The 71,070-nt window shown below is 50.0% G+C and overlaps 1 protein-coding gene across 1 annotated transcript; it reads left to right on the forward strand.

Moving 5' to 3' along the window:
- Positions 1-13,265: 13,265 nt before the first annotated feature.
- Positions 13,266-59,173, forward strand: TUNAR (TCL1 upstream neural differentiation-associated RNA). The gene is made up of 3 exons (XM_059183034.1): positions 13,266-14,036; positions 14,291-14,619; positions 56,734-59,173. The coding sequence occupies exons 2-3, from the start codon at positions 14,470-14,472 to the stop codon at positions 56,917-56,919; spliced, it is 336 nt and encodes a 111-aa protein (XP_059039017.1). The 5' UTR covers positions 13,266-14,036; positions 14,291-14,469; the 3' UTR covers positions 56,920-59,173.
- Positions 59,174-71,070: the final 11,897 nt, after the last annotated feature.

Raw genomic sequence — 71,070 nt, forward strand, 5'->3', positions numbered from 1 at the left:
GTTATCTCAGCTCCCTAACATACATAACCTTGTGTAAACTTCCCACTTCCCTTGAGTGTGGGCATGATCTGTGACTTGCTTCTAACCAGCAGAATATGGCAGAGTTAATTAGATGTCTCTTCTGTGGCTACGTTACATAAGACTGTAGCATCTTTCTCATTAGCGTATTTTCCCTTGCTGTATTGGATGACACCAATGGACATGATGGAGAGGCTTATGTGACAAAAAACTGAAGGCAACCTTAAGCCAGTAACCAGGTAGGAACTAAAGGTTCCCACAAACTAAGACCCTCAGTCCTACAGGCTACAAGATTCTGAGTTCTGCCAACAACCATGTAAATGTGGAAGGGGATCCTTCCCATTTGAACCTTGAGATGAGAGTGGAGCACCAGCTGACACCTCAGTTCTAACCTTCAGGTGAAATCCTGCTCAGATTCATGACCACAGGAACTGTGAGATAATAAATGTATGTTGTTTTAAGTCACTGGGTTAGAATTTTGTTGTGCAATAGACTAATACAAGAAGCATGGCCCTTAAAATCCCCACACCCACCTCCCAAACTGTGGAACCTGGGTGGATCTGAAGATCACATGTTCTCCTTTCATGTTAAAAAAAAATCCCAAGGAAGGGCTCTGATTGGCCCAGCTTGTGTGAAGCTTCCATCTTACTAATCACTGTGGCCAAGGAGGTAGGCATCAGCAAAAAGATAGTAGCTGCATTTTTACTAACTGATTTAAATAGATATATTCCTCAATAAGAGGAAGTGCAGTTATGCATAGGCAGAATGGTAGCTATCCATGGCAAAGGTGAACAGTGTAAATACATTCTTTGCCCATAATCTAGAGGCAGATGCAGATGAATTAATAGCCCATGACCTTGCAATAATTTGTGTGCTGCAGCATAGGAAGTACAGGTCAAAGAGGGACCTTTAACACAGACTTTGTGAGTCAGGAAAGAATTTCCAGGGAAAGTGATATCTACAAAAGAACCTAAAAACTGATTAGGGGTAATGCAAGTAATTAAAGGATAGGTAAGAATGTCTAAGGCACAAGGAATAGGATGTGGAAAAGCCCAGGAACTAGAGAAAGAATGAAATATTTGGTGAACTCCAAATATTTTTTAATGCAGTCACATCATAGCATAGAGGGTGTGAGAAAAATACCAAGAGAGAAGCTGAAGAAATTTGTCAGCATTGGGACATAATTACCTTGTATTGGTCAGAATTCTTATTGACAAATCATAGACTCCACTCCATTAGTTAAACCCACAGGGTTAAGACACCATGCTGTCAGCAACTATGCAGCCATGACTAATACTAAACATACCAGAGCACTTACCACTCGGCACCAATCATCCTGGGCAGGGTACTGCTCCAGATGCCCCCACGATTGCTCCTGACAAAAACCGTCTCCTGCGTTATGACTGGTCTTGCTGCCTCAAAGAACACTTCCATATCCAATTCTCCCAGGAGGGATCTCGTTGGAGGAACCCAAATCACATGCCTCATGGCAATGTGACTGTTAATGTTATTTTTCACTCAGCCGTGGGAATGCAGGCATCAAGTGTGGGAGCTATCGAAGAATAGTCAGATTTTTCAAAAGATATTAGATGTCCACGAATGGCAGCTATTCAGGAAAGGCCTCGTGAGCCAATTAAGGGATTTTGCGATTGTCTTGAAGGATGTTGTTGAAGAGGTTTCAGTAGGGGAATGGTATGGTTGTCATAGTTTAGAGGGTCACTTGGGCTGCAGGGTGGAGGATGGACTGGAGGCAGAGAGGTCAGGTAGAAGCCTGCTGCAGGCACCCAGGTGAGAAAGTCTGAATGTTTCAACTAAAGCTAGTGCAGTGGTAATGGAGAGAAGGACATCTTTAGGCAGGTCCTAGAAAGCACACAGAGAAGTGCTTTCTTTTATGTAGATAAAAATAATAAATTACTTTGCCTTTTCTGGGCTTCATCTTAGCAACTCTTGAGGCTCTTCCTATTTACATAGGGTCAAATTTGGATTTTTTTTTTTTTTTTGATAGAGAGAGAGAGTAGGGGGAACAGAGAGAGAGGGAGTGAGAATCCCAAGCAGACTCCCAATGAAGAGCCTGACATGAGGCTCAGTCTCATGATCTTGAGATCATGACCTGAGCTGAAATCAAGATTCAGTTGCTTAACCCCCTAAGCCACCCACCTGCCCCACAGATTTGGATTTTTAAATATATTTTCCCAAAGAAACAATACTACAAGGGGTTGGCTATCTGGGGAATTAAACTATCATTTGTAACACCACTCCAAATATCTATTCATCATGGAATCTTTCTTTCAATGAAATCTAATATAGATTAGAAGACAGTGGCTATTCAGCTATGTGGAAGGGGGCTTTGAGTGTAGAATTCTTCCCTCCATGTCTCCCCAAAACATTAGCCCCGAGGAATCTCTGCAGAACCCTGGATTGCGTGGTTCACATTTTAAGGCCACGTGCCCCTTGAAAGTGTGCCTTAAGGGTCCACCAAACAGCTAACACAGAAAAATGGTATGCACCAGAATACTATGTCTGCTGTTATCAATGCTAGAGGAATTCACGGGGGGGAGAAAGGAAAGGGAAGGGTGCAGCTCCCAGAGATGGTTTCTTGGAGGAAGGTGTGGCTGCAGCAGAACATCCAAGGCCAAGAAAGTTCTGGTGAGGAGAAGAAAGGGACATAAGAACAAACTTGGATATTGGGTACCATTTTAGTGGCAACTATAATTGGATGGTTGGCATGGTGGGCAAACTCAAAGATGCCCCTGGTAACCCAGCCCCCTGGTCTTCACACCCTAGAATAATTCCCTCTTCTTGAGTGAGTGTGGGCAGGACCTCTGACTTTCTTTTAACCAGCAGAATATAGCAAAGGTTATAGGGTATCACTTCTCTGCTTAGGTCACCTAACATTGTGGTTTCCATCTTTCTGGTCTTCTCTCTCTAATGCTTTCTTCACATGTACAAGTTGATGAACCAATGCTGGAGAGTTCCATGGGGCAAACTGATAGGCAGCTAGGAAGTGAGCTTCTCAGTCCATCTTCCCACAAGGAACTAAACTCTGCCAACAACAGTGGGCAGAAAAGCCTGGTGCAGATACTGTCTCCAACTGAGTCTTCAGATGAGCCCCTAGCCCTGGCTGATACATTGATTACAGCTTTGTGGAGCCCCTAGCCCTGGCTGATACATTGATTACAGCTTTGTGAGACACTATGAATCAGAGGGTCCAGCTAGACCATGCCCATTCTTCTGAGTCACACTAACTGTCAAATAATAAATGTGTTCTCTTTTTAGTCCTTGAGTGATATGGTAATTTGCTGTGAAGCAGTAGATAACTGGAGATTTGAGGTTTGCTCTTGACATCTCTGACCCTTGGCTTTCTTCTCTGTGAGAGTGGGTAATGCATGAACCACCTCTCACTCAGGCTTGGTAGAAGGACTGAATAAAATAAAATGTGGCGTGCCAGGATTCTACAAGGCTCATGGTAGGTGTTCAGTAACCATTACCTCTGGCAGCGCCATCAACCATGCATAAAAGGAGAAATAACCCCCAACAAACTTTTCCAAGCTGTGCATCTTTGTCACATGGCAGAAGAATTAATATGCATGTCTTTATGAGCTGCTCTCAGAAATTTATCTCCAGAATGAGGGCAAAGAAAATAAGTAAATAAAATAAAATAAAAAGACAAAAAAAAAAAAAGTCTCCAAATGCCTTAAGCCTCTTGGCTCCTTGGGTTGGCCTTGACTGTACATGTTTCTCAAAAACAATGCACCAGAGAAATCCCTGGTTCAGGACTATGGTTGGATTTACAATACTTATTAGTTTATCCTGTGTCGGGAGTGGTGGGGGAAGAAGGGCAACATGACACTAATTTTTCGAGGCAGCCTTTCCCAAGTTGCTGTAAAAAAACATAAGTTTGCATTTTCTTTATTACTCCTCCATCATACTTAACCCCCACTGCAGACTATAACCTTTGGCTATTAGTTACTCTCTAGTTGTAATACTTAAAATTAAGAGGGTAAACATATTCTGTACTGCTTTGCTGGGAAAGCTTGGCTGATCCAACAAATTTTTAACTCCGTAGGACAGATTTTGCTGTATTAGTGCTTTATCTTTCCTGTTGTGCTGCCTTCCCCAGGGAGGAATATTATCTCAAAGTCATCGCAAAAGACCCATCACCGCCTGCTGCTTTCTGCGTGACCACTTACATCTTTCTTCTCCTATAACTTCTCCACCCGTTCGAGTAAGCACACCCACACTCACACACGCAGAGGTTGTCACTCACTTCTAAGGTGGCAACAACGTGACTGGGGAATGGGGAACTCATAATCCTTTGCACTGACTACACTTCCACCTACCTTTTCTGTCCTACCCAAGCAAGCAGCAGGGTTGCTCTGATCACCTAAGAGCTGCTAGGAACCGCAGCTAGAGCGACCCTTGAGAGGACCTGAGAAGACGGGGAAGCTACCAGAGAGGTACCCCCTGCACTTGTATATTCCATGATCTCTTAAAAACCTAATGGGTTACAATGTTTTAACAAGGTTGTTGATACTTAGACCTTAATGGTTTAGAGAAAACAAACAGGAGGGGGGAAGAACTTTTCTTCCTTTGTTCCAAAGTATGGAGTGACTAAGTATGTGGAGTGGGTTGGTAGAAAATAACAGTAGTTTAAAATAACAGCTGTTTGGAAGGCAGCAAGCTAAGTCTCTCAGCCACTGAGCCTCTTGCTACTCTGAAAAGGGAGAAATTCGTTCTTGAAAGTTCTGCGTTTAGATCACTGATGGGGCAGAACGCATTGCATTTTCTTAGTTATAGCCTCTGCCTGGTCCGATAGAAATATATTTTATGGTTACTTTTAAGTTAATGACTTCTAACAGTTTGAAATATTCATCAGCCAAGTTTAGATTTTTGGAGATTAAAAAGAGCCTTGGGCTTTTGGGGGATGCCGCTTCTTCATCTGTAAAATGGGGATAATAATAGGGACTTGCAGTGTTTCTGTGAATTTTAGGTGGGCATAAAGCACGGGAAAGCATCTGGAGCAGAGCCAGGTCCAATCATGCTCCCAGAGATGACCATGACAAGGACTATAATGAAGGCATTACCTCAGAGACTTGTGTATCTAGAGATCCCTATTTAAAGTTTTCTCAACTCAGTGAAACATCTTTGGAAATTTTCCTGGATGGCTTATCAATAGAATCCTGCCCCCCAGCAATTCCACATCCATGGTACCTTTTCATAAGCAACCCAAAGCCCCTCCCTCTTTGTTCATTTATTCGTTTAGAGGAATCAGGGGCAAGGTAACCAGCTTCCTCAAACTGGGCTTGGTTCTCCGCAGAGCCTCGCAAGACACATCAGGCTCTGGCTGATTTGTTGGATCAAATGAGAGTCTTAACAAGGACCCTGATAGGAAAGACAAGGTGCGGAAGCTTTTGTCTTCTTTGCAGCCAAGAGCCTCATTCCTGACTCGCGACTGAGGTGACAGTGTGACGGTCTGTTTAGCCTTGGCAGATGACACAGTTAACTGACTGTGTGTGGTGGGGGGAAGGTTCTTCCGCACGGAATCTCTTAATTACCATGGCTTCGCTATCATTGGAGCATATCTGTCAAGTTTTTAGAGCAATTAACATTATGGATAGTTGAGACTAAGGGAGAATGATTGACTTCAAAAACCTTCGCATTTTTAGTAATTTCAGGGAAATGTCTGTTTTATGGGAAGTTCTCGGCAGAATTGAATTACTACATTAATATTAATCCTTGGAATAAGGTCATGTGTACTTGGATGTACACAGAGTGATTAATTTAATAATACTTGCCAAGTTTTACCTTGGGAGCCGAAACCAAGCATGCTGACACCAGGTAATTATCAATAAAATATCTAAGAATCATTCCATTTGTAATTAACTGGGGACCAGGTTAGTATTCCCTTGCCCCCTTGCATTGTAAGTTGTTACACACACACACACACACACACACACACACACACACACACAGCAATTAACTCTGATTTAAGAATTCAACACCATTCAAGCTATGGCTGAGAGAGATGGCAAAAATAAAGCTCAGAGAAGGCTTAGGTGCTCTGTGGTCTGGATGAGAGCCCGAGACCAGAGGTGTGAGCACAGACGTTAGAGGATCCATATGGCACACAGCAAATGGGACTGGAAAACCATGGAATAGTGGGCTTTGTGGATCCCCCTGAAGGCATGGAACATTTAGAGCATTTCGCAGGATGCTGCCTTGTTTACGTCCAGGTGGAAGTCCCTGGCATTCTGCGTGATCTTCTTACATGCTGCATAAACACAGAGTAACACTAAGATGCCCCCTAGCTGGAGAGCTAGCCTAACTTTGGTTGAAATAAGCGTTGAGCATGATTAAGTGGTTGAGGACGGATGCATCAGGGTCTGAATAACATTCGACTGCTTCTCAGGAGTAAAGCTCTCAGGGGTGTCTGTCAGCAGGGGCATCCTGCCAAGGGCAACCTGCAACCAAATACCTTGATTATCTGTCACTTGGAGACAAAAGCAGCAACAAGAAAAATAGGAAATGTAAAAATGTAAAATGGGCTTGTCACTGCTGTCATCACACTCTGATAGGGGAAAGGAAAAAAAGCTCCAAGCAATGATGGCTTCGGGGAGAGCAATACCTGGAATTCACGGTGGCGTGAGCTGGACCCGGCCACTTAGGATAGGGGACACAGTCCTCCACTCAGGCACTCAGAAGAGTATTGAATCAATGTGGCCTTGCTGGTGCTGTTCATTAGGGGATGCTCTCCTTTTTGGGGCTGGAAAATCTTTGCTTCTGCTCGCGGGCTGTAGATTACTGCATGGGAACATTACCCTGTGTTCCCATCGTGGTGTTTGTGAGACAGTCAAGGGTGGGGACACAGAACCTGTTTGCATCCAGTCTGCTGAGAAAAAAAAGATGGAGAAATGGCCACCAACTTTCATTTTTCTGGAAAGAGACCATTTTGCTTTTCTTTGCAACGCTGCTTGGAAAGAAAACACATTTCTGTTAATAGCGCTGAGCAGCAATGTTGTCCTGCTGGATAAATGCACCTGGCTGAGTTAAGTCTCTCGCTGCCTTTGGGATGTGACAGATTCTTCTCTCACTCTGGCCGAGCTAGCTGGGGCCTCAGCCACCAGCTCTTCAAGGTCTGGCGCTGAGTTTGCTGAATGACATCCCCAGAGACCCCGACAGAAGGCGAATGCAGCTAAGTTAGCTTATACCGCAGCTAACCCCTTCGTGTAACACGGTAATGTGTGAGCCTCGTGGCATGCTGGTGGCCCGGAAACGATCGTCGCAGTGATTCATCAATGAATTGGCACGTGAGTGCGTCTCTCCCAGCGGGAGAGGCTTGGGTGTAAAAAGGTTTTCTGCACACGTTCACCCTTGGGACTGCCTGAATTTGCACATCGTCTATCACGGATGAAACAGACTGAGGAAGCTATCACTCTCTTTGACAGGCTTCAGTCTGGTGATGGAGACCTTACCCCATGTGGCCCTACTGAGGCAGCTCAGAAGTGGGATGGCTTATCGATGGTTGTGACTTTTGGGATCAGCGGGCAACAAAGAAGTTTGAATGAGTAACTGAGTCATTTGAGTCATTAAGTGTCTCTTACTGTCTTACCATAACTGGACTCTTAGCCTTTCAAAGGGACTTTAAAGGTCATGTGGGCACTTTGCAACGTCACCGCTTAACAGGTCTCAGCTTTTGCTTGAAGACTGCAAGAGATGGGGAGCTCACCACCTAATGAGGCAGCCCCTGGGGGACTGGGGTTGCTCTAATTCAGGGGTTGGCAAACCGTTCTGCGCTACATCTGTTAGGCTTAGTAGGCCATTCGGTCTCTGCAGTAAATAGTCGACTCGGCTCTTCTGGCGTGAGAGCACTGTGGGCAAGACACGAAGGAACGGGCAGGCGACAGTCCAGCAGAACCTGGCTGACAGAAGTAATCGGCGGGCAGATTTCACGGATCATTGCTCTTCTAAGTGCCATGCTCCCTGGTGGTCTAGATCAACCTTGTCGGGCCACACCTAAGAGTGGACGAAACCAGGTCCGATAAGAAATCCCTTCAGCTTCCGGATGTGGGTGATACCCTCTTCACAAGTGATTTGTTTCCTTGTCTCCAGTTGTCTCGTCTGTCCTCAGGGGTCCTGAGCAAGTGTCTCCCCCCTTGTAAGTAGGGTGGCTTCAATGATCTCATTTTCATAACCACTCTAATATGGGTGTTACGAAGGAAGAGTCCAGACTCCAAAGCCTCCTATCTACAGGGAAATGATGCTAGAGACCTCTTGGTTTTATTTTACCTGTCCTTTGTGTTATCAGTGCCCCCCCCAACCCCAACACACACGCACAGGCCCTGTCTCTCCCCGCCACAGGCTGCCCTGTTCACAGAATGCAGATGATTCTGATCAGCCCCCTTGCTGACCAGGGGGCTGGCGTTTTCTTCCTTTGAGGCTGGAGACACTAACACAGTCAGGCAACGTGGACCGCGGGAGGCAGGCATGCTTGGTGAACCACAGGGAGTCAGGTAAACTTATTAGGGATTCTCAGGACCAGACCACCCAGGAGGAAGGCCCAGGTTCAAGTTATGGGGTCTGCCAGGTATCAGCATTGAAGCTGAGGGCCCATCTTGACCAAACTCCCTTGTATGTGACAAGGGCCATTGAAACGGGTTGTGGAAGGCTCTGGAAAACCACAGAGTGCTGTGAATAACTGGGAAGTCATTAACAAGCAGAGATACCCATTCTTTATTTTATTTTATTTCATTTTTAAAGACTTTATGTATTTACTTGAGAAAGAGAGAGAGAGAGAGAGAGAGCATGAGCGGGGGAGGGGCAGAGGCATGAGCAGAGGGGTTGAGTCCCGCGTCCCTGAGATCACGACCTGAAGTCAGACACCTAACTGACTGAGCCGCCCACCTGCCCCGGTACCCATTTTTAAAGAGGAGGTATGCTTCTGGCTTTTCCCGAACCATTTCGGAGGAGTTCCTTCCTCCCTCCCTCCCAGACTCCACTGCCCCCACCCCCACATCAAACGCTTACTGGGCTGGACTACACATGCTTGTTCCCCACGAGTTACAGCAAGGTTGGACTTTTCTCAGTGGGCCGTACGTTTCAGTATCTGGGACGCCCCGCAGCTCCCTGCGCGTGGAACATTCCCCTACCCATTGCCTTCCACTGGGCTAACTCCCACTCATCTTGGAAAATATCTACCAGGAAGTCCTCCCCAACCCCTGAAATCTGGGGAAGGGTCCCGCTTACCACCACGCAGCCCACAGGTGCCATAGCGCTGAGCCCAGGTCCTGCCACACACCCCGTTGACTGCTGTGTCTCCCCATGAGACTGTGAGTGACCTGAGGGCAGGCCGCGGCAAGTTCAGGGCTGAACGCCTGGAGGCAAGAGGCGGGTTGGGTAGTAAGTAAGTGCTCAGTACACATTTATCAGATGAATGAGTGCACAGAGGAATGAATGAGGTGGGGGGAAAAACTCGAGTGCAGGTAAACTAGTCAGGCCTCCCATGCGTACAATGTACCCAGTCCAGGTGACAAGTCCTGTCTCACACACGGTGAGCCTTGTGGTGGACTATGTCCCTCGCAATGGCCTTGCCAAGTGCTTAGGTTGGCAGGGATTATGACTCTCTTGTCCCTGAGACCGGAGATCAGGCACAGCTGGTCATCCAGCCGCCTGCAGGCTGGGCACTGTCCTCTAGCTCCTAGCTTGCTGTCTGTCCCGACTTGCCACCGAAGAGACCAGTAGATGGCCTTGCCTGCGCTTTCGGGGAGGGGACCAGCACTAACAGAGGCCGGTCCTGTCTTCTGCTTTCCTGTCTTGGGTCTCTCTCAGCTCCAGCCCAAGCAGGCTGCTGTTCGCAACTCTGTGCTTCTCCCATTTACATGCTGGATCAGCTCGTTCCTGCTCTCCACCACCTAACACTTACTCACATCTGGAGACCCCATTCAGATGCCCCCTCCTCTATGAGCCCACGAAGTCCCTGCAACAGATAGAGTGGCTTTGGTCTATGCCGCCCAAAGTATCACTTGGTGAAACTTATAAGATAGATCTTATCATCAATGAAACAAGATGGAATTGGGAGGGAGACAAACCATAAGTGACTCTTAATCTCACAAAACAAACTGAGGGTTGCTGGGGGGAGGGAGGTTGGGAGAAGGGGGTGGGATTATGGACATTGGGGAGGGTATGTGCTTTGGTGAGTGCTGTGAAGTGTGTAAACCTGGTGATTCACAGACCTGTACCCCTGGGGATAAAAATATATGTTTATAAAAAATAAAAAAATTAAAAAAAAAGATAGATCTTATCACTTCAAAAGAAAATCGAGGGCCTAATGACAATGACAGATATCCTCTGTTGAGAGCTTTCTCTGTTCCAGGAACTACTCTGGGGACTTCAGGCACACATCTCATTTGTTATCCTCAGTGTCAGGTAGGCACGTTCTATATTTTTGTTGTCCCATTTTCCTTTAGTCTGGCAGACAAAATAGGGTAATGGCTAGGAACGTGGGCCATGGGGTCAGGTAGACCAGGCTGCGACTCCCAAGTCCGTCCTTTGCCACCTGTGCAACTTTAGGAACCCTATGTAAGCTTTTAATGCTTCCCCTGTGGAAGGGAGAAGCTGCCCCACAGGCTTTGGTGAGGTTAAAATGGGCTCTTGTTGATAAAGCCCTTGGCACCTGGAGTGTCTGCACAGGTTTAAGCCTCCATAAGTGTCCCTAGGAGGCCCCGCGTGAAAGAGGGCTTATCTGATTCCTCTTTGCATCCCAAGCGCCTAGCGCTGTGCTGACTTTGGTGGGTGTTGGTTTCGAATTTGAGGTGTTCTTCCACTGGACTGCGGAAGGACATCTTGGAAAGATGCGGCCGTAGGGATTCGTGGGCCTCCTGGGTCTCAACCTGCTCACGCAGTCCTCCCCACGCAGCGTAGGGGAAGACTTTCCCGCGGCCTCCCGACCCCAGCCCACATGCAGACCCCTACAGGATGAGCACACTTGCTTCGCTTACCGCATAATCTAATGTTTTTCTAATCTCTGTGTGCTGTGAATGAGACGCTTCTGCCCTCAAGGCCCATTCCCCCCCTCCCCCAAGCTGCCTGCTGTCCTGGAATAGTGGGGCCCCTGGTACTGGTTGTGGGTAGATTACAAGGTCTGAGGTCTCATTTGTTAGGTCTCGGTTACACACGCACCTGGGTAAGTGTGTGCTGAGGAGGAGGGAGCTGGCTGCCACCGAGGCACCGTGGCACCCTTCTCCTAGAATCCCCATGGGCCTAGAATCCGCCCTGGCTGTCACCAACCATAAAAATGTGGTTGGGGTTTCAGAGGTGTTGCTTCCATTTCGCTGGAACACATCAGACTTCAACCACTGCACCTGGGCTCAGCTGCAAAGTGGTTTTCCTAGAAAAGTGCTGCCTTTGGCCTCAGTTTCTGAAGATCCAGGCTTCTGCTTGGATGGGATTGTAGGGTTTTCCCACATGAGTTGCGACCTCTCAATGGCGTTGATGATGACGATGATGGAGGAAGTATCCTATCACTGGGCCAGCAATACCCACGCAGGTCCTGCTGGTTCCCAAAGCTCCCAAGGGAGGGGGTCTGCACGGTGGAGATCCACAGCTGGGGTATGGGGTGTTCTTGGGCAGGTAGGATGCTGCTTGTCCTCTGGAGGGCGTGTCTTCTCCCTCTTCTTCCCCACATGCATACCAGAAAGGAAAAGAAGACACCAGGGTGGGGAAAGGGCATGAGTTTGGTCCTGCCGCTGTGGCCACAGGTGGCCCCTATTCTGTCACAGGAATAGGAGGTCATCTGAGAAGTGGATAGGCGAGACTCCCTGAACCCAGCTGTTGAAGAGGGAGCAGTGGTGAGGTATGAAAGCCTGGGAACCAGGAAGCCTAGGTTCTGGGCCCAGCTCAGCCCGGAAGCACCCGGTGGACTTGGGCAAGTAACTTTGTAGAAGCTGTGATCCCTGCCCAGTATGACAGGTTTCATGTGTCATAGCATCATGTCCTGGGCACTGGGGTGTATTTTGGTGAGGTCCGAGCAAATCCATGTTCACATTCACGGAGCATCTTAGATGCTGGTACTTAGCTAGGAGTTCTGGGGACAAGCACTCCAGCTTATTTATGTTTTCTTTTGTTATTTACATCCAATTAAGCAACATACAGTGCATTATTAGTGTCAGAGGTGAGGGCAGGGACTCATCGGTGCCCAGGGCTCCTTCCGTCACGTGCCCTCCTTAATGCCCGTGCCCCGGTTACCCCAACCATCCCTTTCCCTCCATTTCAGCAGCTCTGTTTGTTTCCTGTGATTTAGAGTCTCTTACAGTTTACCTCCCTCTCTTATCTCGTCTCGTTTTATTTTTCCCTCCCTTCCTCCATGCCCGTTTTGTTTCTTAAGTTCCACATATGAATGAAATCGTATGATAATCGTCTTTCTCTGATCGAGTTATCTCGCTTAGCGTAACACCCTCTAGTTCCATCCACATTGTAAATGGCAAGATTTCATTTCCCGGTGGCTGAGTAATAGTCCATTGTGTATACCCACCACTTCTTCTTTATCCACTCCTCTGTCAATGTCAGTGGACGTCTGGGCTCTTCCCATAGTTTGGCCATTGTGCTCACTGTGGCTGCAAACACTGGGGTGCACATGCCCCTTCGGATTCCTGCATTTGTGTCTTTGGCCTGAATACCCAGTTATGCAATGGCTGGGTCCTAGTGTAGCTCTAATCTCAACGTTTTGAGGACCCTCCATACTGTTTTCTAGAGTGGCCGCACCAGCTCACATTCCCACGCACAGTGTAGGGACGTTCCCCTTTCTCGCATCCTGGCCGACACCTGTCCTTTCCTGACTTGCTGACGTCAGCCATTCTGACCTGCGTGAGGTGTTTTCTCATTACGGTTTTGATTTGTGTGTCCCTGACAAGCTCTCCGGTTACTGAAGATGTGAAGTAACTAAAGGAGCATCCGACGTACTACAGACAGTTGAAAAGGCCCAAATGTGAACCCCAGGCTGCAAGGCCCCAAACGCAGAAACAGGAAGGCACCCTAAGGCACGTTATAGGGTCCCCAGGGCAAGCTGGGGGACGCGGGAGTTGGGGTGGGGAGGCATCGCCAGGGGCCGGGGAGGGAAGGTGGTGGTGGTGTGATCAGGACAAGGCAGCTGCCCCAACCTCCTGTTTTCAGAAAGTAGGAGGAGCTCAGAGCACGGAGCTGAGGGACCTGCGCTTCCATGACGAAGAGACAGTCGTCGCTGGAGCAGAATGTCTAGGAAGGAGGGAGGGAAACCAAGGAAGCAGGAGGCTCCTCCTTCACTCGCGTCCTCCGGTCCCCATGTATGCCACGTGGGTGGGAGGGTGTCACACACACCCACGCGTCCACAACCACAGTCGCCGCGCTCCCGCCCGGGCCGGACCCGTCTCCACGCGCCTGTAGGCGCCGGGCCTCAACCGGCCACGCCGCCACCTGCTGCTGCGTCCCCAGTGAGGGAGGAGCATCTCTGCGCATCCCCTACCCGCTCCCGCAGCCTCCCCATCCTCCCCGGCGGGGCTGAGGCCAAATCTTTCCCCGGAGCCCCCTCCTCTGCGCTGAGGGGGAGGCGGAGGGAGGAGCTCCGGCCCCAGCCGCCCGCCCTCCCCCTCCCTCCCTCCCTCCCGCCGCTCCCCCTCCCCTCCCTTCCCCTCGGTTGCCGCAGCCCGGTTAGTCGCGCGCGTCAGCGTGGGCTCCCCGGAGCGAGTCGCTAGGTAACGGGACTGGCTCCGCAGACCCGCGGCCCAGGGAAGCCCGCGCGCGCTGTCAGCAGCTGCGCGCGGGGCGCGGGCGGGGGCGCACGGACCCTCCCCTGGCGGGGCTGCAGACCCCGACCCGCACGCGGCCCCCTCCCAGGATGCCTTAACCCGTTCGGATCGCCACCGCCCAGGTGCCCCTCCCTCGCAGAGACCCCGACCCCGCCGGCCCTCTCCTCTTCCCCCCGAGCCGGTGCACACCGCTCTGCGCGCAGCCCGGTGGGCGCCCCACCTCCGTGGTCGCCGTCGCCGCCGGTAAACTGGGTTCGCGGGGCGGGGGCCGGCACTGGGGCAGGGAGTGGGGGACTCGCGCGGAGCCCAGCACCTCCCGCGGCCTCCGACCGGCCATGTGCTAAAGTTTCTGGGGCTCGGCGCCCCGCCTGGCGCGCAGCGCGGGGCTCAGCGGCGCGGTAGGTGGGGCGGCGCGGTCCTGCCGGGCGCCCGCGGGGTGCAGCTCTGCGCGCTCTCACGCTCTCTTTCTCTCTTTCCCTCCGCGCTGCCTCCCCGAGGTCCTCCTGCCGAGCCCCTGCGCGGGGCATGAGGATCCCCGGGGCGCCGCCCGGAGACGACCCGGCTGCGCGCACACCTCGCCAGCGGCGGACGGGGACATGAGCGGCGCGCACGGGGTCCGTCGCCCGGCGGCCAGCCCCAGCCGGCGGCGGCCAGCGGGTCGGCGCTGCCCGGGAGAATGAGGCAGGAGCCCGCGGCAGCCTCCTCCTTCACCACCTTCTCCTCCTCCTCTTCGCCTTCCTTCGGCTCCGGCGCCCGGGCCCCGGCCGGGCTGTGGCTCTGCTGCGTGCCCCGCGCGCCCCCCGCCCGCCTCCGGATGCGCTGCTCGGTAAGCCAGGCCCTCCGCCTCGGGAACAAAGCCCCTTCGCCTGGCCAGGAGGCCGCCTCCGAGCCCCTTGCTCGGCCCCCACCGAGAGCCTGGAAGCCTGCGGGGCTCCCGATTGAACCCTTCCATTTCCTGTATCCCCAAACCCTGCCTGGGAGGCTAAAGCTCCCGGGCGCCTTCGAGACCCGGAGCTTTCCTCTGCCACTGCCATCGGGGAGGCAGATGCAGGCTTGACACACAGGCGGGAGACCTGTTTGGTCCAGATAAGGATATATGTATGCATCTTGGCTCAGACTGGTCTGTGTGTGTGTGTGGGGGGGGGGGGGGGACTCATTTGTGCAGGGAGACGACTCCCATATAGTGACTACGTAATGGGCGTCCAAGCTGTGCCGGGTAGCGTGCCTGAGAAACACCCAGGGAAGTAGGTCCCCCTTCTTCCATGGCTCAGATTTGGAAACTGAGGCCCAGAGAGGTTGGATGACTTAATCAAGGTCACAAGGCCAGAGTGCGAGAGACCAGGTTTGGAAACCAGGGTCTTCTTTCCGCCAAGCTGACCCCCTTGTAACAAACACGCTTGTCCCAATTCTACAAACTGCCTCCTTCTGGAATCATTGCGTACAGTGTGTGCAAGCACCTGTGCCGGGGAGGATCTGCTGGGGGAAACAAATTGCCTATAGCTTGTATTCTTCTTGTCCTTCCTCTCCACCATGGCTGCTAAGCCCTCTTGTGAACTGTAAGCACAAGATTACTTCTTAGTTAAGGGGAGAGGTGAACATGGTCCCCTGGGTGCTCCCTTTCCTGCCATCCTGTTTCTCTCAGGCCTCCTCAGGGATGCAAAGGGCAGAGTTGGGGTCCTCTTCCCAACCCCTCCCAGGCTCTGTCTGCTGGCATGTGCTCAGCCCCGGAATCCATGTCCTAAACCTTTCCATGGGGTGAGGGCTAATCCAGGCCACCTTCCTCTGGTTGTGTAAGTCTTAGAGACGGTTACTTCGCAAGCACAGGGGGGCTGATCCCAGAGGGGCCCCATTTAGGAACTGACCCTGTCGGAAACATCATCTTGGCTCACACTTGCCCAGCGGTCCCTGTCAGCCCAACTGCACACTTGCTAGCCCAGAAAAAAGGGGGAGGGGCTTGATGTAGACATGGGGCCTTCTGCTGGTGCCCATTTCTCCAGCTTGCAGCATTTCAAGCAACCTGGTCTGAGTGGCTCGTTTACTGATCAAGTGTCCAAATGTTGGGTTTGGCAGTTGTCTCCCCGACATGTATAGTGTTCGTATTGGTGCAGGGAGAGCCCTTAGCAGGAAGGGTCTCAGTTTCCTGACTCCCAGAGCTGGACTGGATGACCTCTTGGTTCCTTTCCAACTAAATGATCCTGGGATCAGGAGGAGAGTGGGTTGCTGGCCTGAGCCGGGGTGCGTGAGTTCATCAGACACATGCATTCGGACTAACAGCTCTGCCCTGAATATGCTCTTGATTTCCAAGAAGAAGACATGGTTGAAGGGGGGACTGCAAGATTTAGCTTCTACCCCAAGGAGGGCAAGGCTGAGCAGTGCCCTGGTGGATGGATTATTTATTGGTCTAAAGCATGGTGGCTGTAAAGTGTCCCAAGGTGCCAGATTAGGGTTATGGGGTTAGGCTTTTCATTGGGAGAAATGACATTGGCCCCTAGGAACTGATCAAATACAGTGCATCAATTAGAGGTCCAGCTGGCTTGAAATCGGCAAGCTGGTGAGCCTGCCTGTCCTTTCTGGAAAGAATCCATCATAGTTGAATAGATAAAGACTGCTCAGCTTAAACAATTAACCATGTAAATAAAGTGGTTTTTAGAAATCCCACCCCCATCATGTTTGCTGGTTATATTAGCGACAGGTGCAACCCACCCAAGTCGGGACCCAGAGGGACTGTGACAAAAAGTTGGCCATAGGAATGTTTAGACCCTGACTTGTTCTTTGCCTGTTGCAGCTAAATCCATCAACTTGACCTATGGGCCCTTAATGGGGTTGTCATAGGTCTTTTAAGATGTGGATTAATGAAGCTTTTAAAGTGTTACTGAATCCCAAGTGAAATGGGCATATCTCACCTTTTTCCCAGAAACTAAGCTCCCCGTGGGTTTCATGACTGCTTGAAATTCACAAAACCAGAGCAAAGCTTTCATTTTGACAAGGTAGGAGAGTCTGGAAACAGCAAGTGATGCATCTCATGCGGGCATATTAATCTAATCTCCCCGCATCGTGGATGCCATGCTTCAGCTTGTCATGGCTAACCTGCCCAGTTTGGTATAAAAACGAATGCAGAGAAACAATCTTTGTTGAATTACTTTTTGAAAATGGTAATGTAATTATGAAAAGACACTTTTTATGTCATAGATCATACGACTGATATCCAAAGCTAGATCACACAGTAAAACATTACTTCCGTGCCTGATAATCTAGTTTTTAATTAGTCAGTTCTTTCCCTTTCTTTTGCCCCCCCCCCACCCCGAGCATGAGAATGTGTAATCAAGAATAAATCCTCCCTTTTCAGTTTTGGGTTTGTCTTAAACCCACCTTTTTTTGGAAGATCTCTAAGGCTGGGTTCATGGGTACGGTACATACAGTGGCCTCGTGTACAAATACATTTGGGGTGCCTTTGATTTCTTTTGGGAGGACAGGATGGGCTCGTATCACAAAGGCATAAGAACAATGAGGTGTTACCCTGTTGGCATTCTATCTGTGAATCGGGAGCCTAGACATGAATCCTTGCTTAGAGCTGAGATGCCCGGCATCCCGGGAACCTAGGGGGTGCCGGGAGTTTGTGTAACATTAAGGATGTGCGAAGGTACTTAAGGGATGTGTCAATGAAAGGAACATCCCCAGAGGTAAGGAAGTGTGGGATTTGTCCCTGACTCTGTTGTTCCTTGGCTCTGGGACTGTGGACAAGTTATTCCTGTTCTCTAGGCGTCCGTGGGTGTACCTGCGGCGAGTGTGGCTGTGTTCCTGTGTCTGTGTGCGTGCCTGCACTTGTCTGTGTGTGTGTGTGTGTGTGTGTGTGTGTGTGTGTTAGAAAAGGTGATCTCTCCAAATCTAAGTGTCAGGAGTCCTCGGCTGAGGATACAGCTGGTTATTAATAGCTCGAGGATGCTCCGTATTGTAAGGTTACATAACATTTCCAATTAGACATCTGTATAAACAGTAAGGCGAACCAGTCATTATAAAACATTCCCTTTAGTACCCTAAACGGAGACTCTCCCCTGAACATGTGATGATGGGGCTTTCATTCTAAAGGCGATTATGCCGGCATCCCCGCCCAGTGGAGTCTTGGCACGCATCGGAGAGGGCTAGAATGAGCCGTGACCCTCTCTAGGGTCCGTGTGGCCGGAGCCGCAGGAGCCTGTATGTAATTTGGGTCATTGGGGTAAGAAGAGCATGACGTTCTGTGTGTGTAACTTGAAGTCCTGGGGAAGCTGAGGCTCTGCCTCTGTCTCAGGCTGTTCCTGGAAGGTAAGGAGGGGAAGTATGTAATTACTGTTTGCCGTTTGTTTTGCAAATGGGAAGTACTTTAATTAGAGCCTAGAACTCAGCCGAAGCTGAAAGCTGGTGAGAAGTTTGGAGGTTTGGCAGTGGTGTTTTTGCCGGGTTCTCTGCACGGGCTTCCCTGTAACACTTGAAGCAGGCTGCTGTCCGAGGTCAGGCTCCCTAGCAGAGCTGCAGTCCCCGGCAGATACCGAGGGGACAGCGGCGGCTAAGGGAACCGGAAGTCCTCAAACACACTTTGTCTTGTCTGCAGAGGAGACGTCGCCAACCGGCCATTCTAGATGAGGAGCCTGGGGCTCGAGAGAGTGTCCCCTGGAGCGTGGCGCTGGAACCCGCGTAGTTAGTGAATTGGCAGAACCACAGAGGATTCAGAATTAAGTCACCCGCGCCACACCTCACTGCCACCATCCCTGCAATGTGCCTGGCAACCAAATCGTGTCCTTTCATCCCAAATTTCTCAACAGCACCGCGGCACCGAGAGAACAGGCAGGGGATTCTATGCGGGTGACCTGTGGGGCTGATCTGACTATCCTGAGAATTTTGAATTCGTTGGGGGTTTTTGTAAGGATATTGGATTTCTTTTAACTCTTGCGTCAGGTGTATTAGATTCTGGTCGTGTTCAGAAATAAGTCAAAGTTTCCCCCAAAAGGGTTAGTGTTGGTAGTTCTTCCGGGGAGGCTAAAAATAACTTCTCCAGGTCCCGTGTCACCCTGGGGATGTGAGCCCACCCTGGCACATAGGGCGTTTCGGGAGGCGTTGTCAGCCTACACCTCCGAGAAGGACCTCACAATCGAAGTTATGTAACAGAAGCTTCCCAAAGGAGCATGACCGCACCTCCAAGATGCTACACGGGTTAATCCTCCCTAAACAACGAGCTGGGAGGAAAAGAGGAGGGACAAAAACCAGAATCTCAAGGTTTAGCTGCAGCTTTTAAGGGTCCAGGACTGGCGCACCTGGGTGGCTCAGTCGGTGAAGCGTCCGCCTTCCGCTCAGGCCGTATCTCCGGGTCCTGGGATCCAGCCCCGAGTCAGACTCCCTGCTCAGTGGGGAGTCCGCTTCTCCCTCTCTCTGTCTGTCTCTCCCCCACCCTGGCTCATTCTCTCTCTCTCTCTCTCAAATAAATACATAAAATCTTAAAAAAAAAAATGAATTTCCAGGACTTGGAGGAAATGCAGGTTTTGAAGAACGTTTCAAGCTACCGCCTAGAGATGCCATCACCATGGGCTTTCTAGGGGCCATCGGAGTCCGCGTGCCTTCACTGAGCTCCGGCTGATCTTTGCCGATTGGCCTGCAGATCTGGACAAGTGGCATCCAAACGTAGGACAGGAGATTCCAGACACACAGTTTACAACCAGTAAGGGAGTCCCTGAAGTCACCTCTCCCTCCATTCTTTTTTTTTTTTTTTTTTTGTAAGGATTTTATTTATTTATTTGACAGACAGAGATCATAAGCAGGCAGAGAGACAGGCAGAGAGAGAGGAGGAAGCAGGCCCCCTGCTAAGCAGAGAGCCGATGCGTGGCTCGATCCCAGGACCCTGGGATCATGACTTGAGCCGAAGGCAGAGGCTTAACCCTCTGAGCCACCCAGGCACCCCTGTCCCTCCATTCTTGTAACGACACTCAGGCTGGTTCTCCTTGCCGGCGGCTTAAAATCCTGTGGGCTGCAATGCTGGCCTGGCCGTGTCCTGAGAGCGAAGTCTTAACAAACCAGACCCTCCCTCTACCTCGCCTAGATTCCTAAACTGCTTATCTGCCAGAGGTTTAAGTTCTGTGATAGGTGATTAACGAGAAAAAGCGGACAGAAGGCATTGGAAAACTCAACTGTGATTCATCTGCCATCAGCGAGATACTAAAACATCTTCCTGGCCGGCCCAATTTTTTGATTCGGCGAATTAGAAAGAACATTGCACGGCTCCCGTGAGACCCATTGAGTCTGCACCTTTGGCCCCCGAACCTTGAGAGAACAGATGCCCAGGCTTTGCAGCTCTGGGCCAGATTTCTAGTACATATGGCTATTAAGTGGCAGGAAATGCAAAAGTGGCCGTACAGACGTATCGGGCATAAGGCAAGAGGGCACCGATGTTTGTGATCTGTGGTTATGATGAACGGTATTTAGGACACGGTCGTAGAAATGATTTAATGTCTGCTTACAGCCCCAAGAGTCCTGGCATACATTCACTAAAGGATTTTAGAAGTTTTCGTGCCGTCTGTGTGCGTGGCTTACGATGAGCGAGGACAAGAGGAGTGCTGTACGCGGGGTTCAACCGCCCCCTTCACAGGCTCTCCTGGTGGGCAGAGGGTGGTGCGTCTCCGAATTTGCAAGGCTCTGTGCTTGGGAGGCTCAGTGTAGCCCTCGTTGGTTCCTGTTCTTAATAATCTGTGATGAGCCGACCTTTACCCCACTCAGCATCCTAAAGCAGACTGGCAAATAGGGAATATCCGCGACCTTGGTCACCCCGGTGTCTCAGCCTCTACCTACTCACGTCGTCCCAGATCCTGGACGACTTGCTGCTCTGTTCCAGCACGGGTAAACCGTCCCAGTTCCTAGTGGCCTTGACGTGACCCCCGAAGGATCCCCGATTCCTTTTAATTCAGGAAGCGGATGATAACGGCAGTCAGCATCGGCGTCACGATCAATATTGACCAGTCTTCTATTTTTTAATACAATGCATGTGGCCTGAGAACACAGTGCCCGGCTGAAGATGATGTATGACTGCGGACAGCTAACTTGCTGAGAGGGCTTTATCGAGTACTTTGAGAAGAGTAAGCCTGGCCGTTGCGATGTGAAGTCTAACGGGAGAAATGGAAGTCTGCACCCCATATCCGCCCCCAGAAAGTAGGTGGGGAACAGTACACCCAGCTTCTAGAAGGGAATGTCGAGACCGTCCTCGGTCCGTTTGGCTGACAGTATTGACGTTGCCTCGGTCAGTCCCTAAATTCCCTCTCGATGAGGCAGTGTCCCTGCTTGTCCACAGGCCTGCCCCAGGACATGGCTGTGGACTGGGATCGTAGCTCCGTCCATGGGTGCAGGCTGGGTGCCATCTCCTCCTGGCATCGGGTGTGCCTGCCCCCGGTCCTGCCTGAGCCCTGGGAGCCACCCCCTCACTCTGCCGTCCCGTGGGTGCTGTCCGAGGTCCATCACAAGCATGCTGAGCCCCAGCTCTCAGTGCGGCTGGGCTGGGGGCTGTGCTGGGAGACAGTGGGCAGCAGCAGAGTGTCTATGACCTGCTTCTGCTCCCTGAGGCCTGGGATGGGGCCCCCCACCCCCACCCTTCAGAAGTCCATTCAAAATCTGGGAGACGTCGCTGGTGCAGCGGAGCAAAGTGCCCAGCGGGGAGAGCCTCGGGGGGGAGTTAGGCACCTGTCCCTCAGGCCTGCATTCTCTCTGTCTCACCTGGGTTTGGGGCAAGCCTCTGCCACACTCTGTCCTCGCCCCAAGCTTCCTGGGCCGTCAGGTGGAAGGTTTATCTCCAGTGTGATCCAGGGGACCACTTCCATGAACGTGCCTGGGAGCTTACTAAAATACAGATGCCCTGAGCCCCTTTGCAGACCTGTTGTATTGGAACCAGGTATATTTTTAACACCTGCCCTGTAATTCCTCTCTCAGGCATGACGACATTCCAGACCCAGGGGTTCTCACAGCTGGTTGATCACTAGTGGCCCTTCCTGCTGCAGAATCCTCAGAATAACACCCCCACCTGGTTGGCCACTCTCATCAGCTCCACCCAGGCCCCCCTCCTCTCTCCCAGCCGCTCTCCGGGCTTCTCTCCTGCCCTCTACAGTTTGCTTTCCAGCGGGTCTCACCACCCTCCTCTGTTCAGAGCTCTCGGGGGGCTTGCTGTCTCCCCAAGAGCAGTGGCCAGCGGCTTTGGGAAGGCGCCAGGCCCTGCACGCTCTGGTCCTGGGTCTCTCTCCTGCCTCCCGCCCCTCGCTTCTGCCCTTCGAGCCACACTGCGTTCTGTGCCATTCCTGAAACTGCGCAGCCCCCCAGCGCTCCCTCTGGCCTGTGGGGGCCGAGGACTGACGAGGCTGGGTGCTCCGAGGGCGGTGAACGGTGCTTTCTGAAACCCCATTCCAGGGGACACGCTTAAGTGGGCTGGGGCAGAGCTCAGTTTCCAGGCCCTCCACCAGATACATGTTGTTTCAGGTGAAGCCCTTTAACCGGGCACCGTAGTTTAGGGTGACTCATCCCTGGACAGGGTTATCAAAGTGGATCTAGAAATCTCTTCCAGAAGAACTTTCTAGAATTAGGCAAGATCTCTCCTGACCTTGGGCTGCACAATTTCTTCAGCTGCCATTAATCCTAGTGGTCCTGCTGTCCTCCCTGCTCTGCCTCCACAAATGCTCCCAGACCCCAGCTATGTCCAGGCAGTGTTCTGGGCCCCAGGATGTTCTGGAGGAACAATGGTTCTAGAGGAGCAGAGTCTGTCTGGGTTCCTGTCTGACTCTTGCTCTGGCTTTCCTACAGATGGGACAGTGAGGCCCAGACATTATTCCTCGGGCCCTTATTTTCTGCCACCAGGAAAGAGAAGCTCTGGCCTTTTTACCAGGAGCGGCCCTCCTGGGTTTAAGCACAGCAAATCTCACTCATAAATAGTGATGGCATGGTGGAGTAGGAGGGAGAGAGGGACCACCTTGTACATTTGCCTCCACAGCCAGCTGAGTGAGTAATGGGGTGCAGTTATGTAAGATACAAGGAGTCTCGCAGGTGGGATAAGTGGTTAATACAGGGCCCTGGTCCAGGTCCCCGTGAAGCCAGCCTGCCCAGCTGTATATCAACACGGAAAAGGCTGAGAACATTCAGACTCTTCCCGGCCCTGCTCACTGCAGATGCTTCTCCTCGAATCTTATAGGAGGAGGAATTTTCACTGTCACCTTTGGTGTTCTTGTCGATCCCTGTCACCGTAACATTAACCAAACCTCTGCTGATAGTAGACAAGGTGTCCCTTGTCTTCAACAGACTCCCAAGACCCTTGGGAAACGTGTTACGTCACGCCCGTAGCTCACTGCAGTGGTTGCTGTGAGCGAGCAGGCAGAGGTGGGGAAGGTGGGTTTGGATGCGGGACGCGGGGCCATCTGACGTCAGCCTTGAGAGATGGGAAGCAACTTGTCAAGCAGAGATGAGGGAGGCAGGGCATCCCAGGGCATCCCAGTATGAGCAGCCGTGCAGAGGCTGGACCGCTTGGGATGGGTGAACGGGGCGGGGGGGCTGGCTGTAGGGTCAGGCCAAAGAAGCAGGTGCTTCCATCCTGGCCTGTTCCCTTGTGCTCCACTTGCTTGCAGTTCCCGAGTGGTCTTCCGGGCGCTGCTGCCCAGACCTCAGCTCCACCGACCCTGCGGGGGCTCGGAGGGAAAGGGAGGGAGCTGCTGGCTCAGGCACTTGCTGCCCAGACATGGTGGACTCCGGCCAACAGGAAATGGAGCGGGCAGTGTCCCAGCCTGATTCACCGAGCCGTGGGTCTCCCTGCGCCTCTGCAAGCACGTTCAGGCTGCTCCTGGCCTCAAATAATGCTCTCAGACCTACATCCACAGATGAGAGAATCCAGGGCACGCATCCGCCGGCCACCTTCCCCAAGCGTCCCCCCAGCAGGGGGCCTAATGGGTGGGAGATGGGGTCAGTTTCAGGAGCCGAAGCCTGGACTGCTCTTTGTCCTTCTGCTTTGAGATCACCGCGCTTGGCCGGGCGCTGACCTCTGCAGAGTGGACAGGGTAGCTGGGACACAAGGAAGAAGGTTCTAGGGGTCACTGGTGCTTTTCCCACCTCTGTCTTCCACCTCCACCTTCTCATTGTGACAGGGCAGAGGAAGAGAAGGAAGAAAAGCATGGTCCACAGGCCAGTGCATAAATTCGTAACTGTTTCTGGGTAGTTGGGACCTGGCCAAGAGCCTTTCCTCGTTCTAGGCTGACTGCCAGATCATGCCAAGGGCAAAGCATCCCGGGCAGGGAGAGGAGCTGCCGTGGGCTGGAGAGCTCACTGCCCCAGAATGTGGGCCCAGCAAGGGAATGCACCTCCACCCTCACACTGGCCCCATTTATAGGTCAGCAAACCAAGGCCCAGAGAGGGGAGGCCACTGGTCCGAGGTTGCACAGTGGGCTTGTCGCCGAGCAGGGCATCAAATCATTCCGGAGTCAGTGATCTTTGAGGCTGGCCAATGCCCAGTGTTGGCGGGCGTCCACGTGGCGGTGGACAATTTGTACTCATACCGCCTTGCTGCCAACCAGGCACGGAGGACATGGCTTCCTCCTCGTTCCTCTGCCTGTCCTCTTGGAAGCCAGCGCCGGAGCCAGGGTCCTGGGCAACCAGCATTGGAGGGGGCTGGGCACGCTGCCTACGTCTCCGGCCCTTTTTTCACTCCTTTGGTTTCTGGAAGCTTGTGTGGATGTTTAATGCAAGAAAAGGGGGATAAGGGAGCAAATTAGAATGCTTCAGGGTCTGGGCAGAGAAAGAAATGAGGCTGAGATCTCTGGAGCTCTGGGTATCATGAAAAGCCCCATCAAATGTCCCAGGAAAGCCTTTCGTATTGGTTCTCCAAGCCCCGTGGACGGCCATGGCATCGCACAAACCACCCTTTGGCCTCCGCCTCCATGTGTCTTGTTTCCTCACAGCTGTATGTTCCCTGGGTCCCCAGCACCGGGGACAGAGCTGGCTCAGTGCAGGCTGCTCGCGGCGTCTCAGTGGCCACGCGAGGGGTGCCATGTGTGAAGGGATTTGTCCGTTACCAACCCTGGCTCTCCTGGCTGCTTCTCGCCTTTGTCAAGTGGGTTCCCCCAGATGCGAGGGTGAAGCTGACAACAGTCTTGCTGGCTGCCCCCAACACAGTAAAACCTTCCAGGCTTTAGTAGATAGATCTAGAAATACAGTTCCTGCCCCTAAACTGTGTCTGTCACCTGTCACTTCCCCAGGTTATTATCCCCAAACTCGGGAGGTACTTGCATTAGGTGAGTAATCTCGGGATTACTGCAGTACACACGTTACTGCAGCTGGGATCAAAAGAAATCTGCCTGCCGGCCCATTTCATAGACATCCCCACCTTACTGACTCTTGATGAAAGCGGGGAGCGGAGCTGTGACAGGTGGCAGGCTGCTGCTGATGAAGACACTTGGAGCGCCTGACCTCAGTCCCTCTTGTTTTTCTGGTCAAGGTCCGAGCGCCTGGAGTGACCTTTCTTCGGGGACATTGTGATGATGGTCATGGCCGCTGCCAGGGGCATGCACTTTTATTTGAAGCTGTTCTCAGGGTCAGACTGTGGGCGATCTCACTCACCATGTGATTCTTGGATGATTTGCAATCATCATTTTGCGTTGGTCTTTCGGAGTCCCGTTCTTTCTTATGGACGATGGCCAGGGTGATAACAGCGAGTGATAATCGCAGCTTTTATATACTGGGTGCTTCCTCTGGGTGGAGATTGTGCTAAATAAGGGCTTTCCGGGGACCCCTGCATTGGATCTGAGCAACAGCACAATAGAGTAGTTGCTCTTATTCCCATTTTATAGACATGCAAGCTAAAGATTCAGAGAGTATTTCTTGCTGCATATAAGATATTTTCAAATAGTGGCTTCAAACACTAGTCACCCTTTTTTTTTGCTCATGAATCCAGTGGCTGCCTGGGCTCAGGTAGGTGGTTCTTGTGGGAGGCCTCATGGGGGATTGCATTCAGATGGGCTGGGACTGAAATCATCTGGAAGGCTTCCTCACTCACAAGTCTGCCCCCCCACGCCCCGCCTCCCTGGGGGTGTGGCGCTGGGAAGATCCACACAACCTGGGGACATGGAGAGGCTCCTTGATCTCTGTGTGGCCTGTTTGTGGGGTCTTTCCTGCCTGGCTGTGGCCAGATGAGCCCGACTTCCTATGTCATGGCACAGGCTCCAATGCACGTGTTCTGGGAAAGAGCGACGTAGGGGGTGTGTCTGTACCTCGTTCCTTGGCCCAGCCTCCTGAATCACACAGTGTCCTTTCTGGCATACTCTGCTCCTTAGAAGCAAGTTCTTGCAGCTCTCACCTTGGGGGGAGGGCAGTGGCACTCAGTCTCTAGATGGAGGATCATCGGCCTCTTTTCACCGAGTTATTTCTAAGCGGGCACAGAGCACATGGTTGGGTTGCACTGGTAGGCAATGGCAGTAGAGTGGGCTGTGACTCTGGAGGTTGGAGCACATCCTGTCACCCTCAGATATAAACACCTTGACCACCTGGCCCTGGCGGAAACCCCTGCACTTCTCCTGTTCACCTGTCAGACATTCTCCCTGAAGAAACAAGCAAGAGTATGTAAGAGCACAGGTGTCTCCTCCTTTGGTTCAAAGAGGCGCTAGTACAGACCCTACAGCCACCCCCTCCCATCCCCTCCACTTCTCCCCTCCCCTCCCATCCTCTCCATCTCCTTGCCCTTCACCAGGCTTGTGAGCTCACTTTCTTGGGCCTTAGCCTCTGTGGGCCCCTTCCTCCACAAAAAAGTATTGAAAATTATTATCTTATGACTGAGTTGATTTAAAGATGAGTATTTTAATAGTATATGTTCAAACATTTTCTTCTAACTAAAATTACTTTTAGATGGCAGGATTGCTTGAACCTCCTCTCCCTGCCTCCTCTCTCTCCCCTTCCCCCACCCCCCTACCTGCTTTCGTCCACTTCCTCTGTCTCCTCCTGCTCCTCTCTCTGCCTGTCCTCCCCACCCTGCACTACTTTAGTCTTTATTCTGGTCCCCACTTCACAGGCCCCTCTCCCCTCCTGGACTATGAACCCCAGGTTCCTGTCTGTGTCTGTTAAGCTGGTCTCCACACTGGGCATGGACTGTCCCCACTGCCTCTGGGCCTCTTCTGTCCTGGCCCTTCCCTAGGGGGTGGACCCTCCTTGTGGGAAGGGACTTCAGCAGAGGCATCCCTGTCTGGTTTCTGGCTTGTCTCTGAAAGCTGAACCCAGGGAGCACCTCCCTTTTTTCCCTGCAGCTCAAGAGAGGAGTCTTGCTCCCCCGGCTGCTGCAGCCATGCAGGGTGGCCAGTCTCAGACGCCCCCGGCCAGCTTGTAATGAGCCTCCCATCCGTCTAGAAGCTTTACTGAGGTCCTGTGCCAGCAAGACCTCCCAGGTTTCTATCTTCGTGGAACTTAGAGAGGTACGGAGACAGAAAAAATCAACACATGAATTTTATAAACAATAGGAGATTTTTGAGAAGGAGTCAGCATTTCATGAAAACCAAAGTGAGCACGGTCATGGGAGACTCTGCGGCAGCAGCCAGGATGCCTGCCTTCCTGTCCATTGGGGGGTCCTCATCTCACCACCTGGCACTGCCCGCCCCCACCCTCCCCCTCACCACTGGCCATCTCCTCCTGCTCCTCTGAGCACAAAGACAACTGAGACCCTCCCCCACATGACAGCCTCATCAGGACTTGCTCCCTCTGCTGGGGTCCTGGGTTCCTGAGAGGGAAGCAGAGTGGCCTGGCTTGGGTTGGGGGTTGCCCTCCAGGCTGAGCAGCTGTGGCTGGGCAGGTGGGGCCCTGGGGTGGGGTGAGCTGCCTGTCCTCAGATACCGTTGGGACAATTGCTCATGGAGGGTGTGTGGGGTGGGGGAACCTCAAAACTGGCTCACATTAAGGTTGTGTTTGCCAGCCTTTTAATGTACAGAGACGAGGAAGTATGTTGAATCAAGGAATTGCACGAGATTGTGAAACTTTCACTTGCCAAGTGTTACCACTGTGATATAATAAATAATTAGAAAAATGGGATTGGGGGATGGGGTGCCTGGCTGGCTCAGTCGACAAAACATGGCAGTCTTAATCTCGAGGCCATGCACTGGAGCCCTGCATCAGGCAATCTTTGAAAAAAAAAATCTTTAAAAGAAAGAAAAATAGGAAGATCCTAGCATTAGAATTTTCAAAAAAAATTTTTTTTTTTAAAGATTCTCTTTATTTATTTGAAAGAGGGAGAGAGGGAGCACCAGCAGAAGGGAGAGGGAGAGGGAGAAGCAGGGTCTCTGCTGAGCAGCGAGCCCGATGTGGGGCTCAATCCCAGGGCCCTGGGATCGTGACCTGAGCTGAAGTCATCCTCTTAACAGTGTGAGCCACCCAGGCACCCTCCAGATTAGTTATTTTTAATTAATTCGTTTCACGAAGTTCAAATAATTCACCACTCAGCGTGCCTTGTTCTTGGACTTTTCATTTTGCCAAATGCATTTAAGACTGTGTTCACAGACCTGGTGTGCTCTGGGGACACACACTGGGGACCCATGGGCAGGAAGGGGTCCTCAAAGGTGACTTAGCAATAGTACCAGCCCCCTTAGCAACAGGAAGGGCTGAGACCCGTCAGCACTGGGCTCTGAGCCTCGCGGGCTCCATGCTGTCCTGAGTCCCCCGTGGGCCACTGCTCGTTGGAAGCCGGAGATGACACAGCTCAGGGAAGCTGCTGGCCTCGTCCGGGGTGCACAGTCCATGAGAGCAGGAGCAAGATTTAATTCCAAGTTGTTGGCTGCTCTAAGCGTGTCCTTTTAGGGGAGGGAGAGGAGTGGGGTTCCGTCAGCTAGAGCAGAGGCAAGCTGTGATGTGGGGGTGCACACAGCAGAATGAACCGACTGTTCAGAGACTGTGAGGGGTGGGGGGAGGGGGGAACTCAGGAAATTTCCCTGAGGAGGTGTTGGCTTAGGCAGACCTGGACCAGGATGGAAGCATCTGAGCCAGGGATGGACACAGAAGCACAGACGCAGGTGTGAGCGAGCGTGGAGAGCCCAGCCTGGACATTCCTGTCCTGGCCGAGTAGGGCTGGGGTACTGGGAACGGACGTGATCCAATCTGGAATTTAGAAAGACAGTCCTATGGCAACACAGAGGTTGAACCAACATTTGCAAATTAAAAAACAGTGCTGGCAAACACGTTTAAAAGAGCAAATGTTTGGCATATGCAGATACAGTCAAACTGATTTCTGAAAACGCATTCCCGTTTGGAAGTGACGCCAAGGTCCTGCCTCCCTCGAGCCTTCTGTGGAACTCGAGGGAAGCCCCGTTTGCAACCTGCCTTCCCGTCTCCAAAGACACAGGCAGGGGGCAGACATGACAGTGCCGTGGACTTTGGAATGTTGATGGTTTTTTCAGACAAAACACCGGCCTTTAATTTTTTTTTTTGAGATTTTATTTATTCATTTGAGAGAGAAAGAGCGTGCATGTGAGCAGGGAGGAGGGGCAGAGGGAGAGGGGGAAGCAGACTCCCCGCTAAGCAGGGAGCCCAATGCAGGGCTGCATACCAGGATCCTGAGATCACGACCTGAGCCGAAGGTAGACGCTTAACCCACTGAGCCACCCAGGTGTCCTAAACATTGGTTTTCATTAACTTCCACCCCCTTCTACAGAGTCTCCCGACTCAAGCGACTGGTTTTCTGTATGCAGCCGTATCACGGGCACAGTCGAGTTTGCAACTCTGGGGCGTGGGGCAGGACCTCATGTCCCGAAATGACAGATAAGAAAGGCTCAGGTGGCCTTGGCAGCAACCCCAGGGTCACACAGGTGAAGAAGGAAAGTGGACCAGGGTCTCCTGGCCGCCAAGTGTCAACCCTGAGGACTTCCTACCCTGTTATTATGCAGGACAGGACACGTGCGTGTGGGAGGGTTTCTCCGGTCTCTGCTCCCTGTTGTCATGTGTCCTTGCCGAGCCCTTAGTTCTGGGCTGCGGAACCATGCAGCAAGCTGGGTGGCTGAAAACAAGAGAAACGGCTTCTCTTGCTGTTCTCAGGGGCAGAAGTCCGAAATCCAGGTGCTGGCAGGGCTGTGACCTTCCGGAAGATTCTAAGGAGATCCTGTTCCATGCCTCTTCCTGGCTTGGGGATGCGGCGAGCAAATCCTTGGTGCGCCTGGGCCCGTAGCGGCATCCCCTTGTTGTATTCTCGCCAGCCTCCTGTGGCATCCTGTGTGTCTGTGTGCCTGCCTCTGCATGCAGACTGCTGGGTTTAGGGCCCACCTTCACCCGCTATGACCTCATTTTAACTTGATCGTCTCTGCAGAGGCTGGATCTCCCTATGAGTCACAGGAGAGCAGCAGTTGGGACTTGAACTTACCTGATGAGGAGGCGCAGTTCAGCCCATCGCACCCGGAGAGATGGACCGCCCCGGGGGCAGGTTTGTCCTGGACCACACCCTCATCTAGAATGTTCTGGGAGCAGTCAGTGCTACCGGGCTGTGGGGATCTCACCTGTCGCCTGCACAGGTTGGCTTGGCACATGCCCCCAGTGGGCTCCTGTGGCTTCTGGCCCCTCAGCCAGGAGGGGCGTGAAGTCAGCGGCTGCCAGCTCCGTGCTCCGGGGATGGGCTGTGATGCTTTGACGTCCGTTTGGGATGCTGCCAGCATCTGGATGTAGTGAGTAGGTGGCGGCTTGGGCACACCGCGTGTCCTAGGGAGCAGGGCCGCCCCTGGCTGGATATGGTAGCCTTCCGTGGGCTCCTGGCAGCACCTGGCACGTGTCTCGGTCAGCGACCGCTCCAGCGGCAGGGTGGCCAGGGGACAGCTGTGTCCGGGGAGGCAGCACAGGGCTGAGACGTTGGAGCGAGGCTGATTCCTTTCCCCCACCAGACTGCAGACCTCTCTAGGGCAGGGCCGTCTGTCATTCCTCCACAGGTTCGGATGTGTGGCAACTGCCCCGTGTTCTCTGATTCAGTCACCGTGTGGCTGCTCCTTGGAGACTCTGAGACTCCCCTGGGCGAGTCTCTGTGCCCATGGCTGGGATTCAGTGAGATTGTGGATATTAATTTAAAACTATGCACATGAGAGATACCAACTCCAGGTATAATCTGGAAGGTGGCTTAGGGAAGAAGGGTCAGAGTGTGATGGAGAAACAGAGCAGAGTCCAAGATGGCACCTGGCTGGTTGGCCGCAGGGATGGGTAGTCGGGGGGCCCCAGTGGGGACAGCTATTGCTGGGGGGGGCGCTGGGTTTGGGACAGAAATGTGTTCCCCTGTGAAAAAGGCATTGCTGCTGCAAGTGAAAGCATGACCTGTCAGGTCTACAGGGACTGTGGCTTGTGTGGTGGGAAAAATGTTCTCACCCCTGGATCCCAGAGAGGGGGAAACCCTTTCGAGAGTTTTGTTAGGGGGTCCAGAGAGGGGGAAACCCTTTCGAGAGTTTTGTTAGGGGGTCTTCTGCCGAGGGCAGGAGGAGACGAGGGGCAGCAGGAGGGTTGGAGGCCACAGGGGAGCTTGGGCAGGGACATCTGGCCCGTGGGTAGCACCAAAACCACCCTAGAAGGTGAGGTTTGGAGGATGGGGATTTGGGGTCTCAGGAGACGGGAGTCAGGAGCAGCCCTTGTGGGCAGGGGGTCGGCAGACCTGAAAATAGCGTCTGCTTGGCCCTTTAAGGGAATTCTTGTGCCAAGAAGAATCGGAAGTTAAGGGCAGATAAGGGCCCATCCTCTAGGAACTCCCTAGGGCTTGAGGGTGTGGGTCGGCTCTCACCCGTGCGGGGCCCCGGTTTCTCCAGCTGCATGAATGCCCCCTGGGGGCAGAGATTGCTCTGGAGAGACCGCAGGACGTCAGGTGCATAGTAGGTGTGTGGTTAAAACTAGAAGACCTTCTTGTTGCCTAAGGTATTGTGCTCAAGGGCTGGGATTCTGGGAGCCCCGGAAAAAGCTGAAGCCCCCCCCCCCCCCCCCACTGCGCGTTATGATGCAGCTGCTCTGAGACCTCTGGTGCCTGAACACCAGCACTTTTAAAAAGCTTGTCGTCAACACCGCACCCCGTCAGCGCCACCCCTGGGCCCCCTTCCCGCCTTGCTGGACGGGGCTCCTCATGGCCCCAAGGCACTGCCTTGCAGGCCTGAGGCACGAGGAGGGTCTAGCCCAGCGCCTGGCACATAGAGGCCCCCGCTACTCTTGATTCAAAGTACAAAGAGGACATTGCTGTGTGTTGAGGGAAATGGGTCTCCTTTGGGTAAAACCAGTGCCATCTTTGTCACTGTCTCTCTGCATGGGGATGAGGTCGTGCCATTCCTGTTAGGGAACCACGCCTGAATGAGGGGTTGGGGACCCCTAAATGAATTAGTTGGAGCCCAACGCACTGGGACTCCCTCCCGCCACCTCCCCTGAACCCGGGGTGGCAGGAAAGCTGGGGAGGGGGTGGGCAGGAGGGGGCGTGGAGGCCGTGGTCAGCCATCTCGTGCCTATCGAAACTTTTTTTTTTTCTGGGTGTAAACGGTTGCCAGTCGAGTGAGAGAGGGGATTTGGAATCAAGCCCGTGAGCTGCTGCAGGTGCTGAGCCGCGGGTCTATGGATTCTTCAGTTTTTTACATTAAAAAAAAATCCTTAAGGCCATGCCTGAAAGAACAAGGCAGGCTCTCCAGCTGACCTGCTTCTCTTTGCACCATTGCAGAGCCTCAGGACATCTCCAGAGACAAGCAGCCAGCCCCTTCGGCAAGCCGCAGATGGGCTCGGTGTGACGTGCGGCCCGGGTGTAGACTGAGTTAGGGTGTAGGGTGGCCGGAGGACCCAGACTCGCGGGGTTGCCTCATTTGGAGCAGGTGCTCTCGGACGAATGTGGGGGGCTGGGGGGTGTCCCTGTCGGGTGGATTGTTCCATCACTTGTGGCTCTGCTGAGCGCCTTCTCTCTGCTGGCAGTTGGGGGGCAGCTGGGCCCCTGAGATGGATCAAGCGGGCCGTCCCCACCCTCCGGAGTCGGGTCAGACAGCAGTGTCTCTGGGGATTCGTGACAAATCCTGGGAGCCCAGAGCCAGACCTGAGAGCAGGTGAGGGTCAGACAAGCCTTCATGGGGAGGAGGGAACCTCCGAGATGTGTTCTGAGAAGGGGTAGCCATCAGTCCCTTGAAGGAGGGTGGTCCAGGTGCAGAGAACAGCTCCTGTGTCTTAATGGGGAAGAGAGAGCCAGGGAAGACGCACCGGGACTTAACCACAGGCTGGTGGCAGGAGGGACGCTAAGCCTGGGACGAGAAAGAGAGATTCGCACGCAGGTTTGCTTTGGTGGGAGAAGTGCTGGGACCACCCCCCAGTCTAGCTCCGTGTCCAGAGAGCTTAGTTCCAGCAGAGCGCACCTGTGCCTGCATCTGGTGTGTGTGCACCTATGCATGCGTTCGTATGTGCTTGCGTGCAGGGGTCGGGTGGAGAGCTGTTAAGCCCAAATCCAGGCCATCAGATGGTCAGGTCACCTAGTCAGCGTGCTTCTGTGATACATACCAATACTAGGTCCCAAGGCTCTGTTCCCCGCCCCAGGTCCTGGTTCCCTAAACCTCACATTTCTGCAAAGTGGGAACGGTTGTCTGCGTTTACCGATGCTTGAGAATCCTTATAAGGAAGCCTCAGGGGCTGACAGAACCTCAGATCTTCCTGGCAGGGTTTTCTGAGATCTGGCCCACTCTCTGCCCCAAACCTTCCGAACTTCCTTCAGATCCTTTTGCTTTATTTGAGCCATTGTACCTACCGTTTGCACCTCTGGACTGTTTTTCTGTTTCTGCTCCTCCTTCCTATCCGAGCTTGGGTCTCCCCTTCTCCCTCCCCTCAGCCCCCAACCACAGCTCCTGCTCCCATCTCTCTGGGCGGCTCCTGCACAGAGCGCTTGCCCTTCGGAGCACGCACTGCACTGTGGCTTTTTCCTTGCCAGGTTCTTTGCAAACATGCCACACGCTTTGTGCACCTGGCATGGTACCTGGGCCCAGGGAGGGTGGTTCGTGAAGTATTTACTAAGTAAATTAATGAATCCTGGAGAAGGCCAGAGCTCAGTGAGGTTCAGAAATGTTCCCAAGGTCACCCTGCCAGCAAGTGGCAGAGTTGGGATTCAGCTGTCTTTTTTCCGCCCCCACACCTGTGTGGGTCCTGCTGCACACCCAGCCTCCGCTTCCCTTGCCAGGCTGAACAGTCCCGCAGCCAGCGGTGGGAGGAAAGGGGGCTCAGTGAGACTGGGCCGGTGCTGGGAGGGCACTGGCAGAGCCAGGTGGGGTGTCAGGGCCTCCATATTTGGGCTTCATTGGGAAGCTAAGGCAGAAGCCCAGAAATAGACATCGGGCTGATCCTGCCAGCTGGGGAGACGTCGGGCCTTAACTCCAGGCCCGCTGGAGTTGGAATCTCTGGCAGCAAGCTTCATTCCAGCCCCAGCTCCAGGGACGAGGTATCCCCTACCACATTTTTCTCAGAATAAAGCTGGAACTTTGGGGAAAGGTCGGCGGGGGTGGGGGCAGAGTCAAACCAAAAGCTGCTGCATCACACCCTCCGGCCATCGTTCTGAGCCTCTGTTGTTTCTCTTTTCCCTGGAAATTTAGCGAAAGTTTCTGCATGCAGCATTTGCTTTCCCTGCAATATAATGTAAGTAGTAGGGTGGCAGTTCGGACCTACTGTTTAAAAAGTCCCCAGGTTTCCCCAAAAGTATAGAGACTTGTGATTGCAAAAAAAAAAAAAATAGTAATAGCAATCATATTCCATCGTGTCCGTATTATGCAACTGTAGAGACGTTTGCAAACACTTGGGACACTCAAAGAATGGAATCTCTGTCCAGGCTGTCTCTGGGAAGCCTTCTTCACCAAAGGCCCCCTCCCCCCATTTTCTGGGTCACCTGTTAGCCCAGTGCAAGTTGCCTGGTCTTACTTAGCAGACTTGAAAACTGTTGTCGTACATTATATCCTGATTTGGGTTCACTTTTGCATAGATTTCTTCAAATTGTTCTGCTTGACATATCTTTTTACTTCAACCCTTGAAGCTCTTTTCTGGTCAATATTTGCACATCGTAAGGCAGGGGTAGGCACAGTAAAATACCTGATGTATTTCGAGCCCTGCAGATATTATACGTTTAAACTCGTTTAATCCCCAACGGGACCCTTTTCCATGTTTTTACATAAGCCACGATTCCCACCCAGGTAAATTGGTCACCTTCAGGCTGTAGCTGTGAGTGTTCTAAAATCAAAAAGGAAGATGTGACTCCTCCTTTGCCTGTTCTTATTTTTATTCAAGTGCTTCTATCAGTTCCTTTTTTAAAAAGATTTATTTATTATTTTAGAGAGAGAGCACGCCAACGCAGGACTCGATCCCGTATTCCTGAGATCATGCCCTGAGCCAAAGTCAAGAGTTGGATACAGACCAAGCCACCCCAGTGCTCTTATTTTTAATCTTTAAATAAATGCTTTTCCCCATCACCCTCTTACGCTGCTTCTGTCTCTTCTTTTTGTGAGAAGAGGTGACTAGTGCCCCGCTCTAAATCCGACCTTTCCTCTTGCCTTCAGCTTCATGCACCTGAAGCATTGGGGTTGACCTTACAGCAGAGTGGCTTCTGTTGACATCCTGTACTGTACTTTCCACCATGTGTTTTGTCCGGAGCCCGACTATAGGAATCAATACGGGTACTGCTGTATCAGAAGGACCTAATACTTCATGAAACCCTATGCTGGGATTACTTTTCCTTCTCCAGAGATCAACTTCTCCGCCGCTGGATCACTCAAGACAGAGTGTCCCAGAACAGAGTCAAATGCATCGTATTTGTTTGCATTCCATCCACTGCCTCACATCATGCCTTTTGTTAGTTTCCTTTGTGTTTGGATCATGACTTAATTATGCAGGATTTTGTGTTTATGTGTTTCCTAGAATTTCTAATTGCCTTTCTTTTTCTTTTCCTTTTTTTTTTTTTTTTTGTTTCATTTATCTCTGTCATATTTCCCTTTCTTCATACCCCCTGCTCTGTTGAGCTCCTCCCTGGTGTGTGTGTGTGTGTGTGTGTGTGTGTGTGTGTGTGTGTTGGTTTTGAGTTTTTGTCCTCCCAGGACCCTCCTTGTCCTGTACCAAGCTGTGTATCTCTCCTGCACACGCCCTCCATAGTGGTCATCCGGGGCCCATCCTTTATCGCTTCCCTGGGTTGGAGCTTCCTAGGAAAAGATATATGGATCGTAAGCTCTCAGAAAATGTCTTTATTTCATACTCACACTGAGGGTAGATCTCCAGGTTCAAAATCATTTTCCTTCAGAATTTTGAACGCTTTGGAGCTTTCCAGGTTGCTGATGAGAAGTCTGATTCTAGGTCCCTTGTAGATTTTCTGTTTTCTTTTTCTGGCAGATTTTAGGAATTTTTCTTCATCCTTGTCATTCGTATATCACATGAAGATTCTCTGTGGGGGTCTTCCTCCACTCTTCTGGATACTCAGTGTAATCTGAAGGTGAGTCCTTATGGTCTGGGAGATCCTAAAGCATTTTTTTTAATTTAAATCTCCATCTTTTTCCCATTGTGCATTTCTGAACCTCTTATTTGTTGGCTCTTCCCCCTTCCAAGTAAATGGGCCTATTTACTTCTGCATTTTTCTTCTATTTCCTTGTTTCATTGCTGTTTTGCTCTTTATTCTAGATTTTGTCAGTGTCATCTTCCAGTCTATCTTTTTCTTTTGTTTACTTTTAAAAGACATTTTGGCACTAGTTCTTTTTTTTTTTTAATTTCTAAGGGTTTTTTTTTTCTTTCTTAAAAAGATTTATTTATTTATTTGAGAGAGTGTGTGTGTGTGTGTGTGCACAAGCAGGCAGAGGAACAGAGGGAGAGGGAGAAGCAGACTCCCTGCTGAGCAGGGAGCCTGATGCAGGACTCGATCCCAGGACCCTGGGACCATGACCTGAGCTGGAGGCAGAGGCTTAACCCACTGAGCCACCCAGGCATCCTGAGAGCTTTTTTCTTATTCCCTTATTGCTCCTTTTCTTAGAATCTCATTTTGTTTTATAGCTGTTAGTATCCTGAGTAGTGAAATATTGGAGGTTTTTTTTTGTTTGTTTGCTTTCATCGATGAATTATTTCCCTCTTCTCAAAGGTCAGTTCTGTGTGTGTCTCTCTTGATCGTTCCCTTCATGGTGCTTATCTCCTCGTGTGCCTGCTCATCTGGGGTTGGGATAGTCTAGCTGCTCTTGACTTTCTTCGTTGGCCAATAAGTCATTAGACTCAGAAGGACTGAATCATCAGCCAAGGTCACACAGTAGAAATGGCACAGCAGTTGAACCCCAACTTTTGGATTTCTGACCTGCCTCTTTTACCTGAGAGCTCTGCTTCTCCGTAGCCCTGATATTTTCTCCTTAAACATGGTGAACCCCTCCCGCCCATACCCTGAGCACCCTTAGGGGCAGGCCTCTGTCTTTCATGCCTAAGTGCCCTTGCTTTGGCATCCATACATTCTGGAGGTTTCTGGGACTCTGCATGTCAGTTTTTCTGTTCTTCTGCCTCTGTCTGACCTGTGCTTCCCAGACCAGGTAGCCTGATTTTAAGGTTACGAAAAGCAGACAGCAAATTTAAGGCTCCAGCCCGGTGTTTTCTACCTAGTAGGACCTCCGTGTCTGTGTTCTGCTCCAAAGACTTGACTGATTTGAGGTAGACTTTAGGCTCAGATTCATCTGCTTTGCTGAGTGTGCAAAGATTGGAATTTTCTGCAAATAGTAGGTCACAGCACAACTGTGGCACATGTGTATCAGTAGGAGGACATGAGATCTGGTCCCCAAAACCCCTAGAAACACCAGTTCTGAAGGAAAAATGGCAACTACGTTAGGCTTTTTAACCACCCTCCCCTTTCAAAATGCAGCCATTTTCTTTTTAATGTTTGTTTATTTATTTTTAAAAGATTTTATGTATTTACTTAACAGAGAGAAAGAGACAGCGAGAGAGGGAACACAAGCAGGGGCAGGGGGAGAGGGAGAAGCCGGCTCCCTGCAGAGCAGGAAGCCCGATGCGGGGCTCGATCCCAGGAACCTGGAACCATGACCCAAGCCGAAGGCAGAAGCCCAATGCCTGAGCCACCCAGGCACCCCTCTTTTTAATTTTTAAATGGTAGAACTAACGTATTCATAAGAGCAAACAACGTAACCGTCAGACACATCCCTGAGATGTACTGGCTCCGACACCGTGGGGGTTTATTACTAATGTGTAAATAGTCTTGGTGGGTGTCCCTGGTTGGGGGACGGCTGTGTTCCAGGCAGTGACGCAGGACTCGGCTTCCCCACGTGGGCTCTACCATGCTCCGGGTCCTCGTGGGCTCCACCATGCTCTGGGTCTTCTGACATCCTCATCATCTGTTCTAGGCTGGAGGGAAGGCAGAGAGCGACTGGCCACTTGCTCACCTGGAGCATTTTGCTCACATTCCTCTGTGAAGACCTGAACAGCTGCACCTCACTGCAGGGCAGATGGGCAGTGTAGCCTGGCTGTGCCCCAGGTGAAGGCGGCATGTGGATTTGGTGGGACAGCTAGCAGTCTCTACCCAGGAGGGTATCTGAAGCCATCCCGGGCAATCCGTCCCAGCCTCAGCCCGCCAGCCAGCGTTTAGGGTATGCCCATGGCATGCCAGCCCCTGGGACAAGTGCAGGGCTGCAGAAAGATGCACCTCCAGAGTGCAGCTGGAGAGGGGGAGGGGAGGTCAGAGAGTGTCACTGAGATGCTGCGTGCTCTGTGCAGTATCCGCTGAGAGCACCTGGCTTGGCATGTCTGCAGAGGAAGAGTCTGTCTATTCTTCTTTCCTTCCTTCCTTTTTTTTTTTTTTTTAAATTTTTATTTATGGGCACAAGCAGGCAGAGGGAGAAATAGACTCCCTGCTGAGCAGGGAGCCTGAGGCAGGGCTTGATCCCAGGACCCCATGATCATGACCTGAGCCAAAGGCAGACGCTTCACTGACTGACCCCTCCAGGCACCCAGAAGAGTTCTTTCTGTTGGTGGGTCCCAGTGGCTCTAGTAGATGCCTGGCTTTCTGACCCCCCTCTCTCTCACAGAACTTTCTCAACTTAGGCTATTGGATAATGGGATGTAGGAGCAGGCAGCAAACCCAGAGATCGTCCGGTAGTCTGTCCACTCCAGTCTAATGGAAAGATGGGGACAGAGACTCATGAGGGGAAGGGGCCGGCTGGGAGTCCCACAGCTGAGTGCTCTTTCCATGCCCCCCTGCAGGGACAGACCCCTGTTCTTCTCCTTTTCTGTAACTTCGTTTTTGACTAGTTTTGGATTTCCTGTCCACCTGTCTCCACTGCCCCAGCAGGGAGCAATGCTGGAGTTCCTTCTGAGTCCTGTGGTTGTCAGGGGGCATGCAGACCTTTCCTGAGACAGATGCTTCTCCCCTGCCCAGTGGCCTTCCCAAGGGCTCTCCACAGCTCCCAGTAAAGACGTGGGCTTGTCCCTTGCAGGCAGGAGAGCCTCCAGAGCCTGGGGGGCTTTTAGAGGGGAGGCTGTTGTACTCACTGGCTGGCTCTGGGGCAGCGTTCCCCAAGAGGGACTCCTGAGTCTGGAGGCGAGGGGGGCCGCATACAGGATTCAAGCAGACAGGTGCCAAACAGAAAAATGTGGAATAAACATTCACGTCAGTCCTAGCTCACTTACCCTCATCTTCTGCTCCTGAAAACTTTCTCCTTTGAACATTCCAACTTTCAGGGAGGAAACATATAACCACTTAAGAGCATTTAGAGCGTCCCGGGCTTCGGGAAGCCCCTCCGACCCACCAGGATCTGAGACGGACACATTCTCCGGGAGCTGTTATTTTTCTTTCATTTTTTCTCCTGGGCTCAGCTAACCTGTATGAAATCTTCCTGTAATACACCTGCTCAGGGCTGGGGGTGTGGAGGAGGCTGACGGGTTAAGACCTAGTTGCTGCTCTTGGCTGAGTCTTCGTCCCCATGTCCTGGTCCCCGCAGCAGTAGGAGTTGGTGTTTCTGGGGTTCTGTGAGGGGGCGGGGTGCGGGCCACGTGGTCAGGAGCCCGGCAGCAGGGGGTTTGCCCCTAGAAGGCAGATGGGTTTCTTGTTCGGGGCAGGGCACACACAGTTCCTACCTCGTTCACAGAGCTGTGCTGGGGAGTAAAGGAGCCGGCCAGGACAGGTGGCGAGCACAGGGACAAGGACACAGTAAGCGTGTGGGCAGGTACCACGTGTGACAAGGTGGCTAAGGACCCCAGGCAGTGAGCGATTCGGAGAGTGAGTGCTGCTGGATTGCGCGGCTGGCATTAACAGGCAGTAGCAAAAGGGAGGGAAGCAGCTTGCCCTTAGAAAGAGTGAGACCACCAGGCCTGAACCCCGTTTTATGGACAGGCAAACAGAGGATCATGGATGGAAAGCATGGCCTGTTTTTGTGTAGTTAGACATAGGCTTTATACATGCTTTGTGATTCCCTTTCTTTCTTTCTTTTTGGCATTCTTTACCTGTCTTAAAGAGCGTATTTTTCCCTTTTTATTTCAGTGATCACTTATTGATTCTCTCTTCTATTCTCTTGACATAACGTTTGAGATGGTGTGAGGTGATCCAAGAAATCACTCCAGAAGGCTTGTGCTTAGCAGACAAACAAGCACGCGCTGTTGTCTGGTTGGGCTGAGAACCTGCCTGCTGCCGGCGTGGACCAGAGCCTGCTTTGCGGGAGGTGGGGATCCAAGCGGCCCCCTGAGGTGCCCTGGCCGAAATCTGGGAAGTCTTGTGACAGGCCTGTCACAGGATGGGCTGCGTGTTCCACGAGGGGTCACATGGGAAGAGCGAGGCCAGGGGTTCTGCTCATGCATGCAGACCTCCTTCCTCAAGCATTCTCTGAGCGTCTTCTGGGTACCAGGCCCCTGGGGGATGGCAGGAGAGACCAGGGAAGAGCCAGTGTGGTTGGATGGAGTCAGAAAAGGTAAATTAGGCAAGTGTAGAATGTAGGAGTTAATCTGATTGATTTGAGTTGACGCCCCCAGCTCCTGGCTGTGTCATTGTGAAAAAATCACTTGCCCTCAGGGAACCACGGCTTCCTCTTCTGGAAAATGGGAAGTTACGCACTCCCTCAAAAACAGCTTACTGTCTCTACAACATGGCACTGGGTCTTCTGTGGAGGACAGGATTGCTATCACGTGACTTATCTTCAAATGGAGGAGGAATGGTGAAAAAATAATATAGCTTTGAGTTGTGACCAGCACTTTGATGAAAGTAAGGCATGTGGGCATGTAAGTAAGGCAGTAAGGCAAGTAGGGCATGTGGATGGAGTGAGAAGGGGGGGACCTTTATCAACAGAGCGACCAGCAGAGCTTTCTGATGTGTGATGTCTGAGCAAAGCCTGATATGCCAGGAAAGAGCACGTCAGCACAAAAGCTGGAGCAACGTGTGTTATGATAGTGGAGAGGGCAAGTGCAAACACCCTGGGGTGACAGTGGAGACAGCAAGTGCAAAGGCCCTGGGGTGGTATTTTCCAAAAAGATAGAGGGTACCAGTCTCGTTGGTACGGGAAGGACTGAGAAGGGAAATAGGAACGTGGATAGGGAGGTGGCAGCTGAATCATGCATATTTTTTCAGAGACGACACCTTACAGCAAAATCCATTTAAAACGATTTTCCCCCCTGTTCGTTTTGGGCAAGCATTGGCTTGAAATTGTAACCCTGATTTTTCTCTGGATGTCAGTAGCAATTTCTTCAAAAATGCTGTCATTCGGATGGATGCAATTTCCAGCCTGGACACAAAACAAACTTGGAGAGATCCATACACAGAGATGAGATTTTTGGGGTTTCAGGAGATGGGGAAGCCCACCCAGCTGTCCAGTTGTGTTGAAAAAAAAAATCATTTTAAAATGCAGATGCTCCTGAGTCAGTGAAATGTTGATGGGTACAGCTCTCCAAAGAAAAATGTTCATGAAATACAGAATGTTGGTCCCTAGCTAACTGGCCGAGACGTTTGTTCAGCAAGAGACGGGGGCCGAGAAATCTCAATTACAGAAGCTGTTCCGAAACCCTAGGATCTCCCCAGGAGTGTTTAGAAATGGGGATACCACGCATACCGGGAAATCATGGGCTGGGCTTCCTGGAAGGACTTTCTGGCCACATCCCTTCCATATTCTAGTTGGACCTCTCACCATGGAGCTTGGGGAGAAGGAATAAAAATCGATGCCATCATGTTGCTAAGGAGCGATCCACCTTCCTTCACCCCTGTTCAGCTTCTGGTTCTGATCTGAGCAAGATCTTCAAGTTAGATGTCCTTAAAAAGGATGATCCTTTCCCTTATGGGACTTTGCAAATTAAAAAGGGGGCGGGGAAGCCTACATTTTCTTAGTAAATATGCTTCCTTTGCAACTTGGAGCCATAAAGAGTGCAGGTGGAGAGAGAGGGAGAAACGTGCCGCAGGAACTATGAATGTCTCATGGGGTCCATACCTCAGTTATCAGGTACGTGTTACCATCCTACTTTGTAGACAAGGAATAAGCTTAGGGATGAAAGAAGAGGACGCTGGGGTCGCTTGCCAGAAAGCCATACACCAGTGTCCCTGGGGGCGTGGGCCTGGTCCAGATGTGCGGGTTCGTTCCAGCTCTCTTGCACCTGCCAGCTGTGGGGCCTGCCAGGGGACGTCCTTCCGTCCGCCTTGCTGGCCCCACTTTGCTCGTTTATAAATGTGATGACAGCACCATCCCCTCTTCATCTGCTGGGCAGATTCAAATGGCCTGTGCCTATGAAGTGCTCAGAGCACTGCCTGCTCCCGGGAAAGTGTCCGGGAGCCCAGAGAGTCCTCAGACCACCTTCTCTGTGGCCCAGATCGCTCGCGGGCAAGAAGAGAGGAATGATGGCACAGCCACACCGGGTCTTCCATGTGAGGGGCGACGAGACCCGAAACCCAGAGACCTTGCTTGTTTCTTGGGATCTGTGACTACTGGGAACACAGGTGCATGACCCCCTTCCCATGCACACATGCAGTGACATACAGGGACATAATCACAGGCACAGCCAGCTCCATCCACAGCCTGGCTCACACAGGGCTCATGCTATTCCTCAGGGAGTCATGACCCCCATTCTACAAATGAGAATGTTCCTGATCTTCGTTGTTCCCCCAAAAGGGTCTGTCCATTTGCTTATCTATCAGATTCTGCTGGAAGCGCTTGCTTCTGCTTGAAGAAGAAAAGTGTTTCCTTCAGCATCTCCCACAAAGGAGCTCTTTCCATCACAGTCCTGTTACCTCTTGTTAACAAGCCTAACTAAAACTCCATGGTTCGGGACAAAAGTCGTTATCCTCTCTCCTGGTCCTGGGGGCAGATGGGCCCATCTAGGGAGCTTGGACTTCAGACCGTCCTGCCCTGAAGTGGCTGGTGGCCATCACAGGAGTGCCGAAGGCTCCCCTGGGGGGACATCTCTCTCTCCAGGCTCCCATCCGGGTGACCAGCTTGGGTTTCTTTGCAGCAGGTGGTCCCAGGGAGGTGGGACTTCTGATGTGCTGACTGGCTTCTTCCGGAGTGGAGCGCTCCAAGAGACAGGCCATGAAAGTCGCTAGCCTCTTTGGGCTGGATCCAGAACAGTCCCTGTATGTTGTCACTCGAGGGGAGGGGACTCCAATGTTTGCCTCTTGATGGTGGAGAGTGTCAGAAGATTTGTTGTCCTCTGATAATCACCGCAGCTGGGGAGGAGGGGTCTGGCAGGCTCTGTGGGGTCCGAATGTGTTTGACAGCTCCCTCTCACGCAATGTAGATTCCGCTAACTCTGTCAGAACAGATCTGGGGCCTTGTCTGACTTACCTGGAGACAGACCACCTTGGCTTCAGCTGGGACCTGCCTCTTTTGGAAGCTGGAAGAAAGTCCAGCATATAGATGGAGGCCAGTCAAGCAGTTGAGGTTTAGGGTAGGGGACAACATCCCCAAAGATGTGCTGAGCTAAGGGGCAGAGGAGTGGGAGAGGTGAGGTGGACACAAACAGGACTCGGGAAGGCTCAGCCTGAACCCCCAGCCTTGGGAGCAGAGCAGGCTTCTAGAGTAGAACATGTGTCCCTGGAGGGTAGGGGGCAGGCATAAGAGTCAACAGCCCAGACCCAGGGCTGCCAAGCAGAGGGTAGGAACTCACAGAGCCTGTGCAGCGAGAGGCCTAGTCCTAGGAGGAAAGCCACAGATGTGTGCTGGCAAAGCCTGGGTATTAGCCCCAAAACACAGAATCTGAAACGACTCCCAGGACCCTTGAGACTCAGCTCCTGAAAGACGGTGGCCTCGGATCCGATTGCTTCTGAGAACCAGGGTGGGCAGTGTCTACAGAAGGGTCTGGGAATCGGAGAACCCAAAGGGCCTAACTATAGACCCCTCTCCCTCAGGACGGCTGAGAACATTAGACAGAATGTTCCAGAAATTCCCTTCAGTTCTGGGCATCTCTGTAACCAAGGAGTGACCTGGAGCCTGTGACCTAAGGCCCTGGAAACTCTGGTTCAAATCTCGGACCCCTTCGCCTCTGTCTCCCGACCACTGCCACAAAGGATTCACAATGAAGCAAATCCTAAGTAGGGCCTGGCAAAGGCCAGCTGGGTTGGCTTAAGTGTTTGTGAATTGACCCCTACCTCTCTTTTCTTAACAAACACAGTCACTTGAAAGTTGCAGAAACAGTTCAGGAAGTTCCCCTCACCCAGCTTATTTGCGGGTCCTCAGCATGCATGACCAGAGTGAGGTCAGCAAACACAGAGAGGGAGCCCTGTACAACCCTACACCTTGTTCACATGTCACTGCGTTTTCTACTCGTGTCCTTTCCCATCAGGCCCCATATCACTTTACCCGGGTCTCCTGGTTCCCTCCTGTCCGGAAGCCTTGCTTGTTCTTTCCTTGTCTTTCATGACCCCTGACACTGCTGGAAAGTTCTCACCAGTTATATTGTATAGACTGTCCCTCAGTTTCGGTCTGTCTCACATTTCGTGCAGAGTGGGTTGAGGGTGTGCATTTTTGGCAAGAACTCCACAGAGGTGATGTTGTGTTCCGCTCACGCTGCCTGTCGGGGGGTCATGCTGTCCATGTCCCGTCACTGGTGATGTTGACCTTGTTCACCGTGAAATCTGCCAGACTTCTCCACCATAAAGCTTCCATCTTTCCTTGGTGAAATTCCTTATGGAACGTACTTTGAGACCATGCAAATCCTGTTTCTCCTTAAACATCCCCCCCCCATTCATTTTAGCATCTGTTTATAAATCTTGCCTCCAACAGTGATTGCTGTCAAGTTTGCCTGGTGGTGATTTTCTTATTTCCTGCTTTCCTTCTACATTTATTGCTTAGAATTATATGGGAAGAAAGAACTAGCCCTTCTCCCCATTTATGTATTTATGATCATTTATTTTTGTCAATATAAACTCTTGGATATTTACTTTATTCTATGAATTACAAACTGATTCAATGGCTATTTATTTTCTGGCTTAGATTATTCCCAGCTTGGCCTAATATATGGAGCTCCTTCAGTTTTGTGCTTGTAGATTTGGCCAGCCCATGCCCCCTTGTCTTTTGGGGGGACACTTTCTTGCTTTCTCAAATCACAAGGTGTACTGGGCTCATCTGTCTTTCCCCAGCCCCTCAGTCAGCTGCTTCTCCAAGGAGTCCTGGGTCCTATCACTGGGGCGTGGTGCATAGAAACCAAGGTCTGAGAGCTGGGTGTGCTCATTGCTTCTGGGGCATCGCGGCTCTCAGGCCCTTTCAGGGGACAGAGCTGGGTGTGTATTGACACATCATGTGTGTCTCTATGCCTGCCTACTTGTATGTACATTGAAAATCTCAAGTCTTCTCTGAGACTGTGAATTCCAGTATCAACAGCAGGAGCTCCATGTTAGACTTCTCCCCTTTCCACATTTGTAACTTCCTTGGCCAACGGAGAGAGACCAGCTCCTGATAGATAAAACAAATTCACTTAATTCAAGTATGCCTGAGTTCCAAATGGCTAACACACACCCTTGGGAGAAACACTTGCTCTGTCAGTGACTGCATCTGTGTCCCATGTTTTATCTTTGGCCTTCCACCATTTGATCAGGCTACCGTTTCCAGAGTCTCTGAAGTGAGTACTTTTCTTCCCCCACCCCCCTCCTGTGTGGGCATGCTATATATTTGTAATGGTTTGGTCCATTTGTTGGTGTTTATCCTTGACTTTGGGTTTCCCTCACATTTGGTTGGTGATGATCATCTTGTGCGGAGTGCGGGGGGGATCTATGAAGGTCACATGAACATTGCAGTGCTTCTAAATCAGGTCTTAGAAGATCTCAGACACTCCAAAAATTGTCACTCCCTCTGTCCCAGTCCCTGCCCCTTCGTTCCACCCCTTATCACTCACCTCTGCTAGGGAGCCAGTCTGTTCTGCATCCGGTTGACTCTTGCTGGACACAAAGTGGGTTATATATTTTGTCACCCTTTCATGAATGTAGCGTACTATAAATATAAATACTCTTCACTCTTTGCTTTTTGAATGGAATGGTGTGTCCTGAAATTTTCTCCAAATCTGTTCATATCATGCCTGCCTTCTTTACAGCTACAGAGTGCTCCATTGTGTGGGACCAGAATTGATTCGGCTGCTCTCCTATGTCTAGGCACTGATGTTGCTTCCTGTGTTGTGGTGTTCACAGATGATGCTTCAGTGAATAAGCTTGCATGTGCATTGTTGTAGAGCTGGGGGTTGTGTTCATGGTAGAGTACAAGGAGTAGGGTTGCTATGTTGGTGGACCAACACATATGTAGTTTTGTGAGGTGCTGTCCAGTTGCCTTCCAGTAAGTTTTTTGCTCAGCTGTTGGAAAATATTTGCCTCTTGTTGAAAGTCAACAATTTGTGTCCATCCTGAGTCAATTACAGGTGAGGACTAGGGGTGGGGGGGCAGGGATCATGTATTTCAGTGACACAGCTCCCTAGGTCCCAACAAGACCAAAATCTGGCTCTCCAGAGTCCCAGGCTCCTTTTCTCCTTCCTGCTGGTCCTGGGAATTGGGAGTGGAGTCTACTGGCAAGTGGAGTCCATGGCCAAGTGGGGGTATAGCAGATGGGTGTGACATTGCTAGTGAGGCTACAGGACCAGACCACAGGCCAGAGCCTTATTTTCACTGGTTGGTTTCAGCAGCCTTACCACAGAGCTACCTTGGGGAAGACTAGGCTAATATAAGTCAGTTTTCCAGAAACTGAAAAATGTGTTCTCATCTGAGCAGGGAAAATACTGATTCATTTACTCTTAAGTGTTAGCATAGGGAGCTGTTTTCTTCAGTTTGTAAACTTTTTTTTTACTCCACATGAAGTAAACTAAGCCTCCTTTCCATCAGACTTCAAGGTGAAGGAGAAAGAAGCAAGTCTGGCAAGGGTCCTTGTACCTTACCAGGTGGGTCCCCCCTCTCCTTGGTCACACGGACAAATGGAATCCAAGGAGGTTTACTGAGGCTCTTTCGCACATAAGAGCAGAGCGGGAAGGCAGATCCCACTCCGTCCAGGGCTCTGAGTGGGACACTGGTGCTCCAGAGAAGGAAGAGGCCAGGAGCTGCTGGTGTGGGAGCGGTCCTTCTGACCTGGCCTCAGAGCTGATGACCCACCGTGCATCCCTGCCCCCACACTCACCAGCCCAGCCTCCCGGCCCTAGCTGACCCCTGCTTGGAGTGTCGGGAAAGAGGGCATACTCATTCAACACTGGTTCCCCTCACTTCTTGTTCCTTTCTAGTGAGGTCCAACTGGGTGGGCTGGAGTGTTCCTGCCATGCACTCTACTGCCTCCCACAACTTTCCCTCCCTTGACCTAGAAGCTGGGTTCCGCAGGCTCACTTGAGGCCCCTCTTTTCATTCATTCACTTACTACACTGAGCACTACTGGTATTCCAGGCACAGGGGCAGGGGGACATGGAGACGACTCAGACCCAGGCCTGCCCCTCCTGAGAAGATCACAGTTCTGTGGCGAAGGCTCTAGATAAAGAGATAGTTACAGAATCGGGCAGGAGGTGCTCAGATTCAGCCTGGGGCAGGCCTCCCAACATCAAGGAGGCAGGGTCCCTGGAGACGCTGCCAACAGAGCTGAGCCTGGAAAGATGAGCAGCAGTTGTCCAAGCCAAGAAGAGAGTGTGAGCAAAGGTCCTGTGGCAGAAGCTCAGTGGAGGTGGGGGCTGGTACGGTGGTAGGACAGGGTGTGGGGAGCACTTAAGGGTGGGCAGGAGATGGGTCATGTCGGGTAGCAGAATCAACTGCTGAATTCAATCCTGACTCCGTTTTTGATGAATTCTTTATTTTATTCACTCCTCTGTCCCTGCTGCCTGCAACACTGCCTGGTGTCTTATGGGTGTTCAGTCATTATTTTGAGTCTCAATTCCTTATTTCTCAAACAGGAAGAGCACTTATTTTTGTCTGTGCCCCAATATTCTCTAATAGCACCTAAAGTATATAGTAGGTGCTGGGTAAACACCTGGCGAGTGGCTGACTGACGGAATGGTCTGGGGCTTGGCCTACTGTATGCTTAGTCATTAGCGGCCATGGGCACTAGAGTCACCTGTGGCTGAAGAAGCAGCCACAGGCCACAGTGTGATGGAGATCAGCCTTATGTGCCCGTGTAGATCCAGCAACTTCTTGGCAATTCATGACTTCTTAACAAGCACTCTACTTGTTAAGAAGAAGAATCATGAACTTCTGCTGAGCAAATTCAATGCTTTTACCCATATCCTTTGTCTTTAGTGACCCATTGGGACTTGTGGAAGTAAATCCCGGTCCCCGGGGCTGTCCTGGCTGATGCCCCCTTCGTAGCCTCCAGGGGCAGCCAGGCTTTGTGGCCACCCAGGATGGGCATGGGGACATGTGGAGGAGTTTGTCCTCTCAAGATGAGCCCAGAGCCTGCCCAGGACCTCCCCCCGGGGCAGGACACCTGTTCCTTGGAGGGAAGCTTGCAGTGGATTTCCCGAGGCCCTGGAAGGTGAGGTGCTCCTCCCTGTGGAATGGTGGTTAGAGCTAGAGGTCCCCGAGTACCATGTTCCGTCAGGGAGAGGAGGTCACCAGCTCGCTCTTGTGCAGCCTGATGGAGCTCTTAGGAGCTAGATGGGTTTTTTTAATTCAGGACGAGGTATCTCGGGCACACTAAAGAGACTACATATGTACAGGTACCATTGAAGAAATAAGTATGAGGTGGGCATCACGGATGCATCTCGCCTACTGAATAAATTCCAAAGTCTTCTGTGTCGCTTGCAAGAGCCCCTTCCGGCCTCCTCTTCCACCCGCAGCCTCCGTGCTGCCCAGGCTCTCTGGGATCCTTCATCAACCCCACTCGCCGCCTCCCTCCACACTTCTCCTTTCCCTTTGCACTTGCTCGCCCCTCTCCTGCCACCATCGCAGAGCAAGTCCCCTAGACTTCCACATCTCAGCCACAACACCGCCCGTCTTCCAGGGACAGTGCGGGACTCCTGCATTCTCTGAGGCCCCCAGTGGCCAGAGTGATGGGCCCGAGGGGTCCTGGAGGGCCAAAGACGTAGCATGGAGCTTGGGTCAGCACAAGGGCTCTGGGGATATTTGATGGACGCCCGGGCCTTGGGGTCCCGGGGGGTGCTGTGTTTTAGGTGACCCCTGAGGTCTCTTCTCTGGGAAGACGTTCTTGCTGCATCCACTCGACTGGTCACCCAGAGTTTCTGAATTTCTAGGCAGGAGCTCATCCTCAGAAAGAGGATCAGAGTGATCCTTCTTATCCCAAATGTGGATGTGCCCTCGAGACGGAGAAATACTTGGAGTTGCAGCTCAGCCTGACCCGCTCCTAGAACACAGTCGGCGAGCCATGGGAGGAATTTGGACGGCGTGATTCCTTCCCTTGTCTTGCCTGTGTGGTACTTTTCAGCACAGATGTAGTCCCCAGACTGGCGTTATTTTTTGTCTAAGATTTATATTAGAAAGAGAGCATGAGCGGGAAGGCAGAGGAAGAGAGAATGTCAAGCCAACTCTCCTCTGAGCGAAGAACCCAACGCAGGACTTGACTTCACAACCTGAGATCACGACCTGAGCCGAAATCGAGTCGGATGCTTCACCCACTGATCGCCTCCCACCCACCCCCCCCCCCAGAGTGGCATCATTTGGAAAAAGAAGAATTCTACTAGAATTCAGTGAAACCAAAGTCGACTCCTTTCTGCCTGAAGGTCTCTGCTCAGTCACGGAAAGGCTGTTGGAACCTTCTCCATGGCAAGGGCCCCTCTCTGGCTGGAATTCAGTGGGAGGTGACTGGCTAGCGCGCTGACATCGGGATGTGTTTTTGCTTGGGTCCTAGTCATTCCCATGGTTCTGGGGGTCCGGGCTGCTGCAAGGCTGTGCCATTGTAAAGTGGAACTGTCGGCAGGTGGAGTGAGCTGTCCCGACCGGACAAAGTCCCAGAGCCACGGGAGGTGTCCGGGAACCATGTAGTGGAGTGCTAAGTCCGGGGGGGGGGGGAGTCAAAGGTCAAGTGAGGAAGCAAACAAGATACAACCGGAATGTGTCTTCTGTGCGAGTGGAAGTTCCTTGGTTGTAAGCGGCAGGTATCATAGGAACTGGGTTCTGACTGCCTTCAGTGAAACTATGCTCTTTTTTGCTGTAGAAGGTTGTAGATGGTCATTCATGGGATAGAAGGAACAAAGAACAGAATCTGAAAAAGGACAAGAGTCAGGTTGCCCAGGTGGCGGCAGCTCACAGAGGCTCATTCTGGAGCTGCTACCACGATGACCCAGCATTTACAGCCCTTCCAGCCCCACCTCAGCGCCTTCCCCCAGGTGGGGCTCCCTGAGCGTCTAATGGGCTTCACCTGGGTAGAGGTGTTGTTTCTAACAGAAGGGCATGGACTCCGGACAGCCCTGATGGCCAGCAACCGCAGCACCTGCTGGCCCTGACTGGCTGCAGCTACTGTCCAGGCTCCCCTCCACTGCCCTGCAGCCCTGACTCCCAACCCACACCCAGCCCTGTGTCCTCATGTAGCTTCTCTTTCAAGGCCCTGCGTCCCAATGGGGAAACTTTGCCTACCCTTCAGCTGTGTTATCCAGAAGCAGCCCAGCAGAGGACTGGTTTGCTGGAAACCATGCTTGAAACTGAGCTGTCCATCCCTTTGGCAATGCTGGGGGGTGCTCTCTCTCTGCAGCGAGGGCGGCCGCCTTCATGGTTACAGAGCACACTGCTGCGTGGGGCACAGAGCATGGCACTCAGTGCCCCCTGTCTTTAGGCTCCTGTTGCTATTAAGTCTTAATCTATCTTCATCAGTATTGTTTTACTATGAATCAGTTATTCCATTGTCATGCTCCTGATTTCATTAATTGATTTATTAGTTGTTAGATAACAGAAGCATCTTTTAAAGATTTAAAGTATGCAGAACAAACTCCCGTGTAGCCACTGTCCTGCTTAAGAACTATTGCCAGTAGTTCTGGCATTCTCTGAGCACCCCTTCCTGACCTGTCCACTGCCCCTCTCCACTCCCTAGGACGGGCTGCCCTGCCTTTGTGTTTATGATTGTCTCGCTTTTCCTAGTGATTTTATCACATTTGTATCTCTGGGTGACATATTGTTAGATTTTCCATGTTTCTGAACTTCCTATAAAGGGAAACACCCTCTGTGTGGTCTGTGGCAGCACTTTCTCATGCAGTGTTACATGAAGGATCCACGCATGCGTTTGAGACTTCTGCACTTTTTTATGTTATTTTTTGATAGATATTAAGTTTAATGTCATTGACTTTATTAACATTTTCCCTTACAGCTTGAGCCTTTTTGTCTTATTAAGATAAGCTCTACCACAGCATCCTAAAGATAGTCACTTACATTCTTCCGTTTTCCTTTTCACAGTCGTCTGTAATCCACCAGGAATGGAAGAACTATTAGTTCGAGCTTCCATTCCCCCCCCTTCTGGATACTTAGTTATTCCAGCACTGTTTATCCAAAGGCCCATTTCCTCCCACTGACTAGTACTGTCCATGCACATGAAGCTCTGTTTCTGTTCTTTAGCCTGTTTGTCTAAGATGTCATTACTAAGGCGGCGTCATAATTCTTGTGGCCTCTGGAGGCACATCCCCCCTCCCCACCTTATTCTTCTTTAGTCCCTTTGTACTTTGATACACATTTTAGAATAAGCCCAACAAATAGCAGGAAAAACCTTGAAGAAGCTGACAGGAACTGCAGCAAATCAGTAGATCAATCACACTGGGAAGAACTTGTGGTTTCAGAATATGGACTTTTATACTCCATGAAGATGGTATAGCCCCTCACCCCCTTTTTTTTTTTAAGATTTTGTTTTTAAGTGATGTCTACGCCCAGCACAGGGCTCGAACTCACACCTCTGAGATCAAGAGTTGCAGCCTCCACCGACTGAGCCGGCCAGGTGCCACAGTCTCCCTTTTTCTGTTGATCTAATTTTATGTCCGTTAGTAAAGTTGCTGATATTCTTTATAAAGATTTTACACATTTTTTATTATATTTATTTCTAGATACTTTGTCTTTCAGATACTACCATAAATGCTAGAAATAGACTTTTGGCGGTCCCCTGGGTGGCTCAGTCGGTTGAACATCTAACACTTTATTTCAGCTCAGGTCATGATCTCAGGGTAGCAAGATCGAGACCCACCTCAGGTTCCATGCTGAACGGGGAGTCTGCTTGAGATTCTCCCCCTCTCCTTCTGACCCTCTCCCTGTGTGTGTGTGTGTGTGTGTGTGTGCACATGCACTCTGTCTCTCCCTTCTTTCTGTCTCTCTAGAACATAAAGAAATAAACAAATCTTTTAAAAAATAAAATAAAATAGACTTTTGAAATATCTTTATATTTTCATAAATAATTTTAAATAAATCTTCAATAAAATACAATCTGCAAACCACAAAATTCATTTGTTTAAAGTATATGACTCAGTGGTCTAGTATTTGCAGAGTTATGGAACCATCACTGCAAATCTGTTTTGGAATATTTTTATCACCCCCAGAAGAAATGCCCTCCCCATCAGCAGTCACTCCCCATTTCCCTGGCACCCGGTCCCTGCAGGAAGGGTCCAGTGACCGAGGGAGGGAGGGAGCGTATACTGGAGTAGCAAGCTTCGTGTCACACATCGCCCAGCCCCTGCCTTTGCTTTCTGTCTTATTTCAGTTTTGTTTCCCCTCCCATCTCGAACACTCCTATAGCTTCCAAGCTCATCTCTCATTCTCTGTCCTCACACTCTGCCCAGACAACCTTTTCCAAGGAAAAGAATGTTCCAACCACTTCTCTCCTGGGAAGCCCTCCATAGCTCCCTTGGCAATCCAGCTACGCGGCTGACACGGTTCCTCCGGGGAACTGGAGGCTGATGAGTCAAGTGCTGTGGAAACAGGCTTTGGGGTGTAACTTCCTTGGGGTGGAGAGAGACTCTCCCGGGCCCTTGGTCTGCTGCAGTCCTCAGAAAGTAAACACAGTCGACCTGATTATTCCCCGCACTTCCTCCTGAGTCAGAGCTATCTCAGGTTAAGTCAGGAAAGAGGCTAAATTAAGCCTTGAAACCAAGCTGCCTTGGTGACAGGCACTTTGTTTTGCTTGAGTGACTGTGATGATGGGTCTTTGGTTTTAAGGACAGCACTAATTGCGTCCCTTTAGACCAACCGTGGCGAACATTCCCTGCCCTGCAGAGACAGGGAGATGCCCGGTCCCTCCGCAGTACCCGCTCATTCATTCCACATGCTTCTCCCAGCCCCTGTCCCGTGCCGGGCCCCGAGCTGGGAGGCCGACGTCAGCAGCTTGCCCTCTCAGGGCTTGACATCTAGCTAAAGAGACTACAAGAAACGAGATCCACGACATCACTGGTACTTGGTTAGAGGTCTGTCCAGAGCAGAGGAAGCTGTGGATCTGGAAGTACCTGTACTTTTTCGTGCCTTCCCACCAGAGGAAAAGAGGCAATCTTTCTAGCATTCTCAAACAAGCCAGCCGATCCAACCCCTTTGAGAAACTGTTTAACGCTGTCCAGTAAATGTACACATGCACCCACTGTGGCTCAGCGATTCCCCTCCTGGGTGTAGGTAGCCAATAGGAAATTGCATGCTAGAAGCTTTATGTCCAAAGAATAAATTGCAGACAAAGATTGAACTCTGGTTAATATATGCATGCTGTAGTACATAAGGGGCTTGTAGTAATATTTGCAATTTACTTGGAAATACACCCAAGAAAGGAGATGGATGCAAAGACACACGGATAGAGAGTCGATAAAGAAAGTAGAGTAGCATGTTAATGGTGGAATATGGGTGCTCCCTGTAAATTTTGTTTTGTATGTTGAAAAATTTTATATAAAACATAGGGAAAAATGCAAACATAGATTTGCCAGCAGACACATGCAAGAATGTTCAGAGCAGCATAATGGCTCAAACTGGAAGCAATCCAAATGTCCACCAGCAATAGGTAGAGATCTAAATTGTGAGTCTCTTTGTATCATGGGATATTGTTCTCAGTAAGATTGAATGAGCCACAGATCCACAACACAGATCCATTCAAGCAGGTGAATTTCACCCATGGAACACTGGGGGGGGGGGAACGAGACTCAAAAGATAACATGCTGTATGATTCTATTTGTATAAAATTCACAAACACTCAAAACTAACCTTGGGTGTAGAAGTCAGGATAATGGTTTGGGGGGCAAAGGGTGGGAAGAAAGGAGAAAGAATAGTAAGTGCATTCGGGTGCCATGGGGGCCTCCTGGGGTACTGGAAGTTTCTGTTTCTTGATCTCGATGCTGGCTAAAGAGATGTGAATATTGATCAAGCTGTGCGTTTAAGGTCTGTGCACTTTTCTCTGTGTGTACTATCCATCATTAAAAACTATACTAGGAGAAAGGAAACCAAGTAGAGCCATCTGGAAGCTTTGCTTAGCTGAGCTACAGGGTTAGGATCCCACTCTGAGCCTGTCTAGCATACCAAAGCTGTGAACGAAATGAAACGTTGCTTTAAGACATTCATTCATTCCTTTCTGCTTATATACATGCTGCATTAATTCCCCGGCTTCCACTGATTGTCTCTCCTTTACACAGACGTCTGCCTGCATATGCTGTGTTCCAAATCTAGACTTGATCCACACGTCCTGACCTAGCCCTTTCCAGGTTCAATGCCCAGAGGAAGGGATGTGCAGACATTTCAGTTTGCAGCCATACCCCCCACTTTCCTGGATTTCTGTTTGTGATCTTTCCTGGATATTGGCCCACAGATATCTTGACCCCTCTATTGGTCAGTTCTCCAGAGAAAACAGAAACAGTAAGAAAGATGATAGACTGATGATAGATAGGTACAGATAAAAAGAGATTCATTCCAAGGAATGGGCTCATGTCATTATGGAGGCTGGCCGGTCTCAAGACCTGCAGGGTGAGTCAGCATCCCAGAGACTCAGGAGAGCCGATGGGCTTAGTTTCAATAGGAAGACAAGCAAGATCAAGACCCAAGAAGAACCAGAGTGATTCAATCTGAATTCAAAGGCAGGGGAAAGCTGATGTCCCAGCTCAAAGGCAGTCAGGCAAGAGAAATTCCTCCTACTCGGCCCTTTTGTTGTATTTAGGTCTTCAACTGATTAGATGAGGCCCACCCACTTTAGGAAGAGCCACCTGCTTTATTCAGTCTACTGACTGAAATGTTAATCTCATCTAGAAACACCCTCACAGAGACACCTAGAATAGTGTTTGACAAATGCAAGGGGGCCCTGTGACCCAGTCAAGATGACACACAAAATGAACCATCACAACCGCAGAGCATGAAACACTTTCTGGCTCTGAGAAAGGAAGGGCGGAAGCCTCCAGCGGCCCACCAGTTCCCCTCGATGAACATGTTTATTATCTTAGAGAAAGAAAAAAAAAAGGATGTTAGTGACTGCAAAATGTGTCATGCAAACAAGTCTGAAACCTACAAATATGGTTCAAAAGGTAATGATAATAATGAACACCCGAGACCTCCCCACCCATCGTAACAGATGGAAACGGCCAGTACATCGAAGGCTCTCAGTGCTTCCTCCAAATGGCCTCCCACTGTCCTTACCTGTGAGACACCTATCTCCTGAATTTGATCATTAATCATTCCCCTGCTTTCTATAAAAACCAAATATATGTCTATAAACAGTACATTGTTTAGTTTTGCCCGTTTTAAGCCTTTGTGCATTGACACTTGCTGTATAAAGTCGTCTGCGTATCACCTTCCATTCTCCATTATGTGTTGGGGTTTTAGCCACGTCATCACTTGTACCCTCAGTGCATTCATTTCACTGCTGCATAATATTCCATTCTGTCTAGCCATGTCTCATGCCCAGACCACCATGTGTCCATCTGTTTTATACTTGGTGCATGTTTGGGTAGTTTCTGGTCCTCTGCTATCACAAAGCTTGTAGGCTTGTCCCATCCACATCCCCAGATACAGGAATTTCCCTAGGGTCTACACCTGGGGGAACCGGTGGCCTGCCTAGTTGTGCAATATGTCTCTTTGCTTTCTAGATAATCCCAAGGAACTTTCCAGAAGGGCTATACCAGTTTATACTCCTGCTAGAGGCTATGCAAATTTCTTACGGGGGTCTTCTCATCCCTTCTGGTCCCAGGATATCACCTTCCCCAGGTCCCAGCCACCCTGCCCACACTGCCACCAGTGTTCCCATAATGTGTCCTGTATATCGTGCCTTCTTTGTACAGATGCAGGGCAGTGCATACCTGGGTGGCATCTCATACATGAATGCGTGGAAAATTCCCGCCTGCCTGACTGCTATTCAGTGGCCTCTGTTTCTGCTTCAAGGAACAGGGAGAGAACAGGGTCAGAAGAGTAGGTGGCCCCTGGCAGCCCCCACCCCCAGGGTGATCTCTTCCTGCCAGTGTCAGGACAGTTAAGCCGCGTGCTCTGCTCTTTCTCTGCGGCCCAGAGCTGTGTGTCCCAAGATTGGATCCACAGGGGATTTTTCCGCTCCCAGGCACACTCTAGTGCCCAGGCATGGAATCACCCACTGCGCCGGGTCTCCCTGCTACGGAGAGGAGGTCTCCCTGCTAACTGATCGTCTCTTGTGCTGCCTCTTTCCCATTACAGGTTAGCCTGGGGCGGAAGATAAAGACATTTGCCACCAAGATGGTAATCACGAGTGGAAATGAGGAGGACAGAGAAGGCCAGGAGAGAGAGAATAAAGAAGAGAGTATCTTGGCGATGCTAGGGATTATCGGGACCATTCTGAACCTGATTGTTATCATATTTGTATACATCTACACCACTCTGTGAATGGCCCGGAGGGTGCTTGGAGCCCACGGGGGTGGCCGGAAGACGGGAGCCCTGCGTGTCGACACAGCCATGATCAGACGCTGTGCAAACAAGCGGGCTTGACCTACACACGCTGCTGGAGCAAATGCACCTTCGAACTTTATAAAAGGGTCACACAAACCAAGCCTGCCGCCAGGAGCAGACACTAAAGCACAATGAATCCAACAAGACTCATTCACACAACAAGGAACTCAGCGTCTTTGGCCCAGGGCCCGCGAGACCGCTCGGAAGACCAGCCTTTGACGCCATTGGTGAGCAGATGGGGGCAGAAATCCACGGTCCCAGATCTCTGATGGCTCTCACGCCTCGGGCAAGGGCAACAGGGCAGTGTGGCTCGGGGGTGCATCACCCGGGACATGCGCTCGGCCTCCACTCCACGGACCGTTCGGAACAAAACCCTTTGACACACATCCCACCCATCAAAAGTGTCTAACTATTTGATACTGGGGAGATAACTTATTTTTCTTTTTTCATTGGCTTGACGTGTGTATCTGTTCATATCAAGGTTTATAAATATATATTTTTAATAAATGTGCTCTATTTTTTAGCATGAACCAAATATTTGGAGAGGCGCTCCTGGAGTCCTAGAGCCTTCTTTGGTTTTATCTGCTTTGCCCCGTAGACTCGCAGGTGTTCTGTGGTATTGCCATTCTTGTCCTGCTTTGAACATCTTCAGTCTTTTACCTTCTTTCTCTCTCTCTCCTTTTCTCCCTCTCTCTCTCTCTCCCCCACTTTTTGGTCTGGAGGGCATTTCCCATAATACCAGCCATGGCCCTGGTCAATGCATGTTTTCAGATTGTCCGTTGAGCGGCTTTTTGTTGTTATAGGGGAGATTTAAAACGATCGTGGGCATGGGGTCCTTCGTTGCACCGTATCCTTATTGAGAATTTTGCATGAACAAGGGCTGAGTGATAGATCAGCTTCTGAGAGATGTAAAAAGGACTGTCATGGAAGCAGAGAGGGCAGCTGTATCCACAGATCATCTCTAGGATGGAACATTCAGCTTCTTTCTGGCAGCATTATTATTTCATGCTTGTGACCATTTGTCGATCAGATTTTTATCTTAATGGCCACATGCCGTGCAAGATAGGGGAGACCGAGGGGGTAGAGGCCAGCGTGAGTGCATAATCCCTCCCTTAGTGAACTGCCTGGGACCGTTATCAAAGTAGTTGGGATGTAAAGGGCACGTGGATTCCGTCCCCGCAGGAGAGATCTGGGTGTTTCACAGGTGTTTCACCCTGTGACAGGTGACCTTTTAAGGGCACAAGAAGGGGTCAGAATGATCACCCCCAAAAGATTGCTGTGCTTCCTTAAAGCTCCTGGTTTACACCCCCGCAAAGCCACTTCCTCCCCGGTAGGGTTGGGTGAATATATATGAATTTGCCCTGTTCTCCCAGCGCCCTGAGCTGGGTCTTTGCCTGGCTGTGACAAAGAGGGTCACAGTTCCTTTTGCCAGTGCCAGACTTGTTCATGGATGAAAGAAGCAGCAACTTGCCTTGTTGGGTTCAAATGACGCGCAGCAGGTCTCTACCGCCAGATCTCTCCCTCCCCTTGTTGTGGTATCTGAAATTCCACCATTTGAGAGTCATTTCTTGTGCTCTTCTAAGGGACCAGGTTCTTTTATTAAGCAGATGCCCTTGAGCACCTGGCTCTGACATTATTCATCTGGTGTCTTCTCTTCCCTACCGGAAGCAAGTAGACACGCATTTAGGGCACACGGTGTGCCAGACACAGTGCCGGACACTTTATATTCCTTAGGTCATTGAATTCCCCCTGTATCCCTGTGAGATGGGGAGGTCTTTTCCCAGCATCGTGGAAGAAAGGCGGACTCAGAGAGATCATGTGGCTGAAACGCCTCCTCCCGATCTGATCGTTTCCTTAGCCCAGCCAGGACTGGGCTTCTGGAGAGAGAGGAAATGCTCAGGAGGGGAAGGCGCTGGAGAGAGCCCTTGGGGTAAGGTCACAGACCTGATCGCTTTGCTAAGGGCCAGCTCTGCACACCTCCCCACCCCCTCCTCCATAAAAATAAATAATTCTTGGCAACTCCTTGGACACTGACAGAATATCATACAAATAAGGACGAGGGACCAGAGGAGGCTGGTTAGAAATAAAACGGGATGTCGGGCGCGGGGAGTTATCTACCAGGTTCTTTGTGATTCTAGAAAGACTGTATGAAAATTCTGAACAGTGAACAGAGTAAACAATAAAGGTGCAATGGATTAAAAAAAATCGATGTCTTCTCTTCTTTAACATCAGGGTATTTTTAAACTTCTCTCTCATTCCTTCCTCTGTACTTTTATTATATTCAAAAAACACACTAAAGAAAACCCAGAGTGTAACGCTTTTCAACAGAGACTGTTTGGGCCCTAGAAGCCACGATGCTTTTTCAAGTATACTAGTTCAAAATTTATTGAGGGAAAAACTTCCTTTCCAACCCTCTGAGCCGCCTCCCGATGGTTCTTCTAGCCTGGAATCCGGAGCCTGGAAAGAAAGCTGCCCGGTCAGTGCATGCTGGACGCAGGAGCGGCAGTCTCCTGGGTATCTGGTACGCATGGACTGATCCCCACTCTCACTTAGCAGAACCCAAGAACGCACGTGGTGCACACTCACAGCTCCCCGACAATCTGGAGGAGTCTTCTGAGAACAGTGAAGGGAGATGCTGCCTTCAGCCCTGGGTCCTCAGAGTCTTAGTAAGTGTAGGGAGCCCAGCCTCGGAGAGCGTAGCAATAATCCCGACCACAGAGGGCCTGTGCCCTCCCCAGCACTTTGCACCCACTCTGCAGGACCCTCCCAACCACCACCCCTTCCCCCCCCCCCCCGGCCATGAGATGTGTCTGCTTATTCCAGTTTGACAAGCTGATGGAAACGGCTCTTAAGAAGGCAGTTGGATCGTTCCAAGTTTGCAGGGTGAGGAACCAGCAGAATCAGACCTTCTGATTCCGGATTCCGAGCGCTGTCAGCAGCTTGTGTGGCCCAGGCTATGGGGGGTCAGCTCCGCGGGCATCCGGCAGATGTCGGCTCAGAGCACACTGCTTCCCACCACTCCTGGAGCTCCCTGATCTCCATGCAGCTGGCCCGGGCAGCACGGCTGAATAGACACCTCTCACTTCGGCCCCAGGGGAGAAACTCAGACAGCCCAGTCCAGGAAGCAGAGGTTTGGGGCTGCAGAGTGCTCGCCTGTGGTCTGAACCGCATTTGGGGCTCCTACGCGTGGGCATCCCACCCCAACTCTAGGACCCCTGGTGTTCCTCACCTGGAAACTGGAGAGATAATGGCCCCCAAATTCCATCAGGTGGATACATCTACTGCATTCAACTGAGGCAGAAAGTGGGACCAGCAAGGTGAGTTACTTGTCAGGGGCCCAAGGACTGTGAATTCATGCAGCAAGGCGCCGGGCCGAAGTCCTGGGGACCGCTGCCTTCCCCCGTGCAGCCCAAGTATGAGATGGAAGCCCCCAAAGAGCGAGCCCCGAGGAGCCTGAGGTCCACTGGAGGGAACAGGATGCCTCAAAGATCTTCAGGTTCAGTGTGAATGACCCAGACCCTGCGAAGCCGAGGAGGGGCTTGGGGTCCCACTGACTCTACCGGATAGGGGAGGGACAGGACCAAGAGACGCTTTCCCTAAGACTTTTTTCCCTTTTTTTTTTTTTTTTTTTTTTTTTTTTAACTCATAAAGCCAACTGACACCTAGGTGGGAGCAAGTCCCCAAGTCACATAGCTCAGGAGTCCAGAGACGTCAAGGGAAGTCTGGGGAAATTTTATAAAGACTTTTTTCTTTTTATTTATTTATTTTTAATTTTATTTATTTATTTGACATAGAGGGAGAGAGAGAGTGAGAGAGGGAAACAGGCAAGGGGAGTGAGAGAGGGAGAAGCAGACTTCTCGCAGAACGGGGAGCTGGATGCGAGGCTCAATCCCAGGACCCTGGGATCATGACCTGAGCTGAAGGCAGATGCTTAATGGCTGAGCCACCCAGGTGATCTGAGACTTTTTCTTTTAAAAAGAGCTTCCTGAATTTTAGTTTTGGACTAGAGGGTATTATGCTGAGCAAAATAAGTCAACCAGAGAAAGACAACTATCTTATGGTTTCACTTCTTTTTTTTTTTTAAAAGATTTTATTTATTTGACAGAGAGCACAAGTAGAGAGACAGGCAGAGAAAGAGGGGGAAGCAGGCTCCCTGCTGAGCAGAGAGCCCGATGCAGGACTCGATCCCAGGACCCTGAGATCATGACCTGAGCTGAAGGCAGAGGCTTAACCCACTGAGCCACCCAGGTGCCCCTTATGGTTTCACTTCTATGTGGAGCATCAGAAACAATATAGAGGATCCTAGGGGAGGGGCGGGGAAGTGAAGAGGAAATCATCAGGGAGGGAGACAAACCAGGAGAGACTCTTAATTACAGGAAACAATCTGAGGGTTGCTGGAGGGGAGGTGAGTAGGGGAGTGGGGTAACTGGGTGATGGGCATGAAGGAGGGGACGTGATGTAATGAGTACTGGTGTGATATGCACCTGACGAATTACTGAATGTTACATTGGAAAAATAAAGAGCTTCCTGGATATTGGCTGCACCACAAGGCCTTTTTCCAGTGCACGTTGCTGTGATTTCTATGCAAAATCTAAGAATGAGAAATGCCTCTTTATGCCGCAACAGAAGGGGCCTTTCATTCTTATTTGTCTTTTCATGAATCACACACACATGGTCACAGTTGAAAAGAGTGAATACTTTTTTAAAAACTCTTTAAAATTTTTTCAAAAATTAAAATAATCTCCAGATACCGCCACCCAGAATCAAGTTGATATTTAGTGCCTTCATTCTAGACCCAGGTGGCAGGCACATCAGTTTGGTGAGACCGTTTTTCTTGAAATATTAAAATGTTGTTGCCTTGAGGCAAGGCACGCTCTTGGTCGTTGGGGATGTTGAGGAGCCATTGTCCCTACATTCCCTGTTCTAATGGACAGCTCCCCTTGTTTCTCTTACTTGCTGGGTCCGAAGGCATCCTAGATGGCCATCCTCAACAACCACCCAGGCACTTCAGCATGAGCAGTTGGAATATTATAATTTACACGAACAGCGCCACGCTGTGAACACTGCTCTCAGATATTTTGTCTGTAACAATCAGGAATATGCTTGCCTATCAATGAGTCTTGGGATTCTGTCGCTTAGATGTACCATCACTGATGACCCTGTTTTCTTACTGTTGGACCTTGAGGCTGTTGGCAGCGTTTGCTCTAAAGCACCAGCCCAAGCACCCTGGGATGGTCCCCTCCAGTAGTATCAGTGGGTTCCTTCACAACAGCGTGGAGGAAGTCACTTCCCCAGACTAAAGTGATGGTGGGAATCCCGTGGGTGCAGGAAACATACGCTTCTTCTCAGATCTCAGCTGCAGAGGGCAGCCTGGCCCAAGTCTTCAGAGAGGCTCCCAGCTGACCAGGTGTATTTGTAGGTGGGGATGCAGGTGGAACGCAGGATGATGACCTGGGCCAGGACCCCGGGTCGCAGGTGGTTGTGCTGGTCTTAGACAGACCTCCCAGATCTCCAGGTCATTAGGAAAGCCGAATGAGACAATGCAGATAGAGCTCCCTGCGGAATGCCTGGAGGACAGGTGTGCTGTCATACATTGCGGGATGGCAAATCACAGGAAGTCTTTCAGTTAGAGTGTCTGTCTCTATCTCCCTCACCACCACCTCCTGCCTCCCTCTGTCCTTATTTCTCTTCCTCCCTCTCCCCTTTCCTCCCTCTCCTCTTAGCACCTGGACCTCTGCCCACTTTCCTGTGAACACTGCCATCTGCCACGCTTGGTCTTAGGGCATCTCTCTCCCCCTCAGGAGCCTACAGAGCATCAGAATGCCCACCAGACTCCTTGCATCCTGTTCTCTGCAGAAACAGTCTCGTCTGCCATGCAAGCACTTTCCTGATAGCGACTTCGGGAGCCCAGACTGGTTTCCACAATGTCACATGTTGGGAAGAGAAAGTTCCAGAGGCCAAATTCCCGATTCTGCCTCTGAGAGCAGTCTCCTAGAAGACCCTGTGTCTTCTGCTTCACTAAAGGCAGGATTTCTATGATGGGACACCCTGAGAAAGACCCCATTGTGGGCCAGGGGACTGTCTGACATCACTACATAATGATTCTTCCCTCTCGCAGGAAGCAGATGGAATGAACAGACAGCTGATATTTTCTGTTGTTCGTAAACAAGTTACACAAAATGGTGCATGCTTCTGGAAGAAAACGAGCAACATATTGCTGTGAGAAACAAGATCACAAAATAGATGAACTTTTCCCTCCAAGACTCTGTTAAGAGGCATGCTTGTGAGACAATAATGGGGGAATTCTGCAGAACAGGAGTCAGATCGGACGCCTCTACTGCAGACTAATCAAGGGTCAGTGCACGTCGCTGCCTAGGATAGCAGCCTGCCAGGTACATACCCTCGGCCTTAGAGCCTGGAGTTCAACTCTGTTGCCTGTTTTGGTCACTGAGAGGACAGCACAACTCAATGTCCTGTTTGGATAGGAGGAGCATCCCACTTCCCAGCCAAGGGCAGGAAGCTGTGGGGTAATAGCCGAAGGGTCTTAAGCATTACAGTTAGTAAGGAAACAAAAGGACAATGTCTTTAACTAGGATCGGTCTCACTGGGACTAAAGGAATCAAAGTTAGAACAAGCAAAGAGGTGGGTCAGCCTTAATTCTGGCAAAAGCCAAAGTTCACGCCTCCAATCTTCCCTACCCATAAGCTGCCATCTTTCTCTTCATCAGAAAGTGGTCACTTCTGTCATGAAAGGCCAAAGGCATAGACCGATGATGACCCATCACTATGGACCAGTTACACATCCAAGCTTCTGGGATGCCTGTGTGTCACTTAATCTGTGGGACCTCCAGCCCAGGAAAGGTCACTTCAGGCCTTTCCTCACAAACTTGCATATTCCAGAAGAAACTTGTGGGTTCCTCTGGGAGTCCATACACATTTAGCTTACCTACCCCTTGAGTCAGCTCCCAAGGAGACTTGTGTTGATAATTCATAGGACAGGAGTCAGATGACACCCCCACAGCGCTCTTGTCTCCCTGTGCCTTAACACCCTCCTCCCTTCTTGCCCTCTGAGACTCTATTGTCCCAGCGTCTGAGGCCATTATCTGACCCAGGTTGACCATGTTTTTTTCTTTGGTAACTTTGTATTTAGTTCTGAAGAGTCCACGTTAATGTTTTTGATTCTCAAGACTCTGGTGTAGAACTTTGGATTCTGAAGTTCTAAGACTCTGCCTCAGCCTTAGAGAGGTATGAATTCAGCTTCAGTGCGGTGGTCTGGTTGGACGTTGGCTTGGCCACCAGAACTGGGCAACAGTTCTTTCCTATCTCACTTCCCTCTGGAAAACTCACTGGACAAGTCCATTGCTTTGGGTATTTGAGCAAATAACATGATCAGAAAGCCCATCTCTCAGTCCTTGCTAGTGACTACCCCCAGCTCTTCCTGAGAGCCAGGAAGTCAACCAGAAATGAGGATGGGGTTTTGAACCTGACAAGTCTTCTGTTCCAGTCCCCAGTCTGCTCCTGATCAGTCATAGATCTCGGACCGGAATCTTTTTTTTTTTTTTTAAATTAAATTAAATTTATTTATTTTCAGAAAAACAGTATTCATTATTTTTTCACCACATCCAGTGCTCCATGCAATCCGTGCTCTCTATAATACCCACCACCTGGTACCCCAACCTCCTACCCCCCCCCCCTGCCACTTCAAACCCCTCAGTTGTTTTTCAGAGTCCATAGTCTCTCATGGTTCACCTCCCCTTCCAATTTCCCCCAACTCCCTTCTCCTCTCTAACACCCCTTGTCCTCCATGATATTTGTTATGCCCCACAAATAAGTGAAACCATATGATAGTTGACTCTCTCTGCTTGACTTCTTTCACTCAGCATAATCTCTTCCAGTCTGGTCCATGTTGCTACAAAAGTTGGGTATTCATCCTTTCTGATGGAGGCATCATACTCCATAGTGTATATGGACCACATCTTCCTTATCCATTCGTCTGTTGAAGGGCATCTTGGTTCTTTCCATAGTTTGGCAACCATTCGGACCGGAATCTTGATGTTTTTGAACTTTGATTCTCTTGCCATGAATTTAATAAATCCATTCCCTCAGTGTAATTGTGTAGATTACATTTTTATGTTGGGAAACTTAAGAAAGTAAGCTTCTATTAACTATTAACAGCAACTAAATGTGTGTGTATGTATTTAAGACATTTTTCCTACTAAGGAATAATGATAAGGATACAAGAATCAGATTCAATGTTTCAGAATCTTCTTAGGGACAAAATTAGCCATGTAGCTTCACCTGAGATGGTGGCAAAGGTCTATTCAATTGAAGAAACTAAGTATTAGAAACTTGGAAGTCACTGCATATTGAAATGTGAGCATAGTGAGCTCCTCATAAATCATTCCATATTTTAGTTCTGTCTTCTACCTACAAAGAAAATGAACACAGAAAAATGTTTAGGAAGACAAAGATGTGTGACTTGTAAAGAACATGGCAGGATGGGAAAATGTGTAAGTTTTCTGTATAGATAGAACTTACCAAGAAACTTAACCTTCAGAAGAATCTTTGTGGAGTGGATGGGGCAGAAGGAGACCAACTGTCAGTCTCAATCAAGAATTAACGACATCATTCTTGAATCTCCAGGCCACTCCTTATGTCCCCTATGCTATCTTTCTCACTATTGCAGAAGAAGACAGAACCTTAGTCAAGGCTTCCAGAAGGGGTCACCATAGTGCTCTCCATCTGTGATAGTAGATGGCACTTCTCTTCCTGAGGTATGTCATTTCTCTGAGCCTTATCTCTTCTAGAAAACTGGATGATACTTTGCAAAGATCCGGTGAGGATTTACAGATCATGCTTGTCCAGTGCCTAGCAGGTGCTTAGCACATAGAAGGTACTTACTGAGTGAAAGTTCTTACCATTATTTCCCTAAGATAAAAGAGTAAAGAACTTGATTCATCTCCTTGGAGGTTGGCCTTAAAAACCACCTCTTCCAACACAGCATCCCAGACTCTCTTTCTAAGTGATTTCACCTTGGAAAATGGAAGGAGTTGAAAGTTTCTACTACTGGACGCCTGGATGGCTCAGTGGGTTAAGCCTCTGCCTTCAGCTCAGGTCATGATCTTGGCGTCCTGGGATCGAGCCCCACATCGGGCTCTCTGCTCAGCAGGGAGCCTGCTTCCTCCTCTCTCTCTGCCTGTCTCTCTGCCTACTTGTGATCTCTCTCTCTCTCTCTGTCAAATAAATAAATAAAATCTTTAAAAAAAAAAAAAGAAAGAAAGAAAGTTTCTACTACTTACTAGCTGTATGACCTTGAGACAAATGACTTGTGTGGGCACTTTTTGTCTTAGAGGGGTGGATAGGGACACACCAAGATTTAATGTTGGTAGCCCATTCTTGTTAGCCAGTTCCCATACTGTATAGGTTAGTAGACATTTTAAATGATCACTTTGCCTCCCCCTGTTACCTTATCCCCAGGCTTCCCACAAAATATCAGTACACTCCACTCTTTGCTTTATCCTCTGCCACTATCCCCCAACCTCTGCCAGCCTCCACCACCTGCTTCCTCCCAGGTAAAGAATCTTTGAGAAAAATCTACAAAACTTCTCCTGATTTGCCCCATGCTGATCCTTATTACAAGATATGTCAGTCCTTGCCCCATCTTCCCCTTCTGACTGAGGCTGCCTCACCAATTGCACCCTGCAGAAAGCAATACCAGATTCTTCCTTGCTCATGGATAGCCACCAAAGGTCCAGGAATAGGGGCACCTGGGTGGCTCAGTGGGTTAAGCCTCTGCCTTTGGCTTAGGTCATGATCAGGGTCCTGGTATCAAGCCCCACATTGGACTCCCTGCTCAACAGGGAGCCTGTTTTCCCCTCTCTCTCTGCCTGCCTCTCAGTGTGCTTGTGATCCCTCTCTCTCTCTGTCAAATAAATAAATAAAATCTATTTAAAAAAAAAAAGAAGAAGAAGAAATAAAAAGGTCCAGGAATGGATGACTGACCCAAAGGTGGCCTTTCCACTGATAGGACACTTGATATAGGTAGCCTGACTCAGAAAGATGGATTCAGCCAATGAAATTCCCAAGAGATATAGATAGAAGATTCCAGGAAAGATCTAGTCAGAAGGATAAATATACTGAAAGCTTCCATGATGTAGAGAGGGCTGGGAATATCTAGGGACCGTGTCCACAGCCTAAAATCTTGAAGATAATGATCAGAAGAGGCAAATGAAACTTACAGACAGTGTGATCAATGGAATTACTGGTTCTGATTCTTCACTACTAGATGGTAATATCACATGCTGTCTTTTCTCTTCCCACCTCCCATTGTTAATTCTCCAGTCTTTACTTTGGGTTTGGCTATATAACTTGCCTTGGCTAAAGGAATACTAGGGAGCGTGGTCCAAGTTGAGGTTAGAATTTGCTTTTGTATTTGGCATTTTCTCCTTAGAGCTTGTGACACAGTCATGAGAGAATATGCCCTGGGTATCCGGGGCCACAGTAACCTGAGTCTGAAAATGGGCCACTAGGATCAGAACTTCCCCAGCCACCCAGGCCCTGAGTCACTCTCGTCAACCTGAGGATATGCGATGGGAAATAAGTCATTACTGTCGTTACTCCTCAGCTTCTGTGCTTGTCTCTCATCAATAGCTGACTGATAGAGGCAGAGCAAGGTGGATACACCATGGCAGGGAGAAGCTTCTATTTCTGACACTTCCAACTGGGAATTTTCCCAAAACTGACAGTGCCCTCATCTCTCCTCTGGATTTTCATGGAGCTCTTTGTAGTCGTGCAATAAATGCTTTTTTAATTTTTTAACAGTCTCATTAATGCAAATGTGACATGCACGTAAGCTGTCTATTCATTTTCTTCACTGAGCAATCTGGCATTGGGATTGGCCACTCTGCTGGCCAGCTGGGCTGCTCTCTCCAGGATGGTTCTGTGGTCCTTGGAGGAGACACCGTGAGCAATCTCACAATGAGATTTGTTCCACAACAGCAGCACTTCAAGCTCCTTGACATTGTGACTAGGAACTTCCTGAAGCCCCTGGGCAGCATGGGCTTTGTTTCCTTGTTGTTCCTGTAACTAATGCTGGGCGTCAAGACCTGGTCCTTGAATCTTCTGCATACCCTCCTGGATTTCTGCCAGTTGCATTTTATTTTATTTATTAGTAGTATTAATTATTAATTTAATTATTTTTGACATATCTGTCCGACTGGGTGCCAGATGAATTTCTTAGTCCTCTTTTTAATGACCTTGGGCTTCACCACAGGTCTGAGGGTGGCCGTGATGCCCAGTGGCAGATGGTCGCCACCTTCACTGGCAGTGCCAAAGAAGAGAGTATGAACTCTTATCTTAATTCCAGAAAATAGTCTTAGTTCTTAATCTCACAAAACAAACTGAGGTTTGCCAGGGGGAGTGGGGTAGGGAGAGGGTGGTGGGGTTATGGACATTGGAGAAGGTATGTGCTATGGTGAGTGCTGTGAAGTGTGTAAACCTGGTGATTCACAGACCTGTACCCCTGGGGCTAATAATACATTATACATTAATTAAAAAATTAAAAAATTTAAAATTAAAAAAAAAGAAAGTAGTCAGGAGAGACAGATTTGGGGGAGTCTACAGTTTCTACAATGCACGCCTCCTTAAGAAAAAGGACACAGAATTACAAACACAAAATGAGGAGCTAAAGTGAACCCTTATTTATAATGACAAATAGGTCACAACAAATATTTTAAGAATTTGAGCAGACTTCTTATTTCTGTCCAGATGGAGTAACTGGTACCAAACCAGCCTTCCTGCCATAAATAACTAAAAGCTAGACAAAATATATGGACCTACTGTCTCCAACATCATCAGGCAACAAGCAACACAGGACTGATCCCCAAGAGAAAGGAAATAAATGAGATGAGTCACTACACACCGTTATCTCTCAAGAACATAGATGCAAAAATCCTTCTAAAATCCACAAATCACATTGAGCAATATATTTTAAAAATATGCTGTGACAAAGTAAATGTAATTTTTCTCAGAAATGAAAGGTTGAATGAAACAAGACAAAACCAGAGAGGGAGACAAACCATAAGAGACTCTTAATCTCAGGAAATAAACTGAGGTTTGCTGGGGTGATGGGGTATGTGGAGGGTTGGTGTGGCTGGATGATGGACACTGGGGAGGGTATGTGTTGTCGTGAGCGCTGGATGTTATGTAGGACTGATGAATCACAGACCTGCACCCCTGAAACAAATAATACATTATATGTTAATCCTAGGAAAAAATCAGTCAGTGTCGTTCACCACATTAGCAGGATAAAGGTTGAAAAGCATACGATGATCATCACCTCATCCCAATAGATACAGAAAAAGCAGTTGGCAAAATTCAACACCCCTTCATGATTTTTTTAAAAATCTTGGAAAATTAGGAGCATAAGCAAACTTTCTTTTTTTTAAAAAAAGAAAAAGATTTATTTATTTGCGAGAGAGAGCATGGGGAGGGAGGGGTTTAGGGAGAGAGAGGGAGAAACTCAAGCAGACTCCCCGCTGAGCTCAGATCCCAAATGGAGCTTGCTCTTTTGATCTTGAGATCATTACCTGAGATCATGACAGCTAAAATCAAGAGTTGGATGCTTAACAGACTGAGCCCCTCCGGTGCCCCATAAGCAAATTTTATAAAAGTGTTAAAGGATGTGAATCATGAGAGACTATGGACTCTGAAAAACAATCTGAGGGGTTTGAAGTGGCGGGGGTGTGGGAGGTCGGGGTACCAGGTGGTGGGTATTATAAAGGGCACGGATTGCATGGAGCACTGGGTGTGGTGAAAAAATAATGATACTGTTATGCTTAAAATAAATAATTTTTTTAAAAAGTGTTAAAGGATGTATAATAAGAAAATCCATAGGTAAAATTACAATTAATGGCCAAAAACTGAATGCTTTCCCCCTAAACGTGGGAGAAAAATGCTAATACAAAAAATATGAAGTAATGAAGAATAAATTTAAAAATATAGGCAACATCTGCTCATTGAAATACAGATTTTTGCTAAGAGACATTTTAAAAGATTCAAATAAATGGAGAGATATTCCACATTCATGAATTCAAAGACTAACATGGGTAAGGTTTCAGTTTTCCCTAAGTTTGAACCATGCATTCCACAAAATCCCTATCAAATTGCAGCATCCTCTTTGGGTGGTACCTGACAAAATGATTCTAAAATATATATGGATATGCAAAGGACATGTACAAGCCTGAATAATTTTTAAAAGAACAATTCTGAGGATTTACATCACTTAATTTTAAGATCACTCAAATTTACAATTAATGAAATGTTGTGGTCTTGGTATAAACCATGACAAAAGGATCGACAGAACAGAGTAGAAAATCTAGAAAGAAACCCGCACTTAATAGGCCAACTGATTTTTAGCAAAGGTGCCAATACAGATTAATGGGGAAATTAAAATCCTTTCATCAAGAACTTCTCGATCAATTGAAAATATATATGGGGGGGAGCATGGGTGGCTCAGTGGGTTAAAACCTCTGCCTTCAGCTCAGGTCATGATCTCAGGGTCCTGAGATCGAGCCCCGCATCGGGCTCTCTGCTCAGCGGGGAGCCTGCTTACCCCTGTCTCTCTGCCTGCCTCTCTGCCACTTGTGATCTCTGTCTATCAAATAAATAAAAATCTTTAAAAAAAAAAAAGAATTTTTTAAAAAAAGAAAGAAAATATATATGGGGGGGGGAATTGAACCCTGACTTCCTATCTCATACAAATAATACAAAATTCATGTGATGTGACTCAAAGGACAATGTAGAAGCCAAATTTATAACGCTTCTACAAGAAACCACAAGGGAATATCTATTCAACCTTAGGATAAGCAAAGATTTCCCAGGGAGGACACAGAATGCACCTACTAATAAATAGTAAATTGATAAATTATACTTCATAAAATTTAAACCTTTTGCTCATCAAAAACACCATTAGACAAGGAATAGTCAAGATACAGACTAAAAGGAAATACTGATGATGTATTTATCTGACAAAAAACTTGTAATCAGAATACATGAAGATTTTATACAACTCAATAGTAAGAGGAAAACA

The sequence above is a fragment of the Mustela lutreola genome, chromosome 7 (assembly GCF_030435805.1).
Source record: "Mustela lutreola isolate mMusLut2 chromosome 7, mMusLut2.pri, whole genome shotgun sequence".
Lineage (NCBI taxonomy): Eukaryota > Metazoa > Chordata > Mammalia > Carnivora > Mustelidae > Mustela > Mustela lutreola.

Coding starts and splice junctions, on each gene's coding strand:
- TUNAR (XM_059183034.1), top strand. CDS start 14,470: ATGAGGCAGGAGCCCGCGGCAGCCTCCTCCTTCACCACCTTCTCCTCC. Junction 14,620..56,733: donor GCCTCCGGATGCGCTGCTCG/GTAAGCCAGGCC, acceptor TTCCCATTACAG/GTTAGCCTGGGGCGGAAGAT.